Raw genomic sequence first — 72,089 nt, forward strand, 5'->3', positions numbered from 1 at the left:
GCTGGGAGGTGGACAGAAAATGCTGAAGTTGAGCCATCTGGGCACGCAAGGAAGCCAAGTTAGGATCATAAGCTAGAGTAGATGTAGTATAAGCAAGAAGAGGTCGAAATTGTGTTTGAGGTGGCTGAGAAGACCAAGCAAACTGACGTCCCTTCTTGGGACAGTTGTACTTCCAATTGCCCTTCTGATGGTAAAAAGCACACTCATCAGAGGCTAGTGGCCCCTTCTTGGGCTTTGCATGGCCCTGGAGCTAATGAGGTGGTGTGACCGACAACAGATGAGGCTAAGTAGGAGCCAAGAAGACAGATGGAGACAGAGTCTGACTAGCCATTTTAAGATGGGTTTCCTCGAAGATGAGCTCACAAATAATAGCATCCACCGAAGGAAGAGGAGACCGATGAAGGATGCCACCACGGATAGCCTCATACTGAGGGGAGAGAGTCGTCAAGAACTGCAGTAGACGACCTTGCTCCCAAAACTCAATATAAGTGTCCAGTATCTTGGGACTAGATGGTTCCATAAGAGCCAACTGATCTTAGAGACCGGTCATCTCAATATGGAAGTCTTGAATAGTCTGATCCCGTTGACGAGCACTTTGAATAGCTGTTTCCAACTCATACCGCTTGGCAAAGTTAAACTGCTGATAAACACCTAATAAATAATCTCACACCTTCTTGATAGTATTGTACTTGGAAAACATCATTCCAATATGATCATCCACAGAATTATGAAACTAGGTCAGAACTTGGGCATTATCACAATCTCAAGTGTCACAAGATGGTAGATACCCTTCTGCCTTCGGGTTTGATGGACGAGGAGCAGAACCAGAAACATAGCCCCATTTTTTTTTACCAAGAAGAAAATTCTTCATAACATTGGCCCAATAGACATAATTGCCACCAGTGAGTTTACATTTGATGGCTTGATTTTAGTATCCGACACTGTAATAAAACAAAGTTTGTAATAAACAAACAAGTATAGGGCTTTAGTGCAATAATCCTAAACTAGGGTTTAAATACAAATACCCAAGTTGAAGCACAGAGAGAGAGAGAGAGAGGGAGACTGAAGCTAAGAATCTGAAGCCAAAGTAGATAGGTGCGAATCAGATAGAGATTGCAAGAAAAAGAGAGGCCTTCGCGAGACAAACCAGATGAACCAGAGAGGGCTAGGGTTTTGAACCTTCACAAGTCTGGAGAGAGAGAGAGAGAGAGAGAGAGAGAGAGAGAGAGAGAAGGCATGACTCCGAATGGTGACAAACTAGTCAAACCAAAGAGGGCTGATGGTGATGACCCAGACAAACCAAAATGTCACCACGTAGTGCTGATCATGAACCAAAAGAACTAAGGAGGGATCAAGATCAATGACCCTTCAACCAGTGAACCACGATGGCGACAAGCGAAGCAGCTAGGGTTTCGAACCTAGCTCTGATACCATGTAAGTTTTTTGAATGAAACTGTATATTAGATTGAATTAATTAAATAAAGAATACATCACTTATATAGAGCACTAATTCCTAATCCTAAACTAATACACCACTGATATAGAATTCCAATAGATATAGAACATCTAATAGATATAGAACACTATGTCCTAATCCTAAAAGGAAAAAGAAGAACATTGAATATAGGCATATTCTCATAGTTCCCTCAAAAGTTCAATTCTTTGGATGGGTAGCATGGAAAGTGAGGGTGAAAACATCAGTCTTTCTATAAAGGATTGAGGTGCTTGATGTTAATGCAAACAACAAATGTATTTTTTTGTGAATTTGAACCTAAATCAGTTAACCACATCCTTTTACTTTGCCCTTTGATCTGGAAGCTTTGGTCATACCTACTTTAGTGGTGGGGACTCCAAGGAATGACACCCAATACAATGGGGAAGGTTCTTCTTTGGTGGTCAGGTGTTGTATTCAAGAATCTGGTAGGGAAAATTTGGAAGGCACTACCTTTTGTTCTATTATGGTGAGTGTGGAAACTTAGGAATGAATGTATTTTTAATTGTTGTCAAGCCAAGCTTGATAAAGTAGCAGAACTGGATAAGGTAGTAGGAAAGAAGATCTCTTTCAAACAAGATCTACAATAGTCGACTCATCACCTTGACTTTATGGCTTGTACATGCCAAACATATCCCGTATTTGTAGGCTTTGTATAATTGACTTTTGTTATTCCTTAAGTTACATATCCTGTTTAAATATAGGTTCATAAATTAATGTAAAGCACTGACTCAATAATAGTTATTCATTATTTTGCCTTTGTTTTTTAATAATTGTTTTGGATTTTGCTTATTATGGTATTAGAGCAGCAAAAGCTCCCACGAGTCAACTGAAGATGATCCTAAGCCTGTCTTCTTGTTCATTGAAATTATTCCCTCATCATGATAGAAAAACAGCACAGCTACATCTTTCCATAGTCAATCAAATGTCACTCTCCCTCCAAGCCAAAGTAATCGCATTGTCCTCAATTCAATACAATTTCCTGTTAAATTAACCCCAGAGAACTATCCTTCATGGAAGGCTCAATTTGATTCGCTGCTTTTTGGGTATGATTTGCTCGGATATATCGACGGATCGAAACCTTGTCCACATATTGAATTAACAGGTGAAGGAAAAGCAAACTCTAAACCTGGAGTGCACTTTATGGCAAAGACATGAGAAGCTGATTTTTCATGGTATTCTCTCATCCTTTTCTGATTCAGTAATACCAATGGTCAGTTCTTTGAAAACTATTGTTGTGGTGTGGAATCGCCTTGCAAAATACTATGCCAATCTGTCATCCTCTCAAGTTATGGTGTTGATGGATCAACTCTCTAAAGAACGAGGAACAAGATCTATTGTTGAATATCTCGGATCCATTTGAAGCATCGCCAATGACCTTGCAATCATTGGCTCACTAGTACTAAACCCCAACCTCATTCTTTATGTCTTAAATGGAGTTGGATCCGAGTCTAATGAACACACTGCTGCAATCGGAGCGAGAGATATTGTCATAGGCTTCAAAGAGCTTGATGACAAGCTTGTGGAATATTAATCATTCCTCAAGCGTGAACAGGGCTTACCAGCTGTCATGATTGCTAACGTTGCCCGTTTTAATTAGTAGCGACAAAGAGCTTCAATCACACATAAATACTCTTAAAACCGTAACAACCATGGTGGTTAACAACATAATAATACCAACTATAATCTGGGACACAACTCCAACAAAGGCTCTATAGTGATCTATCAATATTGTGACAACAGAGGTCATAATGCTCGTGAATGCTACTTCTTGAAATGGTAACTTGGACTGCTCGTACCTTCTAGAGCAAATAACACAACTACAAAGAGTGATCGTGGCTCAAGCTCTAACTGGCTTCTTGACACCGGTGCTTCTCGCTATGTCACTATTGATTTGAACAACCTCTTGACTCGACAACCATGTCACTATATTCTAATACTCATCTCACTGTGCATTTTCTTGTTTATGTTGATGATAGGGAATTCTTCACACTTTATCACAAAAATCATTGGCTCTCTCTCCAGTCGATTCTCCATCAAAGATCTCGGTTACTTTTACTATTTTTTGGGTGTTGAAATCATCCCCAATTGCCATGGACTATTCTTGTCACAACATAAATACATTCATGATCTCCTCACTCGTTTCAACTTGGATGGCCTGAAGGAGTCTATGATCTTAACCAGTTCCTCTACCTACCTACTTCTTTTAGATGGTACACCTGCTACCGATGCCACTAGCTACCGCAACTTGATTGGTGTTATGCAATATCTTTCACTCTTTCAGCTCGATATTGCTTACATTGTCAATAAGGTCGCTCAATTTATGCATGCCCCTACACTAAAACATTGGACTGCTGCCAAGCATCTTCTTTGTTACCTGAAGCACACAATCTCATAGTGGTTGTCTCTTCGTCGCTTTCAACCACTCCACTTCACTGCTTACTCTGATGTAGATTGGGCAGGCAACTGTGATGATTGCACTTTAATCTCTGCGTACATTATTTTTCTAGGGTCCAACCCTATTTTGTGGTGCTCCAAAAAGTAGAGAACAATAGCCTAGTCTTCCACTAAAGCCGAATATCACTCCATCGCCTCCACCCCTGCCGAGCTAGCCTAGATCACCAATCTCCTTGGTGAACTTGGTGTGTATCCTATTCAGTCTCCTCAACTTCTATGCGACAATCTTGGTGCTACAAACTTGTGTACCAATCCTATCATCCACTCTCAAATGAAGCACATTGCACTTGACTGCTATTTTGTACATGACAAAGTATCCAATGGCTCTCTTACTATTGCCCATGTCTCCACTCATGATAAACTTGTCAATATTCTTATAAAACCTTTGGTGTTCCAAGATCGGTGTTTCCGATGGAAGCACGATCTTGCGGGGGCATATTAGAATAAAAGATCTCCTCTTAACAAGATCCACAATAGTCAGCTTACCACCTTGACTTTATGGCTTGCACATACCAAACATATCTCATATTTGTAGGCTTTGTATAATTGACTTTTGCTATTCCTTAACTTATATATCCTATATAAATATAGGTTCATAAGTTAATGTAAAGCATTAACTCAATAATAGTTATTCATTATGTTGTCTTTGTTCTTTAATAATTATTTTGCTTTTCGCTCTTTATAAGGTAAGAGTGGCTCTTTAGGTCAAAAACAGCTCAAGTAAGGTACCTTATTCAGTGCATGACATAGGATCCAACCTAAGACGAATTAGGTATTGTTGAAGTAATGGGTGAGCTGCTAGATCATTTTCATTGTTTTTACTAGTAGATGGTGTTTTGTTTGTTGTTGGTGTAGCCTATTTGCTTTTGTTTGCTTTTGGGTGTTGTCCTGGTTTGATTCTCACCAACTTTGGTCGCTTGTGCTAGCAGATGATAGAGCTTTCTTTTCGATGCCAACTTAGTTGGGATCGTTTAGCTTTGTTGTGATGTTATAAGAATGCATCACTTTCCTTTATTGATGTAACCTCTCTATATCTTGTACTGTTTTCATCAATAAAAGTTTCTTTTGTTGACACACAAAAAAAAAAAAATTGATGATTTTCTTTTAAAAAAAAAATTCATAAAACCTAGTATGTGTGAAATAATATACAACATCGTCCACTAATACATAATTGTAAAGAAAGGGTTTCCTCTTTCTTGGGGACTTTGGTGTCAATGCTTATGTTGGTGGAAAATGCAATATTGAGTACCCCAAAGAAAGAGCATGATTTTAAAGGTCTCAAAAAATGGATTTGGGGGTCTATATTGTTTGCAATTTTTTCCACTTCACAAAAACAATCACATTTTTAATGGTGGAAGCATATCTTAGGAAACATTGTCTAATCTTATCAGGGTAAAGATTGCATTGTGGTTCAGAACAAGGATACCACCAGTGCACTGTCTTTAAATGACCTTATTTTTAACTTATAGTTTTCAAATTTAGCAGTTGGTGTCCTATTGTAGAGCGTCAGAAATTAAACCCTAAGTTTAGTATGGACCTAAGCGTTGGGGTCACCCCTTTAAGGCGGCTAGGAATGACTAGAGGAGCATGGGCCAAAGCCCAGGGAAAGTGAGCCAACAGTGGGCCGAAGCAGGTTTGACCCGCCAAGGATCCAAATGGACTCCACGAAAGAAAATGCCTAAGTCAAGTTACAGAGGCAACACATGCAATGGGAAAGTTGCTGAGGCACTTCGCCTCAGCACCGCCATTCCTAATATATTCAGTTCTGCCACCATCCAAAGTCACCGAGGGAAAGAAAAAGTCGACGCAAATAAGTTGCCAAGGCAACACTTGCGACAGCCAAGTTGCAGAGACACTTCATCCCAGTGCCGCCATTTCAAGTAATGTCAGTGCCGCTGCCGTTCCAAGTAATGTCGGTACCACAGCCATCTAGAGTTGCTGAGGAAAGGAGAAAATCGAAGCAACTAAGTTGCAAAGACAGTACTTACAGCACCCAAGTTTCGGAGGCATTCTGTCGGCGCCGCCATCTCTAATATTGTCGGTCCTGCCGTCTGAACTCGTTGTGGGAAATAGTTACAACAGCAACTACGACCGCAATAACTAAGTTGTAGAGGGAATATCCTATCAAGGTGATAGCAGCCTTTGAGAGAGGTTTCCCTCTGCAAGTAAAGGCTAATGCTTGATGCTGATAGCAAATCCCAAGGCATTACTAGCCTATGGACGATAACAGGTCCCAAAGTTCATATGACTTGGCACTGATAGCAGGCCTCAAGACTTACTGGTTGAAGCTGATAGCAAGTCCAGAGATACCTATTTACCTCAGCAATCTCGCGAAGATGGGAGTAGGGTAGCCCGACATAAGGGACTCCCTTTTCATTACCCAAGTCATGGACCTGCCTTAGTCGCACATGCAAGACTAAGGAAGCCCCCTTGGGCTTGGTACTAAGGCATAGCATGGCTGATAACAGGCTTAGCTATGGCCTTCGTCCTGGGAAGCTGGGGAGTTTGCGGTTAGGTGGCTAAGGGTAGAGGCTTCGCTGAGGTGAGCACGAACATAGTCAATAGCAGGCTAATGGAGTCCTGAGAATGCATGTACTGGCCAAATAGAATTGAGAAGGCAGGTGCAGCGGCAAGGTTCACTATTGCAAGTCACTTGCTGAGGTTCAGGCTGAAAAGGCATGTGCAGAGGCAAACACTCCCGCTTCAACTGCACTTACTGAGGCTCAAAAGGAAGTTGCCACGCCAAACACTCCCATCGTAACTACACTTGCTGAGTCTCAAAAAAGGTAGTTGCAGAGGCAAACAGATAGTACACAGTACATGCAGAGGGACACGTGGCACCTTCAGCCTGGTGGCTCAAGGCAGAATATTCCATGTGATCCTCTAGGACACATGCCTTCTCTTTATTTGGCCACTTGGTATCCTCTTGATACCAAGGAAAAACCTATAAATAGGACCCATTTCCCAAGGTTCAAGAAGAGGAATTTTGGGAATTTTGGAGAGATGCTGTCCATTTTGATACTACCATACATTTCTTCTTGAGCTACTTGCTTCACCCTTACCCAGCTGCTCACTCTCCAACTTTCCATATAGTTGCTGCTGCTCATTCTCCAATCATTCTACCATTGTTGGACCATTAACATAGTTTTTCCTCTCTAATCATGTTCTTAACCTTGAACCCCCCCTACATTTTTGGTGATTCCGCTGGAGGTTGCTCTGTTGATGGTTCATACCAGCAGTGGCTTTCACACTTCATTGGGAAAAAATGGCAGATAATGAAGTTTAGCAACCCCTATGGCAGCAAGGCTCTTCCAATGGCAGGGCAGCACATGCAGAGGACTATGACCATAGTGTTATGATTGAGGTAGTTCAGTCACTCCAAGATATGCAGAAGGAGATCCTGGCAGCTTTGCAAACTCTCACTGAGGCTATTATAGCCATGGCTTCTAGACTAGCTCCAGTGCAAGCATCTCCGCCTGTAGGAGTCCCAAACCCAGTGCCTAACTTATTCCCCGAGGTTCGGGCTCCGATGCAGGTGCCTCCGGTGGTACCTCGGGCGAATGGCACGGCCACTAGTTCAGTTACCCAGAAGCAAACTGGACCATTCCAACCTACTCACTTCGTCACTCTAGCCAACGTACAAGCTATGCTCAAGCAAGAGCGTAGCAAGAAGCAGCTGCCATATCTCCCAGACCTAGATGTGAAGCCCCCGTACTCTTAAGAGATATTGACCATGCCATACCCAACTGGGTATACAATGTCCAAGTTTATTAAGTTTGATGGAAAACAAGGCAACGCCAAAGAACACGCGGTGAGGTTCATTGAAACTCTTGGTGTCCATGGCAGTGACCACTCTCTGCGCCTTCGGGAGTTCTCCAAATCACTTACTAAAAAGGGCTTACAGCTAGTATGTGAACTTGGATCCCAACTTGATCAAGAGTTGAGAGGAGATGGTAAACAACTTCCATATGAAGTTCTTTCAAGTCCAAGAGAAAGTTACAACCTTCACACTTGGGCGAGATGTCCAAAAAGAAGGTGAAAATATACTGGACTATGTTAAGCAGTTCCAAGATAAGGCTATTGACTATCACGAACTAATGGATGAGGCCCACTTAGTCAGCATATGTATGGAGGGTGCCATGCGCAACTACAAAATTTTTTTGGTGAACCATAATCTGCCTACCTTTTCAGCCTTGATTGAGGCAGCTAGGAACCTCAGTACCATTGGTTCCTTGCAGAGATCTCGTGACAGCCACTGCTACCCTCGCAGTAGCAGAGTTGCTGTAGTAACCTCAGTAGGAGGGAGCCGCTCGCAAGGGGAAATGTCGTCCTCTTGAAAGAGAAAGAGTTATGAGGACAAAAATCCATATCCTTGCAGTCTTGAGAATGTTAAGGCCTTGGTTAAAGAATGGGTAGCAGATGGTGAACTTACTTTGCCTCCGGTTGATGTCCCTCCAACCATGAAGGACAAAGAAAGCCCAGATTATTGTGTCTATCACAGAACCACCAGACACCTTACTAGGGACTATTAGACTTTGAAAAGTATCTTCAAGAAGAAATTGACGCAAATGAGCTGAAATTCAAAGATGACGATAATCACAATGTAAGGAAGGACCCTTATCATAACCACAAAGAGAAGGGGAAGAATGTACATATGATTGGGTACCTTGGGCCCGTGCGCAATCAAGTGCATATGGCATCCTACTTTGATAAGTTAGAAGAAATCGCTAGCGGCCAGCTCCCTGAGACAATACATGCAGAGGTAAAATTCGCAGAGGATATTCATGCTTAGGCCATGCAAAACTCCGTTAAGTTTCGTACCTTCTTTGACCAATTGGGGCTAAGCCAAGCCACCAGGTTGGAAACAACAAAGGCCCTCATTAACATCTCCGAAGTGCACCATGATGAAGTTGCTGAGGCTAAGGAGTATGTGCCTCGGTGCATCCAGGAAGATTATGGGGCCATTACTTATTCAAAAGTAAACAGAGCATACCCATGTCCTCATAACCGTCCTCTTTTTGTCACAGCTTACATCAATGATGTAAAGTTCAAGTGTGCTTTCCTTGATGGTGGGGCGTCCATAAACATCATCACTACTAACACCTTTGCAGAGGTTGGTATCCCAAAGTCCAAGGTGGTTCGCCAACCCATCACTATAATGGGATTTGGTGGTGAGAAGAAGGTTACTAAGGGCCATGTTATAATAGACTTAGCAGTTAGCGAGATCCGCTCCACCACTAAGTTCCATGTGATTGAAGCGGACACAAATTACCATATGATACTTGGCAGAGCTTGGATGCACCGATATGGAGCTATCCTGTCGAGTTATCACCAATGCGTAAAGGCAAAGTTGGGAAAGCGCACAGTAACCATAAATGCGTCTGGAAGGCCATTCAAAGTGGAGGAGGCACACTATTCGGATGCAGTTTTCTTTACTGAGTTGTCAACGGATAAAACTCCAAGGACTGGTAAAATTACAGGGGTAAAATTACCAAAGTAGGAAGACATTCGGGATGCAAAGGCTGCTCCAGAAAATAGTGGGCAGAAAAGGAGCAACAAGTCCACAAGTCTTCCACCCAAGCTTGTTAAGGTGCGCGAGGGCGGCAAGACAGTTTACTACTTATGACAGTCTTGGGGGCCAGACTTTATACCTTGGGAAGATGGCCTCGAGACGAATAAATGTGACGGTGATGAGTCCCAAGAAAGGTTGGTGGAGACGCCTGAGTCCGCCTCCGAATACATGCAAGATAGACCCAAACCATAGCAGGAAGTACTTGCTGAGGTCAACCTCAGTGACTTACCAGGGCAGAGCAAGCCCGTGTTTATCAGTGATACAATGGCTCCAGTAGCTAAAGCAAAATTGATAACACTATTAAAATGGCAGAGTGACGTCTTTGCTTGGACATACGACGAGATGCCTGGTCTTAACCCATCCCTTGTCACTCATTATTTGGACACATTCTCCAACTCTAAGCCAATCAAGCAGCATGCTCGAAAGTATCACCCTGATCTTGAAGCAAAGATTAAAGTGGAGGTAGAAAAGGTACAGAGGGTCGAGCTCATCGAGCCTATACAGTACCCAACTTGGCTAGCAAATATTGTTCGGAATTGGAATATGAAGAAATTAGAAAATTAAATGTTTGGAAATACAAATGTAGACAATTTGTTCAAGAATATTAAATACTAAACAATGTCGAATAATTCGGAAACATAATGCCGAATATATGAAATTTTTTGTAGAAGCAGGTTCCGAATAAATGTAATTTGTGAGAGAATGGTTAGGAAAATGTGTAATAGAGTTGTATAGGGTAAGAGAAAACTAGAGTAACACCGGGGTAAATAATGACTCAACTACCTTGACATGGGGTTCAAGTAGTGATGTGGGTGTTTTGTATGTTTTGAAAGTCACGGGTAATCTCAATTCTGTATTTATAGTGGACTTTTTTCTTTCCCGTGAATGTAGATATGTAGAATGAACCACGTTAAATACTATGTGTTTCTTTCGTGTATGTATATTTTATTGAGTATGCTTCTATTGTCACATGGATTCATATTTTAATGGGGTATGAGAGTTTTTTGGGCGGGGATTTATTCCTAACAGCAACTGGCTGGGGAATCTGCGTCTTCTTGTCATTTCTCATGCAACCTTGGCAGTTAATGGTTGCTTGATTAGGGTTGCCAAAGGAAGTGAGCAGAATTTTAGAAAAGAAATTAAAGATTGGGAATAGTACTCTTGAAAATTTTAAAATTGTCGTTTGGCAAACTTGACTTTTTGACTTTTTTAGTCTGAAACTTTTTTGTTTGTTTGGTTTTCTTGTTTGACTTTTTTGCATTGGAGTGACAAAATTTCCCTCCACTTGAAAATGATGCTTTTTTGACTTTTTGTTTGTATATGGGTCAATTTGGTAATTTTGCATCAAAAGTCAAGTTTTTGTGATTTTGTGATTTTGTGACTTTTTTTTGTCCTTATGTGCTTATTTAGTCCCAATACGTTTACCAAACGAAGGCTTAAAAGTCTTGCTTGGTTTTAAGGAATTTAGAGTCATCGATATTTGTTTCCAAAGCATACAAAAAATTGTTTATGTCACACCCTAAAAATAAACCCATAATTCATACATTCATGATACAAGAAATTGGCAATATATTCAAGAGAATAAAGTGAACATCTATTTATCACAGTATTTATCACAAAGTATTACATGTTGACAACAAAAGTAAATGCCCTACGGGCTTACTACTTTCCAAGCCAACACTTGGTTACAAAAAAAAAAGTACTAACACATACACATTAAGCCCTCGGCTTGAATTTACATATAATACACAAAAAGGTAAACAACAAAAAGGGATCTTCAGCCTCTAAGCCTCCTAAGCTATGTCCTTGGAGGTGGCATATCACCTGAACCTAAAAATGATGTCCCATATAGGGTGAGCCAATGCCCAGTAGAGATATACTAAACCAAGTATAAGAAATAACTAAAACAATAGCATTTGATATATGGTTGACACTTATAAACCAATTTACAACATTTTTCAATTCAACTTCAAGTACATCCATTTTTCATTTCAGTTTCCTTCACTTATACAGTTTCGATTCATAATTATGGCTCATAACCTGGCCAAACAATTCAATGAGACTATAACACATATTAAAACACTTCCATACTTCACAATTCACATAAGAATATAACTCATATTAAAACACTCCCATACTTCAACACTTCCATATTTAAAGTGATACACAGATTTGCTGTATCAGTGGAGTCTATCCCCTATCTCCTCCCAAACAGGTTTGAGAGTCCATCCCCTATCTCTCCTCAAACCATGGAGTACGTCCCATATCTCCTCCCAAACAATATACATATACAATGTATTTAAACACTTATCATATACAATGATCAATCAATACACACATTTGTTGTATTATTCCAACCGTCATATTCAGTGACATATTCAATGTGATTAGTTTCAATTTTCCCTAATCATCATACAATGTCTATAACAATCAAGACTATCCTCCACCGATAGCCCAAAGCAGTTATCTCTAAACAGATAATAAATTTATCAACAGATAAAATATCGACATTTTCATAGGTGAGTGATTAAATTATCTAACTACACCATTTACTCCCACAATTTTCCAATTTCATGAATTTCACTTCAATTTCACATTTCCCCAAATTAATTATTCAACATAATTAGGGCATTTTTCCCCTTTTCTCAATATTAGCCCAAAGGCTCAATTTCATCGATTTAACAACAACAATTTCATTTTTCAATGTTTCATACACACATAGGTTTTAACATTTGAAAATCCCCCCTTTTTATAACCTCAAATCAAACCCTAACTTTCTCAAAATGACTAAGCAACACCATCTAATCAAAATGACCAAAACTTATGTTAAAACTCATAGAATAGAGTAGGTTATCCCTACCTTAATTCTCGGAGCTCAAAGAAGAAGAGAGATGAAACTCAATGTGCTCCAAATCCACAACTTTTCATAATAAAGCGAAGCCCTCGCGAAGCTCTACCATTCTTCCAAAGGGACTAGGGTAGAAGACCACTAGAACTAGATGAAACCCTAGAGAGAAGGTATATAGAGAGAGAAAGAACAGCTGGTCTAGGGTTTGTATAAAAGAAGATGATGAAAAAGTGAAGTGTAACCCGCTGCTGCCAACTGATATATTCAAGGCTCGCTCGAGCGAAGGATTGGTTGCTCGAGCGACCAGACACAAAGAAACCTCGCTCGAGCGTAGAAAGCCTCACTCGAGCCAACAAATCGAAGCTTTAGGTTTGCAACCTAGAAGCTCGCTCGAGCGAAGAAAAGCTCGCTCGAGCGAAGAAACCCAAAACATAGACCTCACTCGCTCGAGCGATGGAAAGCTCGCTCGAGCGAAGAATTGCAACCTTCAGGTCCAGAACCAGACGCAAACGCAAGCTCGAGCGCAAGACTTCTCGCTCGAGCCACCATACACATCACCCAACTCTCGCTCGAGCGAAGGAACCCTGACTCGAGCGAAGGATCTAAAACACAGAACTCGCTCGACCGACAAAAGTCTCGCTCGAGAGAAGACACCAAAATCTGGACAGCAACCATTTGTTTCAAAACACTCCCAACCTGATACAAACCTGCCCAACACATCCTAAAATTCAAATATAAGGAATTGAAGGATGGAAATGAAACAAAAGCAACAATACTCAACCACGGAACCTAAGTCCAGAATACTGTACATAAAGGGGAAAACCCGAGATCACTATAGTTTGTTTGGTTTGTTCTGTTCTAATAGCACGGGAGTGGGAAGTTGATATTTCAATTGATTGTTTTTCTTGTTTCTTGTTTACAGGTTCTTCTTTGTTTTTAAATGGCAGAGAAAAATATTTATTAAGGCAAATTACGTTGGCCCCCCTGAAGCATAGAAAAAATAGAAGCAATCCTACAATTTTAATATAATTACATTGACTCCATTTTAGTAAAGTTAAAAACGATTGAAACTAATGGAAATAATGTAAAATCATATAAGCAAGAAAAAATTATACATTTAAGTGTAAAAGATATGACATCCTCATTTTTCTCTCCATATGACTAATGAAATATTGGTGAAATAGGAGCTAGGTATTATGTAATCTAAAATCTCAAGGGAGTCCAATGTAATTATAACAAAATTATAAAACTTACTATATTTTTTCTAAACTTAAGGGATGTGAAAGAAACCTGTGAAAAGTAGTTTAGGGTCATGCAACTTATACCACAAATGTTATAACTGTATTAACTAAAAGAATTACAACGCGTCATAACCAAATATCACTTCAAGTATAACCAAAAACTTTTTTGGTCATATCCAAAATATTGTTAAGATTGAACACAAACTCTCTACAACATTGGAGAATCAGAACATTGGAGAAACTTAGAGAAATCTGTAAGGTTTTGGAAGGTTATAGAATAATCTTAAAAGGTATAGAAAACTCTATTATGTATTAAAATAGTTTAGAAAATTCTAAAATATAGTGAAAGATTAAAACTATCCTAGAATGTTTTAGAAACATAATGATGGCCCTTAGATCAAGTTAATCCTAGTCATCCATTGAGAAGATGGAAGACTATATAAAACATGAAACACCTCATTTTAGAGAGATAAAAATCATAAAAGTGTTGTGCTAGAGAGTGGAGTGGTGTGGTGGAAAACCCATCGACCCAAATAGTGTTTGTAATCAGAGTATAAATAATATTTGCTAGTACTCTAGGATTTCATAGTCTCATGAAACTCTTAATCCGATGTTAATTTTGCAAAGAAAAAATAATATTTGTAAATCTAACCTTACTACTAATTCAATTCTATCCTCCAAACAAACAAGGCCATGGAATAGCTCTATCCCATCAACCAAACACCCACCTAATCCTAGTGTGCCCATCAATACATCTTGGCTCGGTTCGTTTCGTTGCTTTTCTTTAGAAAATACAAAGAGCCAAAAAACCCTCCCAAAATCCTATCTGTTAACTGTTTGGATTTCAAATGCCTGAATTTTGAAGCTCTTTATTTTATAATCATGTCTTTCTCAAAACTATTGCGGGAAAGATATAGAATACATAGGAATGAATATAAGAAACTATGTAAGGAACCTTCAAACACACAAGAGCTAACAAAGAAGGCCATTTTGAAAAATGAATATCTAAATTTCAACTCCCCAATATAGTCAAAAGATGGGATCGACTTTGATTCTTCTATTGAGGCAATGCCTGGTCCTCAAATCTCAAAAGTTGAGAGGTTGCTTAGGTTAGTATACTTTAGTTTCCTATTTAGTTTTGATTATAAGGATATGGATGAAGAAATACAGATTGACTGAGCGTATTTGTAATTTGCTTTATAATTACAGGTTGAACCCGAGTGATCTCAACTCAATTTCTACATTTGGTAGCATGAGTTCTAGGCCTCATCTTGACTTTTCTCATAGAGAATCCCTAGAAAAATGCATTCAATATGTTAGAAGATGGCTATCAGATTCACTGGATTTCATTTCTGAGGGCTCCACTACGTGTAAGCTAATACACACACTAATTTCATTTGGAGTTCACAATTTGATTGTATGCATTTCAATTCTCTTGTGTTTGTTTGTGTACATATCCATGCATTTCTTAATTGAGCATTGTTTGCGCCATTTATGTTTTGTAGGTGCACCATAGACACTTTTGCAAAGCTGATTCATCTAGGGCATTCTCATTCATCATTGATGGGCTTAACAAACAACGGTTAGCACTAGCACGTTCATTGTCTGCAAGAATGAAGACTAGCTACTTCAGTATACTTCCTCCATTAGCACTCCCTCTTCCAGATGAACTTCAAAGGTCCTTTTTTATTTGCAGTCAATCAATAAGAAAAAGTAGCAAGGGAAAATTTCCCGTCACTCGGTGATTAAGCTAGGAATGCATTCATTATGTTGTGGATTGTTTGTAGAATGTTGGTATGGCCATAAAAGGCTTTGTAAATTTGTTGGTGATCTTGAACTTTGTTTGACTCCATTTTATAAAAATGTCTCTTGGAATTTCATCCTAAGCATTGTGACTTTACATGAATGAATTTATAAATTGCAGTGCATTTTATCGGGCAGAGCCAAATTGTAATTTCTGCCATATAAGAAAACCATGAAATAATTTGCACACAAAAATCATGAATATCCTTTACCATTGGTTGCTAAACTGGTTGATCACTAAATCTCTTTGTAACTTGGTTTGGATCCGAGATCAAATTAAACAAAGACTGAACTCACTCTCTTGCTACGCGTCACTCACTTGCTTGAGTCGGACTCCATTACTCTTTTTGTTTCGAGGATCATTCGTTCTTCACTCTCTTGCTAATTCCCATAGGGAGTGCAGCAACCAAGGTGCATAATATCATATCATATACAAAGAAGCGAAGTGTAGCGATTCATACTACTGAAAAAGAGAAATTGATAACCAACAGGCAATAGAATCCACCGGAAAAAGAGAAATTGATAACCAACAGGCAATAGAATCCACCGGTAGGCACAAGCAAGCATAGCAAATCACATAGATAAGCCCCTAATATATCATAGTTGTAATTCTGTTTTGCAATCTTTAATTTCACGATACAAAATTCGTGTACACGCTCAGCCATGCTTTCTGCAACAAGCTATTAGATCCCAAACTTGATGATGACCAACAACACTTGGAAAATTATCATTTTTTTTTTCCCTCTTCCTCTGCTAAAGAAAGGTTCAATGATATTGCTAGGAGTGAAGGACCTAACAATTGTTAGTTAAAAGTTGAGTGAAAAATTCAGTCTATAAACAGGCAAGTCATTTTAAGCTTTGCCCCATCCACTTCAGGAAATTTGATCTCAACTCCATAATTCAAGATCATGACCTGTTGCGTCAAAAGTAACAATATAAAGATTTTTTTTTTGTCTGTTGGTTATCGGTTTAGAACTTACAAAAATTACGAGATAAACAGTTCGAATTATCAGTACAAATCCAAATTGAAGCCTACAAAAAGAGTATAGAAAGGTATGGAGAGATAAAAGTGTGAAAGGGAGCTTATCCCATATTGCAAAATATAGAAAATATGGCATTCACATCCCTTTCCCATACGAAAGGGAAAAAGTAAACAAAAAAATGCCAACAACTACCATCTCACATCCGATTCAAATATAAAAAGACTCCAATATTTGTGAACAAAACAATACAATTGTAGGGCCTTCAAACTAAACAAATTAGGGTTAGCTACCCAGATATGAAGGTTATGTTTTAATCGGTTAAGCAATAAAATATTATTAAAACAACATAAGCAAGCAAGCCAAGCCACTTAAACTTGTTTTAATATTATTATTAAAATGTGATGTGAGTAAGTACTACGTTAATCAATGAAAATTTTAAGGAGAAATGGACCCAAGAACCTTATACGTTTCATGAATGAGTACTAAAGTTAAGCCCGTGCTATGTTCAGCATATGCTATAATCTGCCCAATTAAACAAGCATAGCAGATGGAACCATCACCATCTTCAGAATTTTATGAACAACATATAACCAATACTAACCAAAAAGACATCACATATTTGTTACATTGAAAATTCTTTAATGTCTACACACTATGCAATTACAATTACATCCATCTCACACAAACACACTACTCCCGTACACTGTCAACAGACTCAAAACACATAAAAAGCAGTTCATTATTACAGTGCTAATTAACATATTCTCTAATCATAATCCAAAAATACATCCCAACAATTGAGCAACCGTCTTTTTTACTTATTTTTATTTTTTGGAAATGTCATTGGATCAAAACAGAGATTTGCTAGAATGTCAAGTCATGTTGGAAACTATTGAGGATTTGGAGGGCGGCTGTTAGCAGCAGAAACTCGGGACCCCCATTCCAGCAGCTCTTTGCTGGTGTCATCCTTGTGAACAAACACTTCAATAAAACATAATGAGTCTTTGTGTGCTCCTGTCGCCGTTGCTATTGCTTCTGCCAACTCATCCTCAGTACGTACCTGTTATTCACACATTCCATCAATCAAATGAGAAATGTATTTGATATATCTTATAAATCTGTTAGATTTCAAAACAATGGTTCCTAGTTTCTGATGAATAAATGGGAACCATGATTACGATGATTATAACCAACCACAAACTGAAGCACTTAATAAGTTCATTGGTTTCTTTGAGTTCAACTCTTTGATTGGTATTACCTGTTTGGGATAAGTTGATCAAGTACATGGACCTTTGGTATTCAAATTATTGAAAATTTTAGATCAGGCAGCAAATTATGGAATAGGAATCTTTGTTTTTCTTTATGTCTCCACAAACAATTTAGCATGTGGGTTTAATAAAAAGAAAACTGGTTACCATGACATTTAATTCAGAAACAATGCAGAATATGTGATAGTCAGATTAGGAAAAACTACCCATACCCATGAAGAAATTTGATTATCAAGGATTATAAGTGATATTTGACAATAATCTGTGAAATGCAACATATCATGCATTTATTGATCTATATATGCTTCATGAAAAATATTTGGTGGAGTTCTAATATTTTTTTTTTAGGAAGACTTACGTATAGCTCCTAATAGATGGACTTAATATCCAATAGATCTTATGATAATTAATGGTATTTTTCATCAAACACTATTAAAAAAATCACTAATTGTTAATTTTCAACAACAGTTTGAAAATTATCACAAAAATGTCACTAATTATAAATTTTAATGACGGTTTAAAAAAATCGCCACAAAGTCACTAATTTTTAATTTTCAGTGACAATTTAAAAAATTCGTCAAAGAAAAACATCACTAATTGTAAATTTTAATGACAATTTATAAAAATCATGACAAAAAAAATTACTAATTGCTAATTTTTAGAGACATGCAAAAAATCGTTACAAAAAATTATTTTTAACAACAATTTTATTAAGACTTCTTTTCAATAAGACTTGATGAGAATTAAGTCTAACTATTAGAACCTATTGGTAGTTTACCCTTTTTGGGTTAACCTTTAATTTAACCACTAAACTATGTTTGACTCACATGACATTCAGCTTATTTTTATAATAATCTAAAAAATACCACATGTTTACTTCTTTATTTATGCTAACCTTGGCAGTCCAGCATTTGCCTTCACCGTTGTGAATAGCATCAACAAGGCCAGTGTAGTCCCAGTTTTTTATCACATTGTACGGCCCATCGTGAATCTCCACTTCAATCGTATACCCTCCGTTGTTGATGAGGAATATAATGCTCCTTTGCCCACATTGAATCATTGTGGAAATATCCTGAGCTGTCACCTGCACAGAATGAAAATTATTGACTTGCCATTTTTATTCTTGTGGTTCATACAACTCACTATGGACATATAAAATAGGCCCGTCTCATGAACCTAACATCATGGTCTCTGCCACTTTTATATGACAGAATTACCCATTTTCTCTACATTAGTGATTCAGAAAGTTGTTATTCTAACCACCTACATGACTTTACCTGGAAACTCCCATCACCGATGCAAGCAATCACACGCTTGTCTTTGGCAGCCTGAGCATAACCAAGTGTGGCACCTACAGACCACCCAATGGATCCGTATTGCATCTGGAATTCATACCTGAATGAAAACCATACAAGTCATTGGAAGAAAATAACTCTATAAATACTGTAAATTTTCAATCTTGTCAAACAAAAAATATATCTAAATTTTCAAGCATTTCTATCCAAGCATTTCAAAGGTTTCTTTTCATTACAAATTTTAAATGAAACATCAATTCAGTTCCCAATATCCATGGATTCCATCTAATTATTGATTGGAAAAAATGATGCTACCTCAATGAAAACATTTTCTCTTATTTTAGATGGCCATTTAAAATAAAACAAAAATGACAATACTAGCACAATTGCCTTTATGTGAACTACATCTTGATTGATGATAAAAGCAGAAGCTTTATTAACTTATTTTAAAATTAAAAGTCATGTTCACTGAAGAGCAGAAGTTTATTAACTTATTTTAAAATTAAAACAGTCATGTTCACTGAAGAGCCCTGGCTTACCCGCAATTTTCAGGGAGATGGAGCTTCTGACAATTAAACCACGAGTCCCCTGTCTCTGCAATTACTGCAGTGTCTCCTCCCAGCATCTCCTGCTTAATTAACTTGTCTTAATAACATGAAGAATGCAATACTTCAAATACGCACAGACATACTTAAAAGACAGAGATAGGCAGAATAGATTCATCACACCCCCTGGGTTTCCTTTTATCCATCTACTTTTGAAGTACAGAAAACAGGCTCTAAATCCTCCCAAATTTCGAACCTAAGAGGTCTTCTGAACTGATATTAACAGAGGATATGACCAACCACATCCTTTACGAGGATAGATTGAAATAGGAAAACAGAATAATAAATTTTATAGTTCAAATTAGAGCCTTATAGCTTTCATTTTCATAAGAAGAGTTGGAGAGGGAATCAAGTTAGTCAAACAAACTGTGTCAGACAAATAAGGTCTAGCAATCTGTCCTAATTCTCAACTCATGAAAAGAGGGTTATAACATATATTTTGCTAGTCCTACACCCTATTCAAAGTTTGAGAAGGAGACCATCTGAGAATCTTGGTAATGTCAATCATCACGTGTTAAGCAATGCGTGTATCTGATCATGCTCCACATAGAAACTTGTATCACAGTTTAAAAGAATTTTTTAAAAAATGTTTTTTTTTTTTTTTTTAATTGAGCGAGTGTCCAGGTTGTCAAAGGTAAAAAGAAAGAAGAAACTACGTCACGCTTCTTGTTGGTCACCTGAATGTGCTTGAAGAGTATGTTGACTCTAAGAGGTTCATTATTCTCACGTTTCAGAGGAATGCCTGGAGGGACAAATATCCGACGGTAATTGTCAACGGCAGTGCTGTTCTTCTTCAGCCTCTTCGCCAATGCAGTTAAAAAGTCTGCCATGAAAACCCAACCCAAGGATGGCCCATTACCAATAGTCACACGATTGGGCTGAACTATCACTGCTTTCTCTTTCTTGATCAGCAAAGAATATCCAACTGAGCTGTAATCATTGAAGATGGGACCCACAAAAACGTAAGCATCAGCGGATTCCACAATCTCCCCACAATAGCTGGTGCTGACAGCACCCCAATATGTCCCAATGAAGTGTGGATGGTTCTCTGGAACGAGTCCTTTACCCGAAGGCATTACAGCTATTGGATATCCACATGCATCTGCTAGCTCCACAAAGGCTTGTTGTGCCTTTGTGGCCCTTAGCTTGGGACCTCCAACAAGGACAGGTTTCACAGCCTTATTCAGAAAATCAGCTGTCGCTTCCACTGCAGCCTCTAATCCTATTTGATTGCTCACCCTGCGTACAAAATGAAGTTTTGGTTATTTTGAAGTTGAGATAGGAAATGATGTCAAACACAAAGAAGATGAAAACACGACAACATTGTTACAAGGGCTTGGATAGAACTCAACCTTAAGGCGAAAGTGCCCCCATGCTTATATAATTTACCTTACTTTTATACCCAAGCAATGTGAAACTTCGCTTCACACCCTCCCTCACATGCAACATGCTCACTCGACAGCACTTGTTGCATGCAAGCTAGGGACACACTGCTATACAGTCTCGGGTAGAACTCAACTCCAAAAGTTGGTTATTGAGGTAAGAATGCCCTCACACTTATATGCTTAACATTACTTTAGTACTCAGGCAATGTGAGACTTTGCTTCACACCCTCTCCCATGCCCAGCGTGCTCACTCGACAGCAACAGCCCAAGGATACGCACCCTACCCATCCATGAGTGCTCCGGCTCTGATACCATGTTACACAATCTTGGATAGAACTTAATCCCAAAAACTAGCTATTGAGATGAGGGTAGAACTTTAGTACCTAGGCAATGTTCACATGACATATCATTATATCTAGCCAAAAGCATACAGCTAAAATGGTTGTAAGCCCATTTTGGTCAAATCAAGCCATGTGCTTGACCAGCGCAATGGCATGGGTACAAACCTCACCTTTCGCTTTGTTAGCACAAAGTGCCTGGCTTAACCTGCATTTTCACATCTGGTAACCCAAGCTTTATCACTTCACAAAGCAAATGACCTGTTGCCAAAAGCATGCAAGAACAAATATAGTTGTGTGGAACTTAGGATAGATGTCAATCCCCTTGGGGTTTTTTGAACTGGAGGATCAGCCCTCACAGCAGACAGTTCTATTGATCAACTATAGAGGCAGTTCTAGGGCCACCTACAACCATGACGCAAATTTTACTAGATTCCTTTTAAAAGTTCTCATCATATCCCCAGAGTGTTGAGCATGATAAATAAATGAAATATAGTTGTTGGGCATTTGAGTCAAGATTTGAGTATCCCTTCTTTTCAGTTAAAAAAAAAGAAAATGGGGGGGGGGGGGGGGGGGGGGGGGGTGGGTGGGTTTAAAACTCAAGTTGGTAGAGATTAGAGTGAAGGAGTGGACAGGAATTTTGAGTGTTTTCCACACAAATTTAAATTTGAGTAGAAGGTTTGAGCAAGGTTTGGAAATGACCTAATAAAGAGGATAAGAGTTTTTTCAACTGCAAAAGTGTTCAACTACAATGAACATATGAAAAAGCACCCAAATCAATTCATTTGGTTAAAATTTAAAATTCCTCCTTTTCATGCTTGCTCTCATACCACAACTTCAACAGCACATGATTATCAAACAATATATCACAGAGGCCATGTTTGTTTGCTAATTTAGGTTGGGTGGGGTTAGGAGTACAGTGAGATTGAGTGATGATGAGATTACTAGTGTGGTGGTATTAGATTGGAGATGTAAGTGTACTAGTATAGTGATATTAATTGGGTGGGATTGAATTTATGAAATTGCATAAAAATTCTCATTATATAAAAGGTGATTTTGTTGTTTTTGTAAAAATGGAGGGCAAATTAGTTTTTTTTTCCTCCAATCCCATGGGATTGAGTTAGCAAACCCACCTCCCCATTGGATTGTTTGCTAATTCCCTACTTGAAGGTCATGTTTGTTTGGGTGGACATGAGCTTGGGATTGGACTAATAGTCCAATAAAATTATTAATCCGATGTTTGGTTAAACAATTAAAGTAGAGATTAATTATTTTAAGCTTGACTATTAGTTAAGATCGGATACATAATCCAACGAATTCGTAGTCCTAGGACTATTAGTCATGGGAATGTTAATCCAGTCCGCCCAAACAAACATGGCCGAAGGGTATTAATAGTCCCATGGCTTTTTCTCCAAACAAACATTTTTTGTGGGATCCATAGGATAACCAATCCAATCCCATGGCTGATGGACTAAAACAAACATGGCCAGAGATAGGGCCTAGAGGTACTTAAAAGCATTATGATTCACATTTTGTTATGAAATCACAGGAAAAGGCAATGTCCGTGGCATTCCAATCAGTGGTGTTCCTATCCAGTATTCCATTTAAATAGATTTAGTACGAGTAAAATTATTACTTGTATTGCACATTTTAGCATACTTGCAAGGTAATACACTCATAAACAAATCAAAACCATATAGAGAGAATACAATAATTCAGTTCGATTTTTCTGTTTTAATTCCTCAGAATGTATTAAACGACTAATGAAAAATTATCCTAATTCATACCAAGACCAGAAACAGAGTAACAACAATATAGACAATCATGAGGCAGGTAAGTATGAAAGAATAAGCTTACTTCGGTGCAAGAAAATATGGGACTGGCTCCCTAGCAAAGGTTGGATGAGGAATTCCGGACAGATTACAACTTATGCTGATATATACTGGCTTGCTTTCCTTCAAAGCGGTTGAAATCGCAGTGTCAATCAGCTCGTGCGCATCTTCCAAGTTGTTCACCACTGCCTGTCACATTTCATCGCCACCACATCAAAATAAATAACTTACAATGTTCACATACCAATGGCATAGCTAAACACCACCCCTCAATCCAAATATATATATTACAAATCCCTAATTACTATAAAATTTTTGAGAACCCTGCAAAGTTCAACAGCAAAGAATTACAATTACATTAGTTAATAATGAAATAAAAACTGAAAAGCTTTGTTTAATCACTAATTATTACAATAATAATAAGGAACAATTATATAAAACATAATACGCAAACTTCACTTTACCCCCTTATGGTTTGGGCCGAGTGCGATTTACCCCTGAAATTCGGATATCACCACATAACCCCTATGATTGATGGACTAAAACGCACATTAACTTCTATTAACAAAAGTTGTAAATTGACAATTATACCCTCATATATATATATATTATTTCAGGAAAAACCCAACCCAGTTCTTTCTCTCTCCATCTTCATCTTCTTCTCTCTCTCTCCATCTTCATCTTCATCTTCATCTTCTTCATCTTTACAAACAATTCAATAATTCAATTCTACATACTTGTCACCCATTGATCTCTAAAACATCTTCAGATTAAGTGCTTATAAAATTTTCAATAAGGAACAATTTGCACAAAGGTTCCAAATTGAAATTCAAACTTGTTGATAAACAGTGAAATCTTGATTCCAAGTTGAAAGAAGAATAATGTATTTAAGGAGAAAGAGACAACCTCCAAAACCAAATTTGCCTTCTATAATCAATTCTATAAGAGTATCTCAAATTGTTACTTTTTTTTCATAATCCGTGCCCCTTTTTTATTTTTATTTTTATTTTTATTTATCAAATCTTTTTGAAAAATTCTAAACTTATCATAGAAACCTGTTATAACCATTATTTATGAAGGGGGGGAAAAATCATCACTTTTTGAAATTTCATCAAATCTAAGTAAATATATGACTGTTAAAGATAAATTTGGTCCAACCTGGTAAAAATTTTGCCACTTCTTCGATTTGATACAAGTTTAATGAAATGATTGGAAGTCATTTTCACCAAAATCAAATTTGATGAATAAATAGTTGAAAGTGAACTCCGATTATTTCAAATATTCTGAGAGCGGGAGAGAGCGTGACCTGAGCACAGGTGATTGTCTGAAAGCAGCGGAGCTCCTGACTGAAATCAGGCAAGCCGATCGTGTGGTGGAGGATCCGATTAGTGCCATAGTCATTGGAGTTGGGTCCTCCGACTATACATATCACCGGCAAGTTCTCACTATACGCACCCCCGATCGCATTCAAAACACTCAACCCACCCACCGTGAACGTCACCACACACGCCCCAACTCCCTTGGCACGTGCGTACCCGTCGGCGGCGTATCCGGCGTTCAGCTCGTTGCAGCACCCCACCAGATTGAGCTGCGGCTCGGCGATCAAGTGGTCCAACAGAGTCAGGTTGAAGTCGCCGGGGACGGAGAACACGTCTCTCACTCCGATTTGGACCAGCCGCCGAGCCAGGTGCCCGCCCAGCGTCCCGCTTGATGATCTAGCCGGGACTAGAGCCGGAGTCAGAGACGCGGCGGGGTGACCCAGGGCGCCGATTTGGTTTGCCGATTCCATTTTGGGTGGAAGATTGATTTTTTTTTTTTTTTTTTTCTAGAAAATACAAAAAAGACTAGAAGTGTTGAGGATTGTGGACTAGTAGTTTGAGAAGCAAAAGAGGAATAGAAAGTTGAAAGCACAGAAGGTGGTTTTTCGGTGGTATATATATAGCTTTGTGATGGGGAAGAGAGAGAGACAGAGAGAGGGAGAGGGAGGGGGTTTTGAATACTGTGGACAGTGGTGGGCAAGAAATGCAACTGGGTTGGATTCTCTCTTTACTTTGGACCTCTCTAATGTTTTATTAAATTTAAACAAAAAACTTTGGACCTCTCTAATGTTTTATTAAATTTAAACAAAAAATTAGAAATATGATATATTTTAATGATTTTTATCAATTTTATCAGTTGTCTCATAAATAGTAAATTTTCATTTGATTTTGAGTGATTTGAGAAGTTGGTTAAAAATTGATTTTTTAATTTTTTTGTCTTTTATCTGTAAAAAAATATGAGAAGTGATATGACCAAAAATAAGCTAAAAGTTAAAAATTAATTTTTAGGCCAAGTTTGGCTACAAAGAAAAAAGTGCACTTATTTCATCTTTTTATCTTTTTTGGGTCACATCAATCAACATCTCCTCTCTACTTTTTCTACACATAATACAAAAAAAATCAAAAAGTGCACTTATTTAGTCTTCCCAAACTAGGCCTTAGTTAGCTTTCCAAATTGCCCTTTTATCTCGAAATCCAGTTGTCCACGAAGTTGTTCACCTAGTTGTTCATCAACAGTCACCTATAAAATTTGATGAAAAGTATTGGAGACGGTCTTGTAGCATTTTTTTAGCTTTCATTTGGGATGTGGATTGGTTTTTTAGCTTTTTGACTATTTTAACCTGGGGTTAAAAAGTCTCGTTTAGGATAAATTTTTTAATTTTTATGAGAAAAAAAATTAAGCCTGTGTTTGGCAAGTAGGTTTGCAGGCTTTTTTGGCTATTTTAGCCACAAAAAACAAAATAGGCTATTTTAGCCATAACAAACAAAACATCACATCCAACCCATAATCATTACATTCTTCTCTCACAAAAAACTCAAAAAAGTCAAAAAGCCAAAAAGCCCTTCCCAAACCAAGCTTTTAAGCCCAGGCTAAAATAGCCAAAAAAGCCAAAAAGCCAACCCACTTCCCAAACGGAGGCTAAATAATTATAAGTTAGATATGAAATTTTGTCATATTTGATTAAAATAGTCAATTTTGTCTCATATGGGTAAATTAGCCCAAGTAATCATGCCAAACGGAGCCTTAGGAGTTTGTTTGTTTATTTATTTATTTTTAAGTTTAATTTATTGTTATGTACATTTTATAAAAAAAAAAATCAAATTTTATTTAGATTGTTGATTAAACTATTTTTTAAAAAAATAATTTAACTTTTGTTTTTCATAAAAGTTCAAAAAGACAAAAATATTTTTAAAAAATCAACTTAGAATTAAAAGGAATTTGAAAAAGGCAGGAAAAGTTAATAAAAATAAAATGAGCCGTGATCCATACACTTGGGGGTCGCGCCCCCAGTGACGTGGCGCGCCCCCAGTGGCTGAAAATTTAAAAAAAAAAAAAAAAAACAATTTTTTTTTTGACCAATCTGGAGCCGACACCTCACTGGGGTCGACCCCAGTAGGAGTATGAAGCTTTTCTGAAATAAAATAACGTTTAATTTTGTCAGATGAAAGTTTGATAAATGGTTTTATTTTATTATTATTATTGGTCACGGTAGTGGTGGTGGTTTTGGAGCACAATTTTAGGGTTTGTTGGTTTTGAAATGAGGCGGTTAGTACTATGATTATTATAAGAACGGTTCTCTTTTATAGTTTAAATTAATTCAAATTTTATTTAGATTGTCGATTAAACTATCTTTTAAAAAAATAATTTAACTTTTGTTTTTCATAAAAGTTTAAAAAGGCAAAAATATTTAAAAAATCAACTCAAAATTAAAAGGAATTTTAAAAAGACAAAAATAGTTAATAAAATTAAAATAACTTTCTAATTTTGTCAAACGAAAGTATGATAATGGTTTTATTTTATTATTATTATTGGCCACGGTATTGGTGGTGGTTTTGGAGCACAATTTTAGGCTTTGTTGGTTTTGATATGAGGTGATTAGTACCATGATTATTATAAGAATGGTTCTCTTTCATAGTTTAATAAAAGGGTATATAAACTTAGACACTTGTGGAATTAAATAATAGGAGAAATGGGACTGTTCTGTTGAAAACCCAGAGGCTGGTGTGGTCTTTGCTTCATTAATGGTTTTTGAAAATTCAGGACTGAGGGGGTGTGCTGTCATAGTTAGGGGATGCATGGTACTATTCGGATGATTTGATAGTAAAATTATAAATTGAATAACAGGTTAATAAATTGATAAATTATAATTTGAGTAATTTTTGATAGATTAACAGATTAAAGAATTCTAATCAATTATTAAGTTTTTATATAATATTAATTTACATAATATTTTTCATATACATAACTATTAATTTATAATAAAATTCACATATTAAATCTCTTTCACACATATTTTTATTTTGATATTTTATTATAGGTTAAAATGTATATATATATATTAACTATGGCAGGGCGAAGCGGCTTCAAAGGCGAATTATAAATTTTAAAGTTTAAATTGCGATTAACAGATAGAGCGGTACGAATTAATACAGATCGATGCGATTTTAATGAATTGGACGATGTTTTACACGACCCTAGTCACAACACAATGCTGTGTAGGGGTGTAAATATGATTCGGCCAATGGCGGGCCACGCAGGCTCTTGTTTTTTTGTTAGGCTGGGCCAGGTTGGCACGCTAGCTGAAAAATGGGACCCAGGCTACACTACTAAAAAAAGTACTTTTTGCGACCGCTACAAGCCGTCGCAAATAATAAAAAAACAGTCGCAAAAGACTTTTTGCGACGGCCCATGCGACGGCAAATGGGGGTCGCGAATGTGGGGGTGGCAAATACTTTTTGCGACCGCAAAATAACAGTCGCAAACTATTTGCGACTGCCTAACCTACTTATAGCGACTGATATTTTGCCGTCGCAAAAGAGTTTAAAAAAGGCCTACAATGTATTAGCGACCATCTTACCGTCGCAAAAAAAAAAAAAAACAAAAAAAAAATATCTACAATCAGATATATATATATATATATATGCAAATATTATATACAATAAACGTAAAGACATATTTGCAAAAATCTCAACATTCATGCATTATTTTCCATTATTTAAAATATTTTATTTGTTACTTTGAAGATGAGAAACACACCTGAAGAATTGGAGGCACCTTAAATATCACAATATCTGAAACTTCAGGCTTTCCTTTACATAGGAAAGCTGACCACCAAATATATCAGGAAAAAAATCAACTCAAAATATTCAAAATCCAGTCAAACATTGGAAATCTAGCTAACCATCCCTCAATTCTTGCAGTGTTATCTAATAATGAATTCTCTTGTGTAATTGCGACACCCTGCACAATAATAGATGAAGCAACAAGTCATACATTTCGCAGTCAGGAAAAAAATATACAAACAAAAAACAAAACATCTGGCTTATGGTAGCATAACTCAATCCCATTCAGCTAATTTTGCTAAGAAATTTGTTGAGGATGTGCAACAAGTTAAGGGGATGGACTAACCAACCGGTTCTCTAACACTTGCCAAGTGCATCCCAGAAATTTGGACTTTGTTACCATGTATAACATGAAGACAATGATAATCAATTATAGCTAAGCTACACACCATAAACAAATCCCAAGGGTAAATCAGTATTAAAAGTAGCCATGCCTGCAATCAAGTAACTATACATACAAACTTTTCGATAAGTAGTTGAAAAACTATATCTATGTCTAAATATATATATCTAACACTCCCAACACTTCTAAACAGCAAATGTAGTGACAAAAAGGAAGAGTGTATTCAAACCTCTAGGATAAACAACAAAATCAAGTCACTCTTAGGACCTATAATACAATTTAAACATCCCTAATCCATACGAATCAAGCCAATTGCAAAGACCATGTAGCATGAAAAGTAAGAAAGTCTGAAGAAAAAAAGTTCCTTGTGCATAAGAGTCTCAGACATTTGACCATAGTGGACAAATGGACCCAAAAATTTTGGCAGAGCTAAAAGCTAATCAGTAAGAAACTTTACTCTATTTTCAAACCAATAATAATAATAGGGAGTATATTTCATTTACACTCTGAAGAGCTGAGAAAACTAAATAAAAGCAGAAACAAGAACCTGAGATGAAAACCTGTTTTGCAAAATCCAGGCCAGCTTCACGGAATGCTTTTTGTACTTCCAATAAACCATTTCTTGTTTCTGGAGTGCCTCCACTCTGAGTAGAATTGGAACCGGAAACATATTAGCAACGTGTTTTGAACTGTGATTTGTGACGACTAACACAACAGCAGCAAAAAAAATGACTTCCATGCAGACCTTTGATATAACTATTACAAGCGTAGAAGCCAACTCAGGGCCAAGCTGTGCAATCTGATGATCAATGCCAGCTAGATCTGTATTGTCAATGAACCTTATCTGCAGAAAGGACAAAAAATTGTGACAAGCATTAGAAACCTCATTGTAAAAACAAATGTTCCAATACAAGTTCATTATATACCTTGAGAGGAGGATTATCAGGAGCCAACGCCTCTGCAACAAACTGTGGTCCAAGGGCAGAACCTCCAATTCCAACAGAAAGTACTTGTGTAAAGCGACCCTCAGGAGAGGTTAGGGGCTTAATCTATGGTTTTAAAGCCAAAAATAAAGCACGGAAAATTGTTAGAACTAGAGCTCTGCCAACAATGTCATGCAGAAAGTATCGTAACATCCTAGAGATAGTAATGAATTAGAACATGTTTATGAAACAAATCACATTTACGGGGCAGAAGAATCAAGGGTTATATAGGAACTAGTGCATGTCTGTGTATAGTACTGACAAATAGAACAAACAAGGAGGACCCATAAGTGCACATTAAAAATATTGCATTTGTAATTTATTTGGAATAAATGCATAATAGTACTCCCTGATCTTCATACAGAAAAAAGAATAACACGAATTCAGCAAGTCTCAAGTTTCCTCTGTTTGATTCAGTAATCCAAATAAGCAAACCCTCAGTGCATAAAAGTGGATCAATGGCTCGTGATAGAACTCCTCACACAGCTAAGATGTAGTGTTAAGCAAATTTTAGTTTTTCATCCTCCAAAGTATAAGTCACAAATGGGTCAATGGAATGAATGTTTCCTTCCTTCCATCTATTTAACGAGCGCTCACAAAAAAAGAAAAAAGAAAAAGAAGAAGATAAACATAAAAGAAATGTGATTTCCACCAAAACATAGAAAGGAGTCAGTATAATCAGTTCTAATAAGCAGCCAAATCAACTTCCAGTTCATGCCTCTCCAGTCCATCAAGTAGAACCTTTTAGTACTTATGTCTCGTTGATTATGGCCATACAGTTGTGCTGGAGGTTTAAAAAAAAAAATGGCGAGCTTAATTCTGCCATTCTGGGATGAATTTTACATTATTGAAGCTGTCCATTAGTCAATAAAAAGTGGCTGTCTGTTCTTTTATTTTGCACATGAAATTCAATCATGACAAATTAAATGCATGCATGAACATCCCATTGGCATGCATTATGAAGTGCTCCACTGCGTATTATGAGGCATTTGAAGAATAAATTAATCTCTCCATTGCAATTGAAAAAAGTCACAACTCATTTCTAAGGCAAAAGCAGGAGCACATGAAACAAATCAAATGAAATGATGAACTCAAATCTAGAGAAATCTACATAAATCACCTATGCTTGTTCTTATGACATCTTATTACACGTCTCAGGCTGTATTTTCATTATCACATTCACCAATTGAGGGAGATAGAAAAAAACACCAATTGTCTTGGGTGGTAAACTTCAGGCTTTCTAAAGACATAATTTTGGTGTTATTAAAGATCTAGATATAAATCAATTTGATTCCATGAGCAATCACTGCAAAATCACATGGATACAAACAAAAAGAAATTATAAATTAAACTTTGATTAGGTTAAAACAGAGCACACGCCAATCCAATTTCTATACATGTAGAACCACAGAAATCCATCACCGATCATGACTATCAAACTTACAGTAAAGATATATAGATGAAAATTAAAAGCAGATCAGAAAAATATGTGAATCTCGGTATAAATCAAAGTTACTCAGCAATGAATGAACACAGATATATATATATATATACATATGAAAATATAGCAAAAGGATTGATTCGAACCAAAGCTTCGTAGCTGAGAGAGAGTTAGATCATGACATTTACTCTTCCATGTCATTTACTCTTCCATGTCAATTGAAACTAGTACTACTATTCTTTTGGAGCCTTACCACTTTGCAAAGCGAGCACCTTGCTTATAGTATTCGGCATATCTAGAAGCCAATCCATCTAATCCCTGGCACCAAGATTCATTGTTGGACCCTGGTAGGGGAACTAAATCCTGAAAACATGTGTAAAAAGTGGGAGAGTTAAATTAACAAGACGAGGATATAAAGAAAGGTTAGTGTAATTAACTTGAACGAGAAAGCATACCTTATTGACTTTGATTCCAGGTACAATGTTTTGCTCACGCAAGCAATTCACAAACTTCTTCCCGTCTGTTGTTGACTGGTAAAGTGTCTTCTCAAACAGAATCGCACCAGAAATATACTCACCCAGGCCAGGAGTAGTCAACAAAAGCTGTCTATAAGCCTGCCTGTTCACTTTAGTGTTGTCCAGGCCAATAGATGATAATCTCTTCCCACAGGTGGCGTTTGATTCATCAATGGCCAGGATGCCACGACCAAGAGATACAATAGATTTCTACACCATCAACGAAGAAACCCATAGCAAATAAGCACTGTGTTGCACATTCATACTCTCCAATATATAGAAAGTGTGATAAATTAATGATACAAAGCATCAAGAGAAAGTGGAAATTCCATGATTTATACTAACTTTACAATGGTTCAACTTATAACATCTTTTTGAAAATAACTAAACAATCCGTAAAAGGAGAAAACAGTTTCTTGAGAAAATTTCAATAAGCACTCCCTCAAGTTAATGAATGCCAAGCTCGCACTAACTTGAGGCTTGACCTCTTGAATCTAAGCTTCAAGAAACATTAATGAGTTTAAGTAACTCTACCCTTTCATGAGAAGACAAGATTTGCTAGTTCCTCATTCCCAATACCAATTCAACAAGCCCTAATTCTTTTTTAAAAGATATCAAAGCTGGAGCATGAAGCAGTAGAAGATATTTTGTGCAGTGAAGAGTTGAAGTAAACACACTTGAGAATTTCTCCAGGTAAAGAAAACCAACAAGAAATAAAACAATGCAACACACTTGTTTTGGCTGTTATGTTCTTCCACAACCCACGAAGAAGTGATCCCAACAAAATTTCTCCCATCATTGATTTCAAATTATTATTATTCTTTCAGACAGATTTAACAAAACAATGATCAACAACAGTGGATAAGGTGTCATTCCATCAAGGCAAAAACTTGAACCTTATGAAATCTGGACTCAAGAAATAAATAAAAATGTAAGCCAAAAATTGTACCTTTGGCATTTTAAGGTTCCTGGGCAAATTTTCTCTAATAAAAGGAGGATGCTGAAGACCATAAGAGAAGTCTAAGAAAGAATAAATTCAAAGAAAAGACAAGATTTAGAAGATTTGTTCAATTTCAAGGTGGTTTCCATTTGGGAGATTGATAGCTTCATAGATATGTAACATCTCTGCACAATTAAGCATAACCCTCCCTTCATACAAATTTCCCCATTTCAAATGAAGATGGATTCAATTCCAAGTCTCTGGTAAAAACTAAGCTAGTTGGCACCTTCATCCACCTTTTATTCCTTGTATATATTGGAATAAAATTTTGGGATAATGTTTCATGTATATGATTTTTTTTTTTTTTAATCTTTAAGTTCCCAATAAAAATGAGAGCATATTAGTAACTTCCTGTACAAAGTTTACTTTATAAAAAAAAAAGGAAGCAGCATCATTATATTATATGTTAGTGTGGAGGATTGTATTTGAGATTTGATTACAAAAAAACAATAATAGCAGCAACCTACATAACAAGAGTATATAACTTTTTCCTTTCTTCCAATGTCGAAAAACTAATCTCATGTTCTTCTGTTAGCATATTTAGCGTATTTTTATGTCAAACAGTGTATCAAAGTCAAACACTAAAACTTGTTTTATATTGTTACCTTAAGAAAAATGTTACAAGTGCTGGGCTGAGCCCTCTTGTACAAGCAATGTTACAACAGATGACGTAGAGAAGCTGTTAAGGGGACATTGAGACTGCTAGTTTTCAATTTTTGTCGCTAGAAGGTAGATGAGATATGGGGGTTTAGGCTTTGTAATGCAAGCTCAGGGGCTGTGTGAACAGTACCCGTGTTGAATCCTTTCGTACATAACGAGTATATGAGGTAGGCAGTCGTTAGGCCTTACCAACAGGGTTTTAAGGATGAGGAGAAAAGGGTTGACAAGGTCTCATTTTGACAGTTAATTGAGTAGAATAAGAAAAGTCATCGAGGAATCACTCCTTCATTCCTTGTGCAATACACCTATGGTTAGAGTTGTAGCACAGGACAAAGAGTACAATTGTTAAAAATTCAAACAGAAAAGCAAATCGTCTCCAACTTGCTGTCTGTTGAATTGGAAGAATTTAGACACCCCAACTCTTAAAGGACCGACTCCAACTCGAAAATTAGAAATTGAAGAATTTGAATTTTAAAAGACATCCAGGAAAGTATAGACCCTATATGAAGACCCAATAACAAGAATAAACTCAAACTACAACCATGAGGAATCACTACAATCCATGTCCATCAAAAATTTTAAAAATGCCAAAATAGCCTTACAAATATATCATAGGAGAACATACATAAAACTGATCAAAAGCTTAGGTAACTACAAATATAGGACTTTACTAACATTAGAACTTGGCTATGTGAAGTTCAATAGGCCCCACCTTAAGATCACGCCAATTTTTGAAGTTTCTCCCATTTAATTTTAGCTAATCTCAAGCCTTAGAGGACCATAAGAAGGTGATTCATTAAGTTAAGAAGTGCATCCAGATTAGTAAATGTAAAAGGAGAAGGAAATAATGTTGTTCTGTACTGAATTTTAACATAAGAAGGTGATATGAAAAATAAGGTGCGTTTAGCTTCTTAAATACATGTCAAAGATATTTCACCAAGAATACCTACATCAAAAAGGTATATAAGAAGTACAATATTTACTTGTGAACTTATGATTTTGCAGACTCAACCACATTTAAAAGCCAAAGAAAATCGAGATTTAATAATTAAAAAAATAAAATGAATTTTCAAATCAAAAACCTATTTCCAAATCAGAGTTTGCACCGCATGGATAAAACTAAATTGAATTGGAAAAAATTCATGTTGATTTCGAAATCCAATTCCTCTGAACTGATGTTGATCTTCGCGAAAAGCCAAAGAGAATTTGGGAGCTGAGAAAAAGATATAGGGATTACAGAGACAGAGTTCAATGCATACATAAAAATTAGACTTACCGATCATGAATCAATCGAAATCTTCATCAACAGCAGATTGAAATCTTCAAATCTCCATCAACGATCGATCAAAATCTGCAAATATTCATCAACAATTGATCGACATCTTCAAATGAACAATAAAATTGGAGTGGTGAGTTGAAAGAGAGAGTAGAGCGAGAGAAAGTGAAGAGTGAGATTTTGAGGGAGAGAGAGTTCATACCGATTTGAGAGAGAGAGAGTTCATACCGATTTGGGGATAGGGCAAGTTATACAGGATGATTTTTTTTTTTTTTTAAAGAAACGACTGCGTGTTAATTAATTAGAACGGGATTTGGATATAAAAAGCACTTTTTTGCGACGGTCAAACAATCGGTCGTAAAAAAACAGACGCAAAAGATCATATTTCTAGTAGTGCTAGGCCCACTCAAATTAGGGCCTAAGCTCGAGCCCAGATCACAAATGGGCCTTGGCAGGCCTTTTTTTTAATGAAAAATAAACGATAAATATATTATGTATATGGATTATTTATGAGGGATACAAAAACAAAAGAAAAAATATACTAGAGTATTTTAATTAAAATTAATAAGATGTTTGGTCATGCTTCATGTGAGGTGGTATTTAAATTTAATTATGTATGACTCATTTTTTTTTTTATTATAAACTTATGATTAAAAAAATATGAAATTATGTAAATTTTTATATATATCAAAATAAAACTTACAATATTACAATCATAAAATTAAATAGATAACTTTTATTGAATGAATAATTTTTATTTCAAAATAAAATAAAATATTACAAATATTTATATCATTAAATAAAATAAATTTAGACTATTGATGATGGTAGAGTAATTGCATTATTATAAGTCAAGTACATCTCAATTAGGTTGGCACATACAAGCCTACCAATTATTTACATTATATTCCACTTCAATTATCTAATACAAAACAATAACGAAATGAAATAGTGAAAAACAAATTGTTGATCAATCATCGGAGGAGACAGATAATTCACTCGTTTTGCCCGAGGATATGTTATCCAGATGGCTTTGAATTCTCTCATTTTCACTATAATTTTGTCTTCTCATAAGCACATGCATATGATCTCTGAATATCGTTAGTGCATCAAACATTTGAGGCAAAAGTCTGCTGTGGTAATCACTCAGCACACGTCCACCTATATTAAAAGCTGTTTTTGAAGCAACTGTAGAAATAATAATTGTTAATATACCACAGGTCATCTGTAAAAGTACATGCCACAAAGTTTTATTTTGTTTCCACTTATCTAAAATATCAAAATTTTTGAATCATCCATTGTTGGGCTTTCCAAATAACGTTGTTGTTCTAAACTACTTATGCTTATATGTTGAGATATTCTTCTACTTTTTATTACTGAAAATATACTTAATCTTTCTTCTTAAGATGAGGCTGCTGGTGTATATAGGTGTATTTACAGATGCAGTCGCCTTATATTGTTCAAATAATATTTTGCATGTTTTCATAATAGGGGTAAAATGTTTTTGATCAGCAAAAATACGTTTTAAAAATTATTGTAAATCAATTTTTTTACACCCAGGATCAATTATTACTGCTAAACTTAAAACATGAGGCAATGAATTAAAATATTTATCAAATTTTTCTTTCATTACAATAATAACGGTTACATAATATTCATTACACATATATTTTATGAAAACTTTCATTATTTTTGCTAACATATGTAAAACAAATGGTGAAATATGAATATATATATATATATAAGAAAATAATTTTGTTGCAGTATTAAATTTTTTTAGAAAACCTTTATATAAGGCTACTTGGCGCTAATTAAGTTATGTGGGAGTCAGTACTCCTCATATTAATGTTGCTGCAAAAATAAATCTATTATTTTTTTTTTCTTTACAAGCTCTTTTTAACATATTATACGTTGAATTCCACCTGCTGTCTATTTAAAATTAGTTTTTCAAATGGCCTACATTCTCATTGACAAATTTTTGTGTATTTCAAAATTTAATTAGCACAAAACATAATAGTCACAATCGCATTTTTTTATTACCAATACAGAGGTCTCGTATACATGCATAGCTTCTTTAACATTCAAGTTTAAAAAATGAGCACAACAACGAATATGAAATAAATCATCACCAACAAGTAATTATAAAGTTGATTTCAAATGGGTTACAGTCTGATTATAATGTGTTGTATTATCTAAATTAATGGTAAATATTTTATTTTACAAAGTTCATTCATATAATATATTTCTTATTTCCACACCAAGTGAATGGCCAGTGTATGAAAATTCAATTAATCTAAATGAAACAATTTTTTTTATTTAACTTTCAATCATTATCAATGAAATTTGTAGTGATATATTAGTATTCTAAACCATTATTTAATCACAAATCAGATGTCAAACAAACTCTTCCATTTAAATTTTTGAAAATGTCAAATAATTCATTTTTAATATTCTCAAATTTATTTAAAATCTTGTTTCTAATAATAGTTTTTTGAAAAACTTTGATATTGCGGTACAAAACTTCTAATAAAAAAAATCAGAACGTTCACTAGTAGTAAAATGTTGTTGTTTTTTAATAATATATTCAATTACAGAATTTTGTGAATGTATAGGACCATATGAAAATCTTAACAAATAACCAGTTGATAAAGCTTTTAATCGCATTTGACTTCTAATACCAAGTTGTTAACTTTGTAAATATTTGTTAGCATGCATTTTTAGATAATTACTACCCTCTACAAATGCAACACTAAGTAAATGTGCACAATATTTCCATTTTGCTTCAAATGTTATTGTACCATTAGGAATATTTACAAATATTTTTTCAAAATGATCCCAAACAATACCAGTCGTGCCCCTAGATTATGATCCAATTGTTGGGAGAGGGATATTAGGTGCATTAGAAGGAGAATCAACAGATTTATATTGTGTAATATATGCATAAATATCAATATAAGCATTAGGATTATTAAGATCCATAGTAATATAAGTAAAATAATATATAAGAACTAATAATTAATTTAAATAATGAGTAAACAATAACAACTAATATATGTTAATAAATAATTAATGTAAAAAATGAGTAACTAATAAATTAGTTCAACTAATTAATGTTACCGATTGGCCAATGCGATACAAAATTAATGTTTTTTATTTTATTTATAAAAGCATCTTCTTGTACAATTGCAACTGTCATTAAAGAGTGAGACTTCAAAATTAATTGAGTGAGTTAAGAGAGATTGAGAGTTTGAGAGAGAGAGGACAAGGGGTGCCTGCTGTGCTTAAGCACAGCAGGGTGTGCCGTGCATGCAACACACACCAATAAAAAAGAAAAAACAAAGGAAAAATTATATTAAAAAAAAAAAAAAAGCAAAACCATGGGTCGAGTAGGCACAGCAGTACCTGCTGTACAGCAGGCACCCCTTTTCCAGAGAGAGAATTATTTGTGAAAAATAAAATGGGAGAGTGGAGATATTTAAAGGAGTTTGGGAAGAGGGGGTCAATTTGTAATAATAATAAAATAAAATAAAATAAAAATTGGAATGTTGGAAGTAAACAGTCCAATGACCGCTTGAATATTATTTATTTATTTATTTATTTTTCAATTTTGACCGTTGGATAGTAGAGAGCCATTGGAGGGGAGGGTAGAGAGCCATTCAATTTTGACCGTCGAATCAAGCTGCCTGCAGGGCAGCAAATTTTTTGGCGGGGTCAAGTTGGGTTGGGTCAGGAGGACTTCAAAATGACGGCCCAAGCTCAAGGTCCTAAGTTGGGCTCAAGCCCAGGCCTAACTAAGCCAAGCCCACCCCGGACCACGAGCAAGCTTCAAGCTGCCTACGGGCCATGGGCCATTTTTACACTCCTAATGTTGTGACAGTGAAACGGTATCGTTTGGCTTATAGTCCATTTTACTTAATAAGAAAAAAACGTTGTGAGCCATGTTGCTGTTAATAGGTTTGATTAGGTGAATGGATTAAGATGAAAAAATTGAACGTAATTCACATGTACTGAAAAAAATGAGGGGTTGATTTGATGAAAAATACATAGAAAAAAAGACAAAAATTTAGTTTTATAACATTTTTATTTATCTCAAAATTAATAAAAATAAATTTTAAAAACAAACTAATGTTAAAAGAAGCACATAAAACAAATGATACTTAAATTATATAATCTGCGGCAACTATAGAATACAAAAAAAAATACGACAATGGTAATGCATTGGTACACACCCCTATATACACATTTGGGAGTTGATTATCACAACTATTAGCACTCAATCTTATAGAGTCATAACTAAAAAAACTAAAAATAAAAATAAAAATAAATAAATAGTTATAACCAAACACTATATAAGATATAACCAAAGAGCTCCTGAGTTATAACAGAAATAATATCATGATGGACTTGATAACCACAAATGTCATAATTCAATTTTATGAGAATCATAACTAAAAATAAAAAAATAAAAAATTGTTATAGCCAAACACCGCATAATTTATAATCAAAGAACTCTTACTTTATAATCAAAATAATGTCATAACCAATATCACAAAAAATTATAATTAATACCACAATGAGTTAGTTATGATTTACCTAATTTTTATTTATTTATTTTTCAATTAATCAAACCCCTTTCTTTTTCTTGTTCTTCTTCTTTTCTTTTCTTTTCTTTTTTTTTTTTTTTTTTTTTTTGAGTATATGTGAATTACATTCAATTTTTTCATCTCAACCCATTCACCTAAACAAACCTATTAATAGTACCATGGCCCATAGCGTTTTCTTAATCAAACCTATTATAAGCACCATGGCCCACAACGTTTTCTTTTTATGGGTTTTTTTTTTGGTGAAACCCCCATTTTTGGGTCTTTTTTTAGGATAAAGGATAAATCAATGAATTTTTCTTCAAAAAGCCCCTGAGTAGGAGATGTATGGCTCAACAAGGACCTTCTACAATTTGTCTTTTTATTTTGACAATATTGCCCTTATATATATATCATATATTTGAAAATCTAGCTCATATATACATGGATGTCATATATTTGAATAAGTGAAGACGATCTGCGAAATTAGTGAAAACGATCTGCGAAATCAATGAAAACAATAGCGAAATCTAAAGATCTCACCGCTGACGATCTCGCCCTTGGTCAACAATAGACGATTTCACCCCCAACGATCAACATTTTCAATTAAACGAGAGATTACATTTCAAATATGTACAAATCTATATCAGATTTTGAGAGTTTCATCAAAATTTGTGAGTGTTGATCGAGCTTTAGAGGTTTTGCTTTGATCACGTGTTTGATTATTGTTCGAGTTCAATCAAATATGTTGATTTGTTAATTAGTTTTTTTCTTTTTTTTTTCTTTTTTTTTTATTTAATTTTATTGTGTGTGATCTGATTTTGTTTGACAGAATGAGAATAAAATTTTACTCTGGTATGTGCTCTGTTTTTGTTTGATAAAATGAAAGTAAAATTTTACTCTGGTGTTATCTGTTCTATTTTTCATTTTTTGATAGGATGATAGCAAAATTTTACTCTGGTACTGTGTACTTTTATTATTTGTTTTTGAACTTGTAATGACAGTAAGATTTTACTTTGATTGATAGTAAATTTTTATTGTCAATTGATTGCAGATTTGAAAAGGGTTCCACCTCTTATGTTATTATACAAGTATGGTGATCGTACCATTGTGTTCAAGGTTGTGTCAAACTGCACGTTGAAGGATTTAACTAATTTCTTAAGTTGTAAATTGAAGAAGTTTGACAGTAATGTTTGCATACTGTTATCGTACTATTTACCTGGACATTCGCAATGCATGATTGATGATGATTTTGATTTTCAAAATATGTTGTCGCTTGTTTATCCCCTTGGTGTTGACCGGATTGATGTGACTATTACTGAAATGGGCATTTGTTTTTGCTTGTTTTGTCACTATGAAGAAAGGACTTTGTTTTCTGAATGGAATTACTCATGTTGGTCAAAGATTTATTAGAGATGCAAAGGATTTCCAGACTGCATTATGTAAATATGCCATTGAGATAGGATTTGAGTTTCTGTATGTGAAGAATAAGAAGTGTCGAGACACTGCTGTGTGTTCAATGCGGAGGGAGTACATGTATCTCTAGAGAGTGCTAAAATTTTTTTCTACATTAAGACTTTACATGATGAGGATAGTTGTGGAACTATAGTTCGTACTTCTAAAAGCTCAAGGATGAGTTCAAATTTGGTTGTAGGTTTGATTGTTAATGATGTTCGTGCAAATCCCCAAACTCATTTAATTGATGTTATGCGTCAATTTACAGATCAATATAGGCTCACCATTACGTACAAGCATGTTTGGTTGGGAGTTGAAAAAAAGTTAGGACTACTACTTTTGGGGATTTCTCTACTTTTGGAGATTCATTTCTTCTCTTGAAATGGGGTTCAATTGATTGTGATTTACCTGCATTTGAAATAGAGAAAGAAATGAAGTCAGTAATGAAGCAAACTTTAACCAACAGAGTAAAATTTTATTTGTTTGAAAGTAAAAGTTTACTCTGATTGTAAGTAAACTTTTACTCTAATTTTAAGTAAAATTTTAAGCAAAGTGAACTAGTAAGGATGAGATTGACAAGATGATACCTCTTTGGGCTTTAGTTTTTGCAATGACCTCTTCATCAGCTTTTTCTTCAACTTTGATAAGTCCCATCGAAGGAGCCTTGAACACAAATTTTTACCTTCAGGTTAAATGAGGGCAGTGTGCTCGCACAACCAATACTGTAAAATAAAAAATCGAAATTAGTTAATTCTCTAAAGATGGATTTCGTAATATTTCAAGTAGGTCAATTTACTTACCAAAAGAAGAAGTACACATTCGGTTACTGTCACGACCCAAATCCACCCCTATGGGTTTAGCACCGTAACCGGCCAGTAATCTGTGATTACCGAAGGCCTGCTTAACAGTAATAACAGTAATCCAGAGTACAGGGGCTGGCGAAAGCCAAAACAGTAAATGAAAGATGTCCAATGAGCTGTGACAGTCTGTATGCAAAAAGACTTTTCATAACACATTCACATTCGGAACAAAAGCAGTATGTACATACATCATATACAGGCATTCAGGTTAGGGACCAAATCCCTGCCATAACAGTACAATACGAGTCTATACAGTATTACAAAACAGAGACAGAAGGGTGAACTGAGACACCCCTAAAACGCCTAAGCTTGAACACACTTGGAACCTCGCAGTGAGGCACATTGGTTGACTTGACAAAAAGGGAGTTTAACCCAACGCTCTTAGCTCCGATCCGGTGCTTGAACACCTACACATATATATAAACAGTGAGCTAAAACCCAGTGAATAACAGTTGTGTAAAGAGGTTAAAAATGAATGTCCTTTCTGTCATTAAACAGTCATATCAGTTATTTAGAAACCATAGCAGTTATATGTGGTACATCCAATAGCAAACAGTACAGTAGGTCTTAACAGACCGAACAGTCAGTTGATGGCCATCATATCAGTAAACAGTAGTGGTTCCAAACATGCGAACCGATAGAGATCTCTATGACAGTAGCAGTACAGTACAGTAACAGTAAATTGCTATGGATGCCATGAATACAATTCGCAAATAGGACAAGCATTCATTCAGTAAGAAATATCATTTCAGAAAGTAGTACAGTTGATCATTCAGAAAATATTCATGATTGAATATATCTTTACAACATTATTACTCACAGAGCACTGGGCTACAGATAAGCAAGAGCGTTCTCGAATGCCAACCCTACAGTTACAGAATGAACACACACTAAGTTACACACTTGGGAATCAATGACTTAGTCCCTATCTTGACTCGGTGCGGTTTTACATCAATATCCTCATTAAGATGCCTTAAACATGGCCTAGGAATGCCTAGGATGAAAAGATGATGCAAATATGTACTTTAAAACACTTTTCAAAATTTTCAAAAAACAGGGGCCTCGCTCGAGCGTGGCTTTCTACGTTCGAGCGGACATGCAGATAAAGGAGCTTTGCTCGAGCGGGACCTTCCTCGCTTGAGCGGACTGCAAACATAGGCAAAAGTACTAGATACATGCAATTCATGCCCGATGGGCGCTCGAACTCCGCTCGAGCGTGAGACACAAGTCCTTGCTTGAGCGTGCATTACCTCGCTCGAGCAGATTGTAAAGATATAAAAAGTACTGGATACACGCATTTCACGCTCGAGCGTTACTTTCTCCGCTCGAGCGGGATACATGTACTCAGAGTGTATGCTCGAGCGTGAAGTATTACGCTCGAGCGTGGGTCCAAAATCTGAAATTTCCAAATTGAACCTCCAAGCTCAAATTCAACATTTAAAGCATCAAATCCAATCCTTTTGGGCTAATTTTCTGGAAAACACTTTAAAACTCATAATATAACATGTTTTGAAGATCAATTTGCAACATCAAAGCCCAAAGCTAGTTCAATTAAACACAAATCCAAACAAAACTTCAAGAACATAAAGTGTATGTAACATGCATGTGTTCAATTGAAATCAAAGCTTCCAATACATAATCAAATGAGTCGATTCACTCAAAAACATGATGAATTCATGGACCATGGCTAGAATAAAGACATGCATGTGAGGATTTCCATGAAATCAACCTCAAAACTCAACAATGTGTACATGCATGCATGATTTAAGCTTCAATTCAACATTTTGAACCAATTCTAGACTATAATCACCAAACTTCCATGAAACATGCAAGATACAACTTAAATACAAGTTCAAGAAGATGATTCTCCTACGTTAAGTCCTCAATTCAAGGTATACAAGCTCAATTTGCCAATTCACTTTCTATTCTTCCAATTCAAGCAAGAATTCCTAGTTGAAACCAATTTCTCTCACTTTTCCTCTCACACGGTGTAGGCTTAAGAAAAGGGCTGAAGAAATGTTGTGTCTAAGTGAGTAGTTCAAGCCTCAAGATGTTAATAAAAGTGGCCCACTCAATGGCATTTAGGTAATTAATGCAACTAATGTAATTCAACATTATTTAATCTAATTTAATCATTCCAAATCAATTTCAATTAAACATACCATAAAATCACATAAATTCTAATTAACATGAAACACTAATCAATTTCAGATTCGGCCGCCGATAAGGCCTTCAATTCATAATTTGACACTTAAAACATGAACAGATCAATTAACAGTCAAATAGATAAAAATGCGCTTAAACTAATATAATCAATCAATCAGTTCAAAATGTCAGTCAAATCAGTTACTTAATCATGTTCAGTCACAGTTTAGCAGTAATCAGTAGTATTATCAGTAAACAGTGGTGAGGGTTATCACAGTTACACTTTCAGGGTTTCCTAATGAGACTGGATTGAAGTAGTCAACGTGGATGTAACTACAGTCGACCATGCATATGAATTCATCATTTCCAAATCTTTTACAAAGGCGATAAAACCCCATCCAACAGTTAGACCGATTGTTGGGAATAATAAAGTTGCCACAATGAATAAATATATTATTCGTGAATAAACATATTATTCATGCAACATCCTCAACATTAACTGTCGTTGTGCCTTCTAATACATCTCCTAATGCCTCTTGCAAAATCTTTATGGATATTTTTGACATATTATGAAACCTTTTCTGCACAAAAGGTGTTTCTTTTTTCTTCCCATATGAGTCATCCACTTTTTTTGTTCTCGATTTTAACCCAAAAATTAAAGTAGCTGTAACACTGCATGGGACGCGCATACAGTTCAGATCCTCGATTTCTTCGATCTAGTCTCACGAGTGCAATGTGAAATATAGATGAGAGTCCAGATTTAGAAACTTTTATAAAAGTCTATGTTTATTACAAAAATCTTTGCCATTAAGTGGACTTTAAGTGGACTACATCACCAGATCTTAGAGTTGCCACCTAATATTTTGGGACAATTAGGAAACCCATGACTCATGCCAAGGCCACTGTTCATCGTAACCGAGGATGCTCAGTTCGGAACCATAGGTATAAGAGGGGAATGTCATTAATTGAGCACCCCCTCTCACTTGATCAAAAGATTAGCCTCTACTAAACCATGATATGAGTTTTATTTACTTTATGTGTTCATATTCTAATTATTTAATTAATCCTAAAATTTACTGTGTAAAGCATACAAGTATAGACTATATCATTGATTTTAGAACAACTTGATTCCATGTATTTATGAAAGAGTTTTAAAGACATGCAACTCAAAAGAAATCGAGCTCACAAGCATGAAAATTAATATCATTCCAAATTAAATGACACAACCTTTATCCACTGGCATTCATAGAGTTATATCAAGTAAGCAAATAGCCACATGATAGGATGCTTAAACATAGTAAGAAAAACACAAAAAATAGGGATGCTAAAGTATAAAAACTTACATATTTACCGATGTCCCGCGAATAGTTACAAAACAAAGTAAGTAAAACATGCATGATCTTATATATAAAATCATAATGCAATTCACTCATGAAATGCAACTAAAGATCCAGCTTGTAATATATGACATGTAAATCATCTAAAGAACATGAGGTAGCACACAAAATTACATAATAATTGATTAAACCCACACATGCAAATATAGCCAGATCTTAAGTCATGAAACATAGATGCAAAGTATGGATATGATGACAAGCAAAATATACTGCATATGTACAAATAAGGAAAACAAGTAAAAGAAAGGGATAGAAAGAAGCGGGGCGGGAAATTATTATATCATTTGAATATTACATATCTGAATAAGGGAGGAGATGAATAAAAATATTACAACAAAAATATCCTCACAAATCTCTCTTAAAAAAAACGAAAAAAAAAAAAAAAAAACCAGAAGCTTCAAGGGGCCTAAGAGACCATTAGAGACTATTCTGCTCAACGCTGGGTCACTATTAGGTTCTGTCCAAAAGAAGTTAGTTGGCCAGCCAAAAGGTGAGCTAGCTAGCCAAAAACTTAGCCGGCCGGCCAATTAGGCGAGGCCAAAAGCTCTACTTTTTTCCCTTTTCAACACCAAAGAAAGAACAAACAAAGGATATGGAGGTGACTCAACTCACCACTTCCAGTTAGATTACAACAGTTTATAATACGAAATCAAAGCAAGAAAATTAATATAAGAAAGAAAGTTCAAGAAAATGAAAGTGTGCAAAGTTCACCTTCCAAGAAAAGGATGAACTCTTTGATTTCAAACTTCCTTTTGATCACCCTCAAGTTTAGGAAGTGTGTTCTCAATCCTCAGTTCGAAAATTTGAAATTCTTGTTGGAATGGTGTTTTTGGGTTGTTTAATAGTGTGTGACGGGAGTTATTTAACTCTCTGTTTTTCTCTCTTTCAATAACACTCACTCTTTTTTTTTTTTTTTTTACCAAAGCTCTTGAATTTGGCTATAACAGAATTTTTGGGATGATTTTGATATATATGAAAGATGGTATATCTATATATCACTAAGCAATGGAAGTTTTTAGTTCAAAGCTTAAACTTCTCTTTTCTTTCTACCTCTCTTCTTTTAATTCATTCCTTATTTTTTAATTGAACCCCCCCATCTTTCCTCACAATCTGATCATTCTTTAAGCAAATGATGAAAGGCTAAGTCAAGGAGGTGAAAGTCAAGGTGAGAGATAAGGATGATGGGTTGACAAAGGTGGTTGCATTGGATGCTCCTTTTGTGAAAGATGACAGACACCCTTTTGATAATGGAGGCCAATGGAAGGTGAGTAGGTATGTATCTCATGCATGAATGTATCAAGAAATATTTGAAATGGCATGACCTGCACACATGCAACAAGAATTCTGTTAAAACTGCCCTACTTCTGGGCAAATTAGCTAGCCAGCTAATTTCTTGGATGGCCGGCCAAAAAGTTGGCCGTAGGCTGACTATTTTGTACGAAACAGGATTTTTCAACAGAATAATCATCATTTCCTCTTATTTCCACACTGTTCTTTGCTCAATTTCCTAAGAAAATATTTTATTTTGAAGTTTAAAAATGAGCCTCAGAACACTACAAAAATACTCAAAACAAATCATGGAAAGAAACTTTTGAAGGAGAGTTTTGAACGGGTCTTGAACACTTGGCCAAAACAGGATTAGGGTTGGAAATGAAGCACAAATTCTGTCACGACCCAAACCCGGCCCTATGGGTTTAGCACCGTAATCGGCTAGTAATCCGAGATTACCGAAGGCCTGCTTAACAGTAATACAGTAAAACAGAGTACAGGGCCTGGCGGAAGCCAGTACAGTAAATAAACAATGCCCAATGAGCTGTGACAGTCTGTATGCAAAAAGACTTTTTATATATATAAGCAGTCAGTAACAAAACAGCATGTACAATATTTACAATCATTCCAAATAGGGACTCAATCCCTTATATAACAGTACAGTACAGTGCATTCTATTCAGTTCTCAAAATAGTGCAGAAGGGGAGAATAAAAAGACCCCTAAGCCAAAGCATGGCAGGTTCGGAACCTCGCAGTGAGGCACATAGGTTGGCTTGACAAAACTGGAGTCTATCTCGACGCTTCTAGCCACGGTCTGGTGCCTGTACACCTACATATATATATGAGCAGTGAGCTAAAGCCCAGTGAATAACATAATGCGTAAAGGGGTTAAGAATGAATGTCCTTACAGTAATGAAAACAGTTCATTAAATCAGTTGTTCAGTCAGTACAGTCATATGTGGTACATCCATTAGCATAACAGTATAGTAAACAGTAGGTCTTAAAAGACCGAACAGTAGTGATGGCCATCAGTCAGTAGACAGTAGTGGTTCCAACGAGGGAACCGACAGAGATCTCTGTAACAGTAACAGTAAACAGTAGGTGCCAAGGATGTCACAATACAGTTCAATATACAGGACATACATTCATTCAATTAACAGTATTCAATTCAAAAACAGTACAGTTCAGTTGTTCAGAAAATAATCATTTTTGAACATATCTTTACATAATCGTTGCTCACAGAGTTCTGGGCTACAGTAAACTAGAGCGCGTCTCCCCCGTCGCCAACCCTACACAGTTACCAGATTCAACACACACTAAGCTACATAGTTGGGAAAGATATAAACTTAACCCCTAATTTGCCTCGGTGTGTTCTACATTTATATCCTCAATAACAAGATGTCTTAAACTAGGCCTAAGAATGCCTAGGATGAGATGAAGATGCAAAGATGCACTTTAAAAGCACTTTCAGAATTTTCAGAAAACAGGGGTCACGCTTGAGCGTAGGTTACCTCGCTCGAGCGGACGTGCAGACAAAGGTTTCCGCTCGAGCGTATAACTACCCGCTCGAGCTTTCTGCAAAACAGTCGGAAGTGTTGGAAAGGTGAAAATCACGCTCGATTGGGCGCTCGACGCCCGCTCGAGCGTCAATTATTCCTCTCGAGCGGAATTCAAAACAGAACAAAAATGTTGGGAGCACGATTTCCACGCTCGAGCGCCAGTCACCCCGCTCGAGCGTGAGTCCAAATTCTGGAAATTCCAGATTTGAACCTCAAGCTCAAAATCAAGTTTGAATGCATCAAATTCGATTCCTTTGGGCCCATTTCCTGGAAAACACTTCAAAACTCATAGTTTAACATGAATCCAAAGCTCAATTGTAAAATCAAAGCCCAAGGGTGTTTCAAATAAATCCAATTCAAACCAATTTTCATGAATATGAAGAGCATGCAAACATGCATGAATTTAAACCATTTCAAAGCTTCAATTTGATGCTCTAAGGAGCCAATTGTTCTAAAGACAAGATGAAAACATGGACTTAACATAACCATGGGCATGCATGTGACAATTCTCCATGGAATCAACTCAAAATTGAACAATTCAAACATGCATGCATGGAATGAGCTCCAATTCAACATTAATGAACCAAAACATGACTTAATCCACTAAATTGACATGAACCATGCATGAATCAACTTAAAGACACAATCAAGAGAATGAAATTCATACCCAGGTTCCTCAATTACAAGTCTAGAGGTTCAATCTAGCAAGAACTCCTTCCAATTCCAAGCAAATCTCCAAGTTCGAACTCAATTCTCTCACTCTCTCACTCTTGGTCGGTTAAGTGCAAGAAAGGAGCTGATGAAATGTGTATGAAGGCTCAAATAGATGCTAGATAGTGGCCCACTAATAGGGCAAGTTGGTAAATAAGTGTAACCATGCAATTTAACTCATTTTAATCTAATTTAATCATACCAAATCAGCTTTCAGATAAACATACCATAAAATCGCATTAATTCTAACGATCATAGATCATCAATCAATTTCGGATTCGGCCGCCGATAAGGCCTTCAATTAGCAGTTTAAACACAAAGGCACGAACAGATAATCAAATAATCAAACAGATAGAATTACAATAAAACAGGCATACTCAGTCAGTTCAGTTTCAATTTCAGTCAGTCAGTTCAGTAGTTCATTCAGTTCACTTATCAGTCATAATTAGTTCAGTTTAATGGTAATCAGTGGTTATTCGGTAAATAGTGACGAGGGTTATTACAGTCTCCCCTCCTTAAATAGAGTTTAGTCCTCTAAACTCGAGTTACCTTCATTCAGAAAGAAAACAGGATTAAATGGAAACAGTTCAGAATATCTTTTAGCCATGTCATCTTCCCTTTCCCAAGTGGCATATACGCCACCATGGTTTTGCCAGTCAACTTTCACCAACGGGATCTTTTTGTTTCTCAATTTCTTGATCTGTCTGTTCACAATCTGTATAGGCCGTTCCTCATAAGTGTAGTCGTCGCTCAGTACTACACGAGTTGGCTCTATCACATGAAAAGGATCCCGGAGGTAGTCCCTCAACATAGAAATGTGGAAGACGTTGTGCATATTCTCCATTTCAGGAGGAAGCGCAACTTGGTACGCCACCGGATTGATTTTCTCAATAATCTCATACGGTCCGACATATCTCAGCGCTAACTTGCTTTGACTCCAAAACGAGTCCGGCCTTTCATCAGTGTCACTTTCACAAACACGTGATCACCCACTTCATACTCTCTGTCTCGTCTTCTGACATCTGCATAACTTTTCTGTCTGCTCTGTGCAGTTTTCAGTCTCTGTTGTATCAGTTTCACTTTCTCAGTCATTTCATAAACAATCTCGGGCCCAAGCAAAGACCCATCTCCAACTTCTGCCCAGCAAATCGGAGATCTACATTTTCTGCCATACAATGCCTCGAAGGGCGCCAAACCAATACTTGAATGACAGCTGTTGTTGTAGGCGAATTCGGCCAATGGAAAATGGCAAATGGCTTTCCCAGTTTCCCTGAAAATCAAGGACACACATTCTCAGTAAATCCTCTAGAGTCTGGATGGTCCTTTCTGACTGGCCATCTGTCTGAGGATAATAGGCACTACTCGGTCTCAGTTCAGTACCCAATGCAGTCTGTAGGCTCTGCCAGAACCTCGATGTAAACTTCGAATCTCTGTCAGAAACAATGGACACAGGCACTCCATGCAGTCTAACAATTTCATCAATGTAGAGTATAGCCAGTTTGTCCGCATTATAAATTGTCTTAACAGGTAAGAAGTGAGCAGATTTGGTCAATCTATCAACAATAACCCAAATTGAGTCCATACCTTTACTGGAGCGAGGCAATCCCACAATAAAATCCATAATAATATGTTCTCATTTCCACTCCGGTATCGGTAAGGGCTGCAACAAGCCTGCGGGTCGTTGATGTTTGGCTTTAACTTGTTGGCAATGAAGACATTTTGATACAAAATTGGCAATTTCTTTCTTCATTCCCGGCCACCAGAAATTCAGTTTCAAGTCTTGGTACATTTTCGTATTCCCCAGATGAATAGAAAATTTTGAATTGTGGCCTTCGCTCAGAACCCTCCTTTTTAGTTCAGTATCATTCGGTACACACAGTCTTTCTTGAAATTTCAGTACATTATTTTCAAATTTGAATCCCGGTCTCGGTTTAGATTCCCTTTCTTCGATGACCTTCTTCAAGAAGTCATCCAGTTGCTGTTTCGCTTTAATCTCTTCAATCAGTGCCGGTTGAGCAGAAATAGCAGCTAAGGTTCCACCTTGTTCTCGCAAAACAATTTCAATTTCAGATTTTTCAAGGTCACAAAGCAACTCTTTCTGTCCGGTAAGCAAACATGCTAAGTTTCCAATCGATTTCCGGCTCAATGCATCGGCAACGGTATTGGCTTTTCCCGGATGGTACAATATCTACAGGTCATAGTCTTTTATCAGTTCTAGCCATCTCCGTTGTCTCATGTTCAGTTCTTTCTGTGTGAAGAAATATTTTAAACTCTTGTGGTCAGTATATACTTCACATGTCGCCCCATACAGGTAGTAAGGCCAGATTTTCAGTGCAAATACTACTGCAGCAAGTTCCAGATCATGGGTTGGGTAGTTCTTTTCATGCGATCTCAGTTGTCGGGAAGCATAGGCAATAACTCTCCCATTCTGCATTAAAACACATTCCAAACCCTTATGAGAAGCATCACTAAATACAGTATAACCATCCGTACCTGAAGGTAAGGTCAGAACAGGTGCAGTCACTAATCGAGTTTTCAACTCTTGGAAAGCAGATTCCCTTTGGTCAGTCCAGTCAAATGATATCCCCTTCTGTGTCAGTTGAGTCAATGGTAAGGCAATTTTGGAGAAATCTTTGACAAATCTTCTGTAATACCCGGCTAATCCCAAAAAGCTTCGGATTTCTGTCACATTTGTTGGTCTAGGCCAGTTCACTACAGCTTCGATTTTCTGCGGATCAACAGAAATCCCATCTTTGCTAACAACATGCCCCAAAAACATAACGTGATCAAGCCAGAATTCACATTTAGACAGTTTAGCATACAGTTTCTGTTCTCTTAGAGTCTGTAGGGCAAGTCTCAGATGATGTTCATGTTTTTCTATAGTTTTGGAATAAATCAGTATGTCATCAATAAATACAACAATGAAGTCATCAAGGAACGGTTTAAAGATTCTGTTCATGAGGTCCATAAATGCAGCAGGTGCATTGGTAACTCCGAAAGGCATAACTAAAAATTCATAGTGTCCATACCTCGTTCGAAAAGCAGTTTTATCAATGTCATTTGGTTTAACTTTCAACTGATGGTATCTGGATCTGAGATCGATCTTAGAAAATACTTGTGCACCCTGTAGCTGATCAAACAGGTCATCAATACGTGGTAATGGGTATTTATTTTTCACAGTTACCTTATTCAGTTCACGGTAATCAATACACAGTCTCAATGAGCCATCTTTCTTCTTTACAAACAGAACAGGAGCGCCCCACGGTGAAGTACTGGGCCTGATGAACTTTTTATCTAACAGTTCTTGCAGTTGTACTTTCAGTTCTTTCAGTTCGGTTAGAGCCATCCAGTAAGGAGCTTTAGATACTGGCTGCGTTCCGGGAATCACATCAACAGTAAATTCAATCTCCCTGTCAATCAAATCTCCTGGCAGATTATCTGGAAAAACATCTGGGAATTCTCTGACTATAGGAATACAGTTCACATTAGCACTATCATCAGTAGATACAGTCAGTACAGAACACAGATACCCTTTACACCCCTTTCTAATCAGTTTAACAGCTTTCACAGATGAAATCAAATACGGAGGAGGTACTACTCCAACCCCATTAAACACAAATTCAGGCAGACCAGGTGGACGGAAAACTACTTGTTTCGTTACACAGTCTATGGTGGCATGATATTTCGTTAATCAGTCCATTCCCAATATTACATCAAAATGGTCAATGTTCAGTGGCAGTAAATCAATAAACAGATGTGCATCTCCAACAATAATTTCACAAGCAGGGTACGTATATGCACAGGTCATAGATCCCCCAACGGGTGATGATATAGTTAACAGATAGTTCATAGGTTCTAAGGGTCTATTCAATTTTCGCGAAAAAGCATACGACACATATGAATGTGTAGACCCCGAATCAATCAGTACATAAGCATTTTCAGTACATAAGCATTTTGAGTACAAATAGAGAGAATACCTGACACAACGGTCTCGGTATTCTGCATATCTCCCAGTACTAGTGCGAACACTCGGCCTTGCCTCATAGGCTCTTTCCCGGTAGCTCTGGGGTTCGGTTTTGAGGCAACAGTTGATGCTGCTACGCTCGGCGTAGCTTTAATGCTGGCCTGTGGAGCAGAGGGGCAGTCTTTCACCATGTGGCCTATCTTGCCACACCTATAGCAAGCTCCAGATATTTTGTAACAAATTCCCTTGTGATTTTTACCACATTCAGAACAGGGCGATATTGAACGGTTTCCTTGACTGGAAGTAGTCGTTGACCCCGTATTCTGTTTCTTATTCAATGGATTATGCTTGCCTTTCTTAAACTTGAAACCCTGTCTTTTACCCCGCCATTCAGACAATGGTGTTTCAGTTTTCAGTGCCTCGATATTTGCTTCAGCCATCAAGGCTCGGTCAAGAACATTTACATAATTCGGTAATTTCAAAACATTGATCCGGTCGAGAATTGCAACATTAAGGCCGCCTTCAAACTTTCTGGCCTTCTTGTAGTCAGTGTCCACCATGTGTGGTGCATATCTAGCAAGTTCAGTAAATTTTGTTTCATATTCAGCAACAGACATTGGGCCCTGTCTCAGCTGTTCAAATTCAGTCACTTTCTTATCCCTAACGCACTGAGGGAAGTACTTTTCGAAGAAGGCTCCTTTGAATTGAGCCCAAGTCATAACGGTATTTTCATCACGGATAAGCATCCACCACCTTCTAGCCTCTTCTTGCAGAGTAAAGGTGGCTAACAGTACCTTGTGTGCTTCAGAGCACGGGAACACCTCAAATAATTTTTCGGTCTCAAGAACCCATGCTTCAGCCCTTAACGGTTCAAGGCCTCCCTGAAAGGATGGCGGTTTCATTTTGCTGAACTTCTGGGTCAGAGTAATTATATCCCCATCATTTACATTCACATTCTGTTCCGGTACAGCCAGAGGAGGAGGTAGGGGCTGTTGATTCTGTTGTTGGTCTAATCTTTCAGTTATCAGTTCCATCATTCGTTCTAGTCTGGCCATTCTGGCCTCAGAGAATGAGGAGTCAGTTTCATTTGCAGTTCTTGCATTATCCATTTCATTATAAGCAGTTATAACAGTTATTAACATAGACAGTCATTTGTTTAAACAGATTCACACTTTAGCATATATTCAGTCAGTCATATCACACACTTATCATGCTCATGAAATGCCCTAATCACTTTTCCAGGACATCCTATAGCTCATCTGGACACGTGTGTGCAGTATAACTCGTGGTAAGTATCGCTCTGATACCACTCTGTCACGACCCAAACCCGGCCCTATGGGTTTAGCACCGTAACCGGCCAGTAATCCGAGATTACCGAAGGCCTGTTTAACAGTAATACAGTAAAACAGAGTACAGGACCTGGCGGAAGCCAGTGCAGTAAATAAACAATGCCCAATGAGCTGTGACAGTCTGTATGCAAAAAGACTTTTTATATATATAAGCAGTCAGTAACAAAACAGCATGTACAATATTTACAATCATTCTGAATAGGGACTCAATCCCTTATATAACAGTACAGTACAGTGTATTCTATTCAGTTCTCAAAACAGTACAGAAAGGGAGAATAAAAGACCCCTAAGCCAAAGCATGGTAGGTTCGGAACCTCGCAGTGAGGCACATAAGTTGGCTTGACAAAACTGGAGTCTATCTCGACGCTTCTAGCCGCGGTCTGGTGCCTGTACACCTACATATATATATGAGCAGTGAGCTAAAGCCCAGTGAATAACATAATGCGTAAAGGAGTTAAGAATGAATGTCCTTACAGTAATGAAAACAGTTCATTAAATCAGTTGTTCAGTCAGTACAGTCATATGTGGTACATCCATTAGCATAACAGTACAGTAAACAGTAGGTCTTAAAAGACCGAACAGTAGTGATGGCCATCAGTCAGTAGACAATAGTGGTTCCAACGAGGGAACCGACAGAGATCTCTGTAACAGTAACAGTAAACAGTAGGTGCCAAGGATGTCACAATACAGTTCAATATACAGGACATACATTCATTCAATTAACAGTATTCAATTCAAAAACAGTACAGTTCAGTTGTTCAGAAAATAATCATTTTTGAACATATCTTTACATAATTGTTACTCACAGAGTTCTGGGCTACAGTAAACTAGAGCGCGTCTCCCCAGTCGCCAACCCTACACAGTTACCAGATTCAACACACACTAAGCTACATAGTTGGGAAAGATATAAACTTAACCCCTAATTTGCCTCGGTGTGTTCTACATCTATATCCTCAATAACAAGATGTCTTAAACTAGGCCTAAGAATGCCTAGGATGAGATGAAGATGCAAAGATGCACTTTTAAAGCACTTTCAGAATTTTCAGAAAACAGGGGTCACGCTTGAGCGTAGGTTACCTCGCTCGAGCGGACGTGCAGACAAAGGTTTCTGCTCGAGCGTATAACTACCCGCTCGAGCATTCTGCAAAACAGTCGGAAGTGTTGGAAAGGTGAAAATCACGCTCGATTGGGCGCTCGATGCCCGCTCGAGCACGAGACACAATGTCCCGCTCGAGCGTCAATTATTCCTCTCGAGCGGAATTCAAAACAGAACAAAAATGTTGGGAGCACGATTTCCACGCTCGAGCGCCAGTCACCCCGCTCGAGCGTGAGTCCAAATTCTGGAAATTCCAGATTTGAACCTCAAGCTCAAAATCAAGTTTGAATGCATCAAATTCGATTCCTTTGGGCTCATTTCCTGGAAAACACTTCAAAACTCATAGTTTAACATGAATCCAAAGCTCAATTGTAAAATCAAAGCCCAAGGGTGTTTCAAATAAATCCAATTCAAACCAATTTTCATGAATATGAAGAGCATGCAAACATGCATGAATTTAAACCATTTCAAAGCTTCAATTTGATGCTCTAAGGAGCCAATTGTTCTAAAGACAAGATGACAACATGGACTTAACATAACCATGAGCATACATGTGACAATTCTCCATGGAATCAACTCAAAATTGAACAATTCAAACATGCATGCATGGAATGAGCTCCAATTCAACTTTAATGAACCAAAACATGACTTAATCCACTAAATTGACATGAACCATGCATGAATCAACTTAAAGACACAATCAAGAGAATGAAATTCATACCCAGGTTCCTCAATTACAAGTCTAGAGGTTCAATCTAGCAAGAACTCCTTCCAATTCCAAGCAAATCTCCAAGTTCGAACTCAATTCTCTCACTCTCCCACTCTTGGTCGGTTGAGTGCAAGAAAGGAGCTGATGAAATGTGTGTGAAGGCTCAAATAGATGCTAGATAGTGGCCCACTAATAGGGCAAGTTGGTAAATAAGTGTAACCATGCAATTTAACTCATTTTAATCTAATTTAATCATACCAAATCAGTTTTCAGATAAATATACCATAAAATCGCATTAATTCTAACGATCATAGATCATCAATCAATTTCGGATTCGGCCGCTGATAAGGCCTTCAATTAGCAGTTTAAACACAAAAGCACGAACAGATAATCAAATAACCAAATAGATAGAATTACAATAAAACAGGCATACTCAGTCAGTTTAGTTTCAATTTCAGTCAGTCAGTTCAGTAGTTCATTCAGTTCACTTATCAGTCATAATCAGTTCAGTTTAACGGTAATCAGTGGTTATTCGGTAAACAGTGACGAGGGTTATTACAAATTCCATTATTCTTATTGAGGATTATGTAAGAGACACATTCTTAGTTTCATCATCGGGTAATAAAAAAAAAAGCGCCTAAGTCTTAGGAGCGGTCAAAATGGGGTGTCTATAGTAACGTCACTATTCCGTATGTCACATGTTTTCCCTCAAGCTTGAATCTCTTTGCATGAAAATCATAAAACTTGATCACATCCATGACATTATCGTCAACTTTCTTGAACTTTTTCAACACCGCATCTTCTTTCTTCCAAAAAGATTTGAATAACATCCCAAAAGGTGTTCTCTCGAGGGCAGTAATGTGCCTTTCGGTGAACTTTGTGTCTCGTATTAGGTTTGTCAATGACACAACATTTGACCTATATTGTTTCACGTAGTTCTCACTCTCCCGTACTCCACATATAATATTCGAATTTAAAGGTTTTGTTATTGAAGGCATTTGATTGCTTTCATGAGAGCCTTCATCCTCACTAGGAGAGCCCTTTCTTAGTCTCGTTGATGGAAGCACAAAATCATCATCAGATGAATTATCCATGTTGCTCATGGATTTTTTATTACTTTTGCTGCGTTTTTTAGGGAGTTTCTTCTTTTGGTGGAACTTCAAAATCATCATCATCGCCATCTCCATATTTGCTTCTAGAAACAACCATTTTAGAACATTAAAAAGTTTCCTTGTATCAACAGTATAACATTTTACTTTAAATAACAAAGTGACAAAACAATAAGCACTAAAGAAAATAAAGAATAATGCAAAAAAAAAAAAAAAAATCTGAGTGCGAAGGGGAAGCATAAAAATGAACAAACATTGTAATGAAACACTAAAGTTCTATTGTGAAAGTAAAATTTTACTCTGTTTAGAAGTAAAACTTTACTTCATTGAAAGTAAAATTTTATTCTAATTGGAAGTAAAATTTTACTTTGAACAATATACCCTAGGAAATAAACTAAAAACACCTACAAAATTCTAGAACCAATAATATTGACACAGCTGCATCGCCATATTCAAGAAATGATGGTGAAGAAATAGGGATACTTCTAGCGATGTATAGAAATTACACATAAAGACCACAAAAACATATATTGACAATATCAGCCTAAAAATTTGTTGCAAAGATTAAGAACATTGACCTAAATTCAGGAAAATTCCAAGAAAACCTTGTCTCAATTGTGACTATACGCAACGCAGTTATGAAATTAACATGTACAATTCACATTCACATTGAAATAAAAGAAATGATGAAACTCCAATCACATTCACATATATATATATATATTGATATACAAATGTATGTAATGAACAAAGGCTAGAGAACACATACAACAAGAAATTAAAAGGCATTGATAAAGGTATAAAAATGCACAAACATTGTAATGAAATAGTAAATTTTTAAAGTAAAATTTTACTCTGTTTAGAAGTAAAACTTTACTCTCATTGAAAGTAAAATTTTACTTTAGTTGGAAGTAAAATTTTACTCTGACCAATATACACTAGAAAATAAAAAATAAAAAAACACTGACAAAAATTCTACAACCAATAATATTGACACAGCTGCATCGCCATAGTCAAGTAATGATGTGAAGAAATAGAGATACTTCTAGAAATGTATAGAAATTACATATAAAGACCACAAAAACATATATTGACAATATCATATTGAAAATTTGCTGCAAGATCAAGAACATTGGCCTAAATTCAGGAAAATTTCTAGAAAACCGAAATCATTTGTACATATTACACATTTACGTAATGAGCAAAGGCTACAAAACACATACAACAAAAAATCAAGAGGCATTGATAAAAGCTTCTCAATGTCGATGGCATCATCGCTCACAGCTGTGGTGGAAGAAGGGTTTCAAATGCTCATAGCGGTGGTGAAATAAGGGTTTTGAACGCTTACAACAGTGGTGAAATGAGGGTTTCGGACGCTACAGCGGTGGTGGAAGGAGAGTTTCGAATGCTCACAATGGTGGTGGAAGAAGGATTTCGGATACTATGATGGTGGTAGAAGGAGGGTTTCGGATGCTATGGTTTTCGGATGACGATTTTCAGAGGACGATTTTTAAGTGTTGAAACAAAGTGAGGGGAGACAGAAATGGTTCAATTGTTTCATACTTGCCCATTTATATGGAAGGATATTTTAGTCTTTTCATCATATTTTTTAATTTGAGGGACTTTTGGGACCAATATTTTATTCGGTGGACCTCACACAAAAATAGGCCCAATGGGAGAGGCTTTTCACCAAAAATCATTTTTTTTTCTATTAAATAAATGGACTAAAAGCCAAACGATACCATTGCTGTGACAACATGCTACCTCAGTCAATTCGTTAGATGTTATCTGGGAAACAAACTCTTCTGGATAAAATTATTACATCGAAAATCTTGATCAATTGTGGGATTGGGGGATCCTGCTCTCACTAAAGTCACAGCAAGGATCTGTGGTGCTTTGGTGGGGAGTTGTTTTCAGCCTTTTTTGATAATCTGAACCGTTCATATTGTGAGGTTCGTCGAGTATATCATTCATACAAAAATCAGGTTAATCAAAAATTTGTAAACCTATGATCAGTTCAAATTGTTTTACAAAAGTTATTAAGATAATATTAATCGTTTATTTTTTAAAAAACAAATATGTTCCTGTTTCCAATTAATTTGATTTTTTGCATGGATGATCTATTCAATAAATTCTATAATATGAACGATTCGAATCATCGAAAAAGATTCAGAAAAAACCTCCACCAAGACACCATAGATCGCTACTGTGACTTGATCACAGATTGGTTGTTTACTGGCTTTTTTTTTTTATTGTCTTTTAAAAAAAAAAATTAAAAAGTTTTACAGTTTTAAATTTTACTTAACTAGACGGGCCCAACAAGTAAAATGAAAAATTGAAAAGTTTAAAAAGAAAAAAAAAAAAGAGTCAAAAACAATTTGCTTTTTTTAGACTTTTTAGTTTTTTTTTGGGTATTTTTTCAAAAAAAAAAATTTAGATTTTAAATTTTTCTGCAAAAGACAAACCTAAAAAATAAAAAGATTCGGCATAATTTTAAAAAAATGTTAGTACAGACCAAAAAGAGTTAAAAAAATAATATTTTTTAGTTGTATGCAAACGCTCCCTAAATATGAAACCTTGCACATGTGAGGAAAAAATAGAAATCTTAAAGTCGCTACGTGATCATTTTGGGGCACTATGCTCTAATCAATCTCATAAATTAGATATCTATTGATAACAAAATAAAATAAAATTATATGCACAAAAAGTGAATTTTTTTTTTCCCTCTCAAAAACCAAGGTAGTATTTTTCATTTTTTTTTTTGAAGAAAAAATAGAATTATTTATCATCGGACTGATTATACTTATTACAATATTATTAAACTTACTACAAAATGTCACCAAACTTACTTTTTGTTATGTTACTTATCAATATTTTTAGGCTTGGTATCCTGAAATCTGGGTGGGGGCACCACACTTTGAAACCAAAAACAATTTACTAATCTGTGAGCGCATGATTTTTTTTTTTTTTTTTTTTTTTTTTTTTTTTTAAGGCATGGCATCCTGAAATCTGGGTTTTCTTTTTCATTTTTTTCCCCTTTTTCTTTGTCTATGGAAGTCTTTTTAATTATGCCCCACATATATATTTATATATCATTTCCGGAGGGAAAATAATAGGCTAACGCCTCGTTTAGGAACAGACTAATTTAGTAATTTTTTAGCTATTTGGCTAAAATATGAGTTAAAAAAATTAGTATGTTTGGGATGACTTTTTGATTTTTTACGAAAAGATATACAAAAAGTAGAGAGAAAAGAAAATCTTTGATTTTTTCGTACGGGTAATAGGCTTTTTGATTTTTTTAATGACTTTTTGATTTTTTGATTAAAAAAGCCACTTGCCAAACGAGGCTTAGTCTTTGTCTTATTTAACAAAGGCAAAAACTTTGGCGAAGTGCTTTGCAAATTGTTGCTTTTAATTTTTGGGGTATATCTTGTTAGTAGTGTATGAAACCCAATTGATTTGTTAAATTTTTTTTAATTTGGTTTGAGTATAATAAATTTTACATATTATATCTAATTTTTAGAAACCTAATGAATTTTTTTATAATTAGTTTAATAGCAACTAGAATTTTGATATAAAACATAAGAATTAACAATATTTGATAGTGTGTGGGTGAAAATCTGACCACACTGCCTGCTTAGTAACCAGCTGGAGAGCACAGGCAGAATAGATGGCTTCAGTAACCTGTAACAGAAAGAAAAGGCTCCGGCGGTGGTTCTTCCACCCGGAGGCACTCCGACGATCAAGTCAGTATATCTCTCAAAGATAATCAAGTGCAAAACTTAATACTCAAAACATAAATTGCATACCTTAGACCCACGGGGGTGCCTCTTTTTTATAATATACTCAATCCAAGTCCTACTAGAAGTATGACTTCTATGAACTCCAATTTAGTGCTTACTTTGGACTCTGTAAGAGATAAAGATAAACTCCCTAAGAGCTTTATCCTTATCTTGGTTAAGTCCCCTCTTCGTCTTAGGACTCTTGTCCATTATTCGTTTATCTCGGATTCCGATATCTTCGGAGTTAACCTCGGCCTCGCCGAGATGATCTCGACGTCACGACCAGGACACGTGGCACCTCGGCTGACACGTCGGCGTCACCATGCCACGTGTTGGTATTCAGAAAATATATCCCCACAACTGCCCCCTAGGTTCTATTACCTCGGCATTCTGAGGTGATGGAACCTATATCGATATTTCGACGTTTCTTTTCTGAGTAATGGCTAAAAAAACCGTTTAGCCGAGATAATCCACTTCGAGCCGATGTATTCTCTTCGGAGAACAAGGTTTCGAACGTACTCTCCCACGCTCATGAGCTGTCATGCATATCTAACCGTTCTTTTCACGTGTATTGTCTTCATTGGAGCGTGTCTGTGACGTGCCTGAAAGCCGTCTGTCATTTGTCTGCGCCGTCTGACGCGTGCGTTGCTCTAGGCGTAATAAATGCCCTATTTTTGCCGCCGTTTCATGTTTTTGTCAAAACTTTTCCTTGCCTCTTTCTTTCTTCACTTTTTCATTCTGATTTCTTGCTCTTTCTCTCTGAAGAAGCTCTTTCGAATCTGCCATTGTTCTAACTCGAAGTTCTGCGATTTTTTGTCCCTTCACCTTAGCAAAGTTTCCTCCGTTTCGTTGTGCCTGCAATCGTTACTATTTCTCGGCGTCGTTCTTTCCGACTTCATTTGTTCTGGTAAGGCCCTGTTTCCTTTACTCCCAATTTTTTATGTGTTTTTACCATTACTGCTTTGTTGCTCGATTTCTCTCATATTTTGAACATTTGCACTGTTTCAACATTTTTCTTGCCATAATTCTTGACCTTTATCCCTTTGTATTCTTCGTGTTTCTGATAGTCCATCTTTGTTCTTGAATCTGAAACTTCGTCTTTGTTTTCTCTTTTTTGTATCTGTCCCAGATCTGTGCCTTCGATCTTGATCTTTATAGTTCTTAGGCTTGGGATTTGTGTGTAGAACCTTCAAATTTTAGGAAAAACCGAAACAAGCCTTATCAGTCCTTTCCTAGGCCTTTGGCGAGGTTTTTACAATCCTTCTAAAACGTCCATCTTCTGAAACACACTCCTTTTTGTTTAGACCGACGTAATGGGTATGTGGAGGCATAGGGTAAATACCCCAACAAAACTTGAATACTTTAGGCAGGAATTCTCTATCCCAGCCGATGTTCACCTTAAGCTAGCTGGGGACGATGATACCATCATGCCCACAGACCATACGATGCCCTTTCCTATAGTTGCCTTTACTGAATGTGGACTTCGGCTTCCACTTGATCCCTTGTTTCGTGAAGTTCTTTATTTCTACAAGCTGAACCCCATGCAACTTACCATCAACTCCTATAGGGTGATTAACGGTATTATAGCTTTAGCTAGGCAAGAGAATCTTAGGATCACCCTGGCCGACCTTCAGTACTGTTATACAATGTGCCCCCTCAACCTGAAGGAAAGGGGCTTTGTTTATTACCTTAAGCCGAGGTCTACCAAGTACAAAATTGTAGCCGACCTCCCAGACTCCAACAAGGGGGCTGGGGATGACTTTGTTATCGCTTCGGGAAATTGGGAATTTGGCCCAGATGAAGATGTCCACCTCTACCCTCTTTCTCGAACAGTAAAAGAGGGCAAGGGTAAGAGCCCTGAGCCAACACTTAGTTGTTTTTATTTAAGTCTTTAATACTTTCTGTTTCTGACGTCTGTTTCTTTGTCCTGCAGATCTTCATCAGCCACCGAAAAACTTCCGTCAATCCTTCTTCCCAGGAACAGATCTGAAAAAACTCCTTGACCTTCCAGTCCATAAACGAAAATCCCCACTGTTACTAAACTTCATCCCTACATATAAATCCACTTTACCCGACATCCCAAAAAGGAAGAAAAAGAGCCTCTCTCCACCTATTGCTACAACTGTACTCGCTTCTTCATCCCGAACAGATCAAGGATCCACCTCTGACCCAGCCAATCTTCCATCCACTTCGGCCCCCTACTTAATACCAATTCCAGAACGTAAACGTCGACGAAGACTTGTGAAGACTGCCGAGATGGTTCGTCCAAGGCCTGTCGTTCAAGATCTTCTTGCTGACCTTCCAACCAACGCTGATGCTGTACCATCGCATGCGATGCCCCCACCAAAGCCGAAGAGAGTAAAAAAGGCTCAGCCCAAAGCCAAGGCCACTGACGCCGAGGCTGAGGATGCTTTGCCTATCTCTCAACTGGCTGAGAGCAAAAAGGCTACCTCTGCTTCCACAAAAAGATCCGCTGAGACCCAACCCTCGGGGTCCACACAATCAAAGAGGCCAAGGTCATCGTCTGCGACGACCTCGGCGTCAAAGAAGCCCGACGTTCCATGGGCTCCTGAACTAACTCTGGAGGATAGGCCTATCATGGCCAGTGAAAGTGCCGTCGATATTAACGTTGGTGTCGCCCTCAGCACTGCTCTTCTTCTTACGAAGGATTTGAACCGAAATGCTTAGCTTAGTGAGTATGAGAATTACGCTCTTATGCTCCAACACTCCGTTCAAGTAAGTGTTCCTGTTTGTACTTGTGATTCTTCCTTCTTGTTTCTTACTGAGAATATTTTCTAATACTTCTGTTTTTTCTTCAGGCCATCCAACACGCCCATTCATTTTCAATGCAATCTTTTGAAAATCGGCAAAGGTTGGTTGATATAAAGAGGGAAGCATCTTCCATGAAGAAAGAGATCAAATCTCTAGAATCAAGGATGAAAAAATTGGAAGATCAGGCCGAGGCGGCTACTAAGGCCCAAACTTTAGCTCTTGAGAAGGCCGAATCCGCTGAGGTCGTTAAAAAAGTTGCTGAGGCTGAGAAAAGAGAGGCCGAGGCTAAGAAGGCCCAAGCGGAGAAAGAGCTCCAGCAAGCTCTGGCCACCAAAGAGGCCGAAGTCAAAGAGGCCGATGAAAAGGCCTATGCCCAGGGTATGACCAACGTCGCAGAGGATTATAAACTTCAATTCAGGCAGGCATGCAACAGGGGATTTTCCCTTGGTTGGATGTCCCTGATAAAAAAACTTGATCTTCCTGTTGACTCGCCCTTTCGTAAGGCCGATGCCATTCCTTTACCATTTCCTCCTCCAAGTCAGGTTGAATCAGAGACTGAGGCTGATGCCGAAGATGAGGATGAAGGAAAAAATGATGATGAGGCCTTGGTGAGAAAACCCAAGGATGCTGCTGAAGCTAAGTCCCCTCCTCCTGCTGAGCAAGTGATGGATTTAACCTTGGATGAGGAGGGTGATGAGGTTGGGGGGTCACCCAAGGAAATTGCCATCGGGCAACTATCATCCGACCTTCTTTTGGCTGAAAGAAATCTAGACAATACGCTGGCTGAGATTGATGCTGAGATTGAAGCAGAAAAGGTTGCCGAGGAGGTTCCACCAGAATCGTCCGAGGTCCCAGTCCCTGCAGCGGCTAACACCGAAGAGTCTTGAAAAAATGTCTTTTGAACTTTTTTCTTCTTTTTTTGCACTTTGCAATTTGTACTCTCTTTTAATTTCTGGACAATGAAAAACTCCTTCTTATGGCTTTTTCTCTATGTAACTGCAACTGCTCTTTCTATAGATGTTTTTTAATCTTGTGATGTTCCGTTGATTGCTTCTGCGTAATCCTATACTTAGAAATTTTTGCATGCTTTTCCATTTTGCTTCCTTTGTGCAATCTTCTCGGGGATACATACCTCGGGTATAACTACAAAACTTTTACTTCGGCAAGATACTGACCTGCAAACCTTGCATAAATTTTAACAAGTATAAAGCATATACTACTCAATGTAAACTTTGCAAGCTTCTTCTCAAGTTTCAATAAGTATTAAACAGTGATCTCGGTCTATCATACTTGTAAATTGTTACAAATTTCAACAAGTAGTAAACAATATACTTAGCCTTTACTTCAACCTGTAAATTTCTGTATACCTCAGCGGGTGATCATATATCGGCTTAACATAAACTTGTAAATTGCTACAAATTTCAACAAGTGTTAAGCATCTTCCTTAGGTTTAAGCAACTCATATATTGCTATGAGAACTTAAGTAATAACCTCGGCTTAACTTCAACTTGTAAATTGCTACAAATTTCAACAAGTGAATTAAGGAATAATCTCGGCTTAACTTCAACTTGTAAATTGCTACAAATTTCAACAAGTGACGATAAGGAATCAGCTTAATTCCAACTTGTAAATTGCTACAAATTTCAACAAGTGAATTAAGGAATAATCTCGGCTTAACTTCAACTTGTAAATTGCTACAAATTTCAACAAGTGAAGATAAGGAATCAGCTTAATTCCAACTTGTAAATTGCTACAAATTTTAACAAGTGAATTAAGAAATAATCTCTGCTTTTTCTTTGCCCCCAATGTGAACCTGAGTTTGACTTGGGTTCATATTCATTATGTCTTCAATAAACATCAATGTATAACTTTATCAATCATATGTGTTGAAAGAATTCTGAAAAGACTTTATTGATGATATCGGCCAAAAAATGATGTATATCTAATGATAGAAAAATTTCAAATTACAAGTATTCCAAGGTCTGGGTAATGCTTTGCCCTCATTGTCCTCAAGCCGATAAGCTCCATTGCCTAATACTGAAGTAATTCTGTAGGGTCCTTCTCAGTTTGGGCCAAGCTTGCCTTCCCTGGGATCCTTCTTGTTCCCGACGACCTTTCTCAGGACTAGGTCGCCGACTTGAAAATCTCTTGGATTGACCTTCTTGTTGTAAGCTCTGGCAAGCTGTTGCTGGTATACTGCAAGCTGAATTGCAGCTTTCTCTCTTCGTTCTTCCAACAAATCCAGATTTCGGCCTAAGAGTATGTCATTTGTGCCATTCTCTACTCCTTGGGTTCTGATCCCTGGGATGCCGATCTCCAATGGGATGACTGCTTCTGTGCCATAAGTCATGGCAAAGGGGGATTCTCCTGTTGATCTTCTCGGCGTAGTCCGATATGCCCAAAGTACGTTGGGCAACTCGTCTACCCACTTTTCTTTTGCTGCCTGCAGCCTCTTCTTTATTCCATCCAGAATTACTTTGTTGGATGCCTCTGCTTGCCCATTGCTTTGAGGAAAACTTGGTGTTGAGAAATAATTCTTGATCTTGAATTTTGCACAAAAGTTCTTGATGAGTTTGCTGTCAAACTGTGTTCCGTTGTCGGCAACTATTGCTCTTGGAATCCCAAATCTGGTGATAATGTTTCTCCATATAAAATTCTTGACGTCCACATCTCGGATTTTGGCAAGAGGTTCTGCCTCTATCCATTTTGTAAAGTAGTCTGTCGCTACCAGCAAGTATTTTCTTTGCCCAGTTGCCTGGGGAAGTTGTCCAACCAGATCCATCCCCCATTGGGCAAATGGCCAAGGGCTGGATACTGGGTTTAGGTCGGCAGCTGGCTGATGTATCAAAGGTGTAAACCTTTGGCATTGTTCACACTTCTTTACATAGGCTTCGGCATCCTTTTGCATGTAGGGCCACCAATACCCCTGGGTAATGGCCCTGTGGGCTAATGATCTGCCCCCAGCATGGCTTCCACAAATTCCTTCATGAATTTCGTAAAGAAAATCTTCAACCTGCAAAGGGTGTACGCACCTTAAAAGCGGCCCAGTGAAGGACCTTCTGTAGAGATGGCCTTCTGCTGTTAGACTGAATCTGACCGACTTCAGTCTGATTTTATGTGCTTCCTTATGGTTTTCTGGCAGCTTCCCCTCTTTTAGGAATGCAATGATTGCATCCATCCAGCTTGGCCCCAAGTCCACGCACATTGCTTCTTGTTCGGTGCTCTGTTTATCTATGCTCGGGGCCGACATGTAGTCGATCATAATTGTCCTTGTTCTTCCAGTTTGAATTGAACTGGCCAGGTTAGCCAACGCGTCGGCGTGGGTATTGTCATCTCGGCTAACTTGGAGTAATCTGCAGTTCTGAAATAGGGCTACCAATCTGATGACTTCCTTTGCATATGCCGACATTCTTTCGTCTCTGGCTGCAAATTCTCCTGTTGACTGGTTAACAATGAGTTGTGAATCACAAAAAATAATTACCTCATCTGCCTCTGCTGCTGCTGCCAGCTTTAGCCCTGCAATTAATGCTTCATATTCTGCTTCATTGTTGGAGGCTTTGAACCCCAAACGGATGGACTGTTCTACTATTTCTCCATCTGGAGATATCAGCAGTACTCCTGCCCCTGCTCCCTGGCGGTTTGAACTTCCATCGACGAATAGTCTGAATGAATCGCCGATGTAGATGCTGCAGGGTCTGAGCTTCTCTTTCTCTTGCTTTTTTGTCTTTGGCTGGGATTCTTTTTGCTTGTTGGGACAATGCTCATCTTGGCTCGACAGAGCTCGATGTGCGATGGCTTCAGGTGTGAGTTCTGCGATGAAGTCGGCCAAAACTTGGCCCTTTATTGCTGTTCTCGGCCTAAACTCCAGGTCAAACTGGCCCAGGGTTACTGCCCATTTTGTTATCCTTCCTGTTAAGTCTCCTTGTTGCAACAAGGACTTCAGTGGGTGCTCTGTTAGGACCACAATCTTGTGTGCCTGAAAGTAATGGCTCAACTTTTTTGAAGCCATTACTAAGGCCAGCATTAATTTTTCTAGTGGTAGGTATCTTGTTTCTGCCTCGGCCAAAGTTTTACTTACATAATAAACAGCCTTTTGTTCTCCTTTTTCCTCTCGGATTAGCACTGCACTGACTGCGTGTTCTGAGACTGCTAAGTACAAAAACAGTTCCTCCCCTGGTACTGGGTTGGAAAGAACCGGAGTTGTGGTCAAGTACTTTTTTAGGTCGGTTAAGGCGGCTTCACATTCTTCTGTCCATAGGAAGTCTGTGGCTTTTTTTACCAGGTTGAAGAAGGGTCCGCACTTATCTGAGCTTCTGCTGATGAATCTGTTTAGGGCTGCGGCCCTTCTAGTAAGCACTTGAACTTGCTTTGCCGATGTCGGGTTCTGTAAGTCCAGGATGGCCTTGATTTGGTCTGGGCTGGCCTCAATGCCCTTTCTTGTTACCAGATATCCTAAAAATTTACCTGATCCAACTCCAAAGGCGCACTTCGAGGCGTTGAGTCGGAGCCGATATCTTTTAAGTATGTCAAAGACCTCTTTTAGGTCGGCAAGATGACCCTTTGATTCCTTGGTCTTCACGACCATGTCGTCGATGTAGACTTCTACTGTTTTGCCAATCAAGTGCTTAAACATCTTTGTCACTAACCTCTGATAGGTTGCTCCTGCGTTTTTCAACCCAAAAGGCATTACCTTGTAACAGTACAGGCCTTTAGGGGTGATGAACGCGGTCTTCTCCTCGTCTGGAGGGTACATGGCAATCTGGTGGTACCCTCTGTATGCATCCAAAAAACTCATCCTTTCATGTCCTGAAGTGGCGTCTACCAGTTGGTCGATTTTGGGCAGAGGAAAGCTGTCTTTGGGGCAAGCTTTGTTGAGGCTGGTAAAGTCTACACAAACCCTCCATTTGCCATTCTTCTTTTTTACTACTACTGTGTTGGACAGCCATGTTGGGTACTGAACTTCTCGGATGGCCCTGGCCTCCAGGAGTCTGTCTACCTCTTCTTCTACTGCTTCGACGTGCATCAACGTCGGTCTTCTGGCTCGTTGAATCACAGGTTTTGCTGATCTGTCGACATTCAGTCTGTGGCAAGTGACCTCGGGGTCAATGCCTGGCATTTCATAAGGTGTCCAGGCGAACGCCTCTATGTTTGCCCTTAAAAAATCTTCCAGTTCTTTCTCTTCTTCTCTAGCTAAGCCTGAGCCGTGAAGAAAGAAACACTCTTCGTCGTTCTCCTGGACGAAGATTTTTTTTAGCGCCTCTTCGCTTTTTTCGGCTGGTTCTTTCCTGACGTCTTCTAGGACCTCCATGTCCTCATCTTCAACTTCTGCGTTCCTTGGCTCTCGTATACTACAGGTGGACTTCATTGTTGTCATGGAGCAGTTTTTTGCTTGCAGTTGATCCCCTCTGACTTCTTCAATCCCATGCTCTGTTGGGAACCACAGTAGTTGATGCAACGTTGAGGGAACTGCCCCCATTGCATGCAACCACGGCCTTCCCAAGATGATGTTGTATGGTGAGGGCATGTCAATTACCAGAAATTCCGTCTGGATCTTCTTAGTGCCGGCTTGTACTTCCAAGCTTGTTGCGCCCAGTGGCCATGTCGGCGTTCCATTAAAGCCGACCATCGGGCCGCTGGATTGTTCTAAGTCATCAGGGTGAAGGCCCAGCTCCTTGTAACATCTGACATACATGATGTCACAGGAGCTGCCTTGATCTATTAGGATGCGTTTCACTTGGCACTCCCCAACCTGGAGGGATACTACCAAGGCATCATTATGCGGATGTTGGACCAATTCCAGGTCGGCTTCAGTAAAGGCTATCATCGGCCCTTGGCATTCTTCTGGCCGATATCTCTTCTCCCCGACTTGGTAGACATGCTATAAATGTCTTACCTTTTGGGTCTCCCCTCTGACTTCGTTTTCGTTGACCCTTGAGTGGATCACATTAACCACCCTCGGTCCTCCTGCTTGTGGTGGCTGTGCTGGGGGAGGCGGCGCTGCTGGTGCTTGAGGCAACCTTGCCTGTTCTTCCCTTGTCCTGGCTTCATCGACCAGGTCCCTCAGAAGGCCTTGTCTCACCAGGTCCTCCAAGTGTGCTTTCAAGGCTCTGCAACCTTGAGTTGGGTGTCCTTTTTCATTGTGGTAGGCACAACGTCTACCAACGTTCCTTCCCATGAATTCCCCTGGTGCTCTCGCTAGAGCCCTGAAATAAGGTTGGTTTCGAATTTGATCTAGGACTTTATGGATTGGGTTCGGAATACCGTCGTTACCGCCTGTTTACTTCTCAACTCTGTTTCTTGTTTGGTCGGCCCATTGTTGCCTCGGCCTCGCTTCGGCGAGCCATTGCCCTTTTCTTGCTTTACCTCTTTGTTTCCCGATGTATCTTCTTCGGCTCTGGCGTACTTCTCAATTCTTGCCATGAGTTCTTCCATGCTTTTTGGCAATGTTTTTGCCAAAGACTTCCGTAGTGGGCAGTCATCTTTCAGGCCATTCTTGAAAGACACGACCGCTACCTCTTGGTTACATTCGGGTATTCGGTTGAACACCTCGTAGTACCTCTTCGCATAGGCCTTAAGGCCTTCTTCCTTGGTGATTCTTAGAGCCATCAAAGCATCAACCCTCAGGGGTTGCAGCTTGTTGGTCACGAACCTGGCCACAAACATCTCGGCCAGGCCTTTCCATGTCTTTATGCTTCCCTTTGGTAATTTATGGAACCAATCAGATGCAATTTCCCCAAAGGATGAGGGGAATACTTTGCAGAGCAACGGCTCGTTCCCGCTATATAACGCCATTGAATTCAAGTATAGTCCAACATGAAAGTTTGGATCTGACTTGCCATCATAAATTTGAAACCTCGGCATACTGAATCTTTTTGGTGGTTTGAATTTGTCCAGTTCCACCGAGAAGGCTGTCTTCGGTTTTACTGGGGAGTTTACCTCGGCTTCAACATTCTGCTGCCTCCTTTTGAGGTAGTCCCTCAGGTCTTCTTTGCTCCTTCCTGGAGCTCGGCTGTCTATGGATTTTAGTCTTTTTGGTACACTGCTTTCGTCCTCGTGGTGGGCCCGTTTGGATCTTTCTCCATGGGTTGTGTCAAAGCAGAGTGCTTGCCTTTGAACATGCCGATGTTCTTTGGGCTCTGGATTCTTCATGTGGTGCGTCCTTCGGGACTTTTCTTGCCTCGGTTCTTCTCGTCCGACTTCTCTGGAAGGCCGGTGAGAATGCCTTCCGCTCCTGGTATGCTGAGGGACGTCGGGGATTGTTTTTCTTCCGCCCTTCTGGGCGTTGGTTGCTGGCATCGGCGTATCTTGCAGCGGGTATGGTGGCTGCATAACATTATTCTGCATCATGAAGTTGACGACTGACTGAAGGTCTGCCAACTTGTTTGCCAATTCTTTTACTTCCTCATCCCTCCGTAGGTATCTGTCCCTCCATACCTGGAGGTTATCTTCATTATAGTACTTTCCTTGGTCTGTCCTTTTTGACGTGTCGCCTTCCTGGATGACGTCTTTCTCTCTGTGACCCTGGTCACGGGCTTCTGTATTGTGGTTGTCTCCTTCAATGTCAAGGTCAATTGGTCTGCCACTCCCAGTGGGAGCGTCATCCCCCAATATTTTCCTGCTGTCCGTTACTGGCCATCTATTCTTCCTTCGTTCCCACAGACGGCGCCAAATTGTGTGGGTGAAAATCTGACCACACTGCCTGCTTAGTAACCAGCTGGAGAGCACAGGCAGAGTAGATGGCTTCAGTAACCTGTAACAGAAAGAAAAGGCTCCAGCGGTGGTTCTTCCACCTGGGGGCACTCCGACGATCAAGTCAGTATATCTCTCAAAGATAATCAAGTGCAAAACTTAATACTCAAAACATAAATTGCATACCTTAGATCCACGGGGGTGCCTCTCTTTTATAATATACTCAATCCAAGTCCTTCTAGAAGTATGACTTCTATGAACTCCAATTTAGTGCTTACTTTGGACTCTTTAAGAGATAAAGATAAACTCCCTAAGGCCATGTTTGATTCACAACACTAATAGTGAGGTATTAATAATCCTATTAAATTAGTGTGGTATTAATTATCCCACCCCTACCCCATTACTAATAATCCTACAAATTTGTTGGATTAATTATCCATTGGATTAATAATCCTAAATCAAAATGTCAAAACAAACATAGGATGATTGGGCCCACGGATTAATAATCCCAATCCCATGCTTTAATCCTTCCAATCAAACATGCCATAAGAGCTTTATCCTTATCTTGGTTAAGTCCCCTCCTCGTCTTAGGACTCTTGTCCATTATTCGTTTATCTCGGATTTCGATATCTTCGGAGTTAAGTTCGGCCTCGCCGAGATGATCTCGGCGTCACGACCAGGACACGTGGCACCTCGGCTGACACGTCGGCGTCACCATGCCACATGTTGGTATTCAGAAAATATATCCCCACAGATAGGTATTGGTTTGCTTTTCCCGTGGTGTGCTGCGGCAGCTAGAATTGTTTTTCTTTCAGTGGATGCCTTGTGGGTGCTTTGATTCTGATGGATGCTTGGAAGTTTATTTGGACACAGTGGCAGTGCGTGGATTATTTGGGTTTATTATTTTGGATCTTTTACAATATGTTTTAAAGGTTTTTATTCATCTATTTGGTGAAATATTTTCTTTTATTTATTTATGATTATTTAGAATTCACCTAAGGGTGGTTTGTGAGACCATTCGTGTCTCGTTTGTAATCATTTGGAAACTTTTTGGTTGATAGTGGAATCAAATTTCGATCCATAGACGTACCTCACATTGAGAGAACCACGTAAAAATTCTTATGTTACTGTTGATTTAATTTTT

The 72,089-nt window shown here is 37.6% G+C and overlaps 2 protein-coding genes and 2 long non-coding RNA genes across 4 annotated transcripts; 1 reads left to right on the top strand and 3 right to left on the bottom strand.

Annotated features, from left to right (window-relative positions):
• Window positions 1–16,993: 16,993 nt before the first annotated feature.
• LOC114284229 (pyruvate decarboxylase 1) lies at window positions 16,994–25,263 on the bottom strand. The gene is made up of 7 exons (XM_028227140.2): window positions 24,426–25,263; window positions 23,145–23,308; window positions 20,242–20,803; window positions 19,499–19,587; window positions 18,942–19,059; window positions 18,560–18,748; window positions 16,994–17,456 (listed from the first exon to the last, which is right to left on the bottom strand). The coding sequence occupies exons 1-7, from the start codon at window positions 24,906–24,908 to the stop codon at window positions 17,286–17,288; spliced, it is 1,776 nt and encodes a 591-aa protein (XP_028082941.1). The 5' UTR covers window positions 24,909–25,263; the 3' UTR covers window positions 16,994–17,285.
• Window positions 20,781–24,090, top strand: LOC145798776 (uncharacterized). Its single transcript, XR_014340380.1, has 2 exons — window positions 20,781–22,457; window positions 22,672–24,090. It is a non-coding gene; the product is annotated as an uncharacterized LOC145798776 (long non-coding RNA).
• Window positions 25,264–27,765: 2,502 nt separating the features above from the next.
• On the bottom strand, window positions 27,766–31,083 carry LOC145798777 (uncharacterized). The gene is made up of 4 exons (XR_014340381.1): window positions 29,551–31,083; window positions 29,370–29,468; window positions 29,185–29,268; window positions 27,766–28,399 (listed from the first exon to the last, which is right to left on the bottom strand). It is a non-coding gene; the product is annotated as an uncharacterized LOC145798777 (long non-coding RNA).
• Window positions 31,084–31,297: 214 nt separating this feature from the next.
• On the bottom strand, window positions 31,298–41,188 carry LOC145799779 (fructose-bisphosphate aldolase 3, chloroplastic-like). The gene is made up of 4 exons (XM_082889416.1): window positions 41,122–41,188; window positions 32,513–32,583; window positions 31,504–31,773; window positions 31,298–31,411 (listed from the first exon to the last, which is right to left on the bottom strand). Exons 1-4 carry the CDS (start codon window positions 41,186–41,188, stop codon window positions 31,298–31,300), a joined length of 522 nt encoding a protein of 173 aa, XP_082745542.1.
• Window positions 41,189–72,089: the final 30,901 nt, after the last annotated feature.

Source organism: Camellia sinensis, chromosome 9 (genome assembly GCF_055761805.1).
Source record: "Camellia sinensis isolate YWXY chromosome 9, ASM5576180v1, whole genome shotgun sequence".
NCBI classification, from domain to species: domain Eukaryota; kingdom Viridiplantae; phylum Streptophyta; class Magnoliopsida; order Ericales; family Theaceae; genus Camellia; species Camellia sinensis.

Bases quoted from the DNA above. Each gene is read 5' to 3' on its own strand.
- LOC145799779 (XM_082889416.1), bottom strand. From the start codon at position 41,188: ATGGGACTTATCAAAGTTGAAGAAAAAGCTGATGAAGAGGTCATTGCA. The intron at 32,584-41,121 runs GTATCATCTTGT...ATTCTTTCTTAG, and splicing joins AAAAACTAAAGCCCAAAGAG to ACTTCTCTTATGGTCTTCAG. The intron at 31,412-31,503 runs GTATGCTTTCTC...ACATGTTTTCAG, and splicing joins CTGGAATCAAAGTCAATAAG to GATTTAGTTCCCCTACCAGG.
- LOC114284229 (XM_028227140.2), bottom strand. From the start codon at position 24,908: ATGGAATCGGCAAACCAAATCGGCGCCCTGGGTCACCCCGCCGCGTCT. The intron at 19,588-20,241 runs GTGACCAACAAG...TTAATTAAGCAG, and splicing joins TACTCTTCAAGCACATTCAG to GAGATGCTGGGAGGAGACAC. The intron at 19,060-19,498 runs GTAAGCCAGGGC...GTTTTCATTCAG, and splicing joins CATCTCCCTGAAAATTGCGG to GTATGAATTCCAGATGCAAT.